Source organism: Zalophus californianus, chromosome 5, assembly GCF_009762305.2.
Source record: "Zalophus californianus isolate mZalCal1 chromosome 5, mZalCal1.pri.v2, whole genome shotgun sequence".
NCBI lineage: Eukaryota > Metazoa > Chordata > Mammalia > Carnivora > Otariidae > Zalophus > Zalophus californianus.
In genome coordinates, this window is record NC_045599.1 from 55,809,656 (window position 1) to 55,870,603 (window position 60,948).

General features: G+C 45.2%; 1 protein-coding gene across 2 annotated transcripts; it reads right to left on the bottom strand.

Moving 5' to 3' along the window:
* Positions 1-26,216: 26,216 nt before the first annotated feature.
* Positions 26,217-38,669, bottom strand: ENC1 (ectodermal-neural cortex 1). Of its 2 annotated transcripts, none has more exons than XM_027605417.2 (3): positions 38,296-38,669; positions 32,851-34,654; positions 26,217-28,815 (listed from the first exon to the last, which is right to left on the bottom strand). In XM_027605417.2, the coding sequence occupies exon 2, from the start codon at positions 34,639-34,641 to the stop codon at positions 32,872-32,874; it is 1,770 nt and encodes a 589-aa protein (XP_027461218.1). In that variant the 5' UTR covers positions 34,642-34,654; positions 38,296-38,669; the 3' UTR covers positions 26,217-28,815; positions 32,851-32,871. The 2 variants fall into 2 exon arrangements, with proteins under 2 accessions (XP_027461218.1, XP_027461217.1); XM_027605416.2 differs by having other exon boundaries at positions 32,840-34,654; positions 38,296-38,667.
* Positions 38,670-60,948: the final 22,279 nt, after the last annotated feature.

Consider the following 60,948-nt stretch of genomic DNA (forward strand, 5'->3'; position numbering starts at 1 on the left):
ACTGAATGAGACTGAATGAGCCGCCCTCATGAAGGCATGAGTCAAGCTCTTTCTTAATAGGCAGGGAGAAAGCAGCTATCTGGAGAATAACCCTCCCTGACAAAGAGAACAAGGGCACAGAGGCAAGAAAGGGTAGTGCACATTCCAGAAAGAGCCTGGAGGTCCCTGGGGCGGGAGCTTGGGGTTCTTGGGGCCTGGGGTTGGGAGGAGGGAAAGAAAGCATGAGGTTAGCACAGACCATATTGTGGAGGGTTTCCTACCTGGTCAAGAAGTTTGTTTCATTCCCTGCCAAAAAAAGGGGGATGGAAGTAACGGGGTGGGGGGAGCAGAGGGGGGCATAAAGAGACAGGTAAGAGACAAGTTCAGATGTTCCTGCTCAACACTGTGGCAGCAGCACCCGAAAGTGTGCGCTAAGGGAAGAGGTTTTGAAATAGTGGTACTCGTACCCTTTGGGGATCCACAGACTTTCCAGGGGGCACAGATGCTAAATAAAATATTTGAAGGGAATCACTTTCTAGATCCTCAACTCCTACATGTCCCATATGTTCTCTCTGTCCTTTTCTAAAACTGCCTGAGAACCCAAACCACACTTGAAAAAGAAAGACCTGCCCCACTCCTAAGCCAATCTTTCTGCGACGGGCTACTCATTCCTCAAGGCCCCTGAGATGTCTGGGCTTCCTGTCTTGCCCTGTCATCTCACTTCCCTCTGTTAAGAATGAAATTTGACCTTTGAGGGACGTTCTGAATTCAGAATAATCAATACAGTATAGATTAGTGATGTTGACCATTCAAATGTTCTTGGAATGTTTCCTAGAATTATCAACTTTTTAAAGATAAAACCCGCAAGTAAAGACTCTATTCAAATTCTTTCTGATTCAAACAGCATTTTCGGAAGTCACCTAAAATCTATTTTATCAAATCTGTCATAAAATATTTCTTTTAATTAGAGTGAGTTCTCATCTTATTTCAAATTATAACATGTTTAACGTTTTCTACCTCCTATTTACATACAGTGTACTTCTTTAGATCCAGGATGAAAAATTTTACACGTTAACTAACTAGAGAGTACGTAGGATTTTTTTTCTTTTTTTTTTCTTTCTTTTTTTTTGTTTTGTTTTGTTTTGTTTTAAGTAGGCGCCACTCCCAGCATGGAGCCCAACACAGGACTTGAACTCATGACCATGAGATTGAGACCTGAACCAAGATCAAGAGTCGGACACTTAATCAACCAAGTCACCCAGGCACCCCAAGGGTACGTAGTTTTTGAAAAAACTTTTGTGAGTGCCCAAGCAAATGAGTTTTTAAAAACCAGTTTCCTGGGGCCCCTGGGTGGCTCAGTCAGTTAAGTGTCTGCCTTCAGCTCAGGTCATTATCCCAGGGTCCCGGGATCGAGCCCCACATCGAGCCCCTCATCGAGCCCCACATCGGGCTCCCTGCTCCGCAGGAGGCCTGCTTCTCCCTCTTTCACTCCCCCTGCTTGTGTTCCCTCTCTCGTTGTGTCTCTGTCAAATAAATAAATAAAATCTTTAAAAATAAATAAATAAATAAATAAATAAAAACCAGTTTCTTTGAGATGTCATTATGAGTTGGGAAGGCAAACAAAGTGAGGGGAGGCTGGTTTCTGTGGTAAGTTAAGCTTGAGAAATGCTGACTTGAGGTGGAGCAGGCCTCAGATCCTTCTAATACGCTAATGGGGTTAGGATTCTCTGAGAGCTCTACTATTCAGTTTCTCCCAAGTTTGGACCAGAGGAGAGAGGCAGCCCCAAGGGGTAACTTGAGAGCACTTTAAACATTCCCCTCAAGAATCTCAGTCTCTATAACCTCCCCCAGCCACCACACCTGAAACATAAACTGAATACACAGTATGAGTGCTATGACCCTGAGCTTTAGTTAGTCGGGTGCAAAAGCCTGTAGAACCGGGCTCCCACCAGCAATTTAGGCACAACTGGCAAACACAATGTCCTCTGAGAAATAGGTTCTGGAGCAGTACTTCAAATCAATCCTGATCATACTAATGTCATGCAGGAGAAGCAGGCAATCGAAGCAACTGTGAGGAAAATGCCAGACCCCTAAAATACCTATGTATTTCTCTGTAATATCCAGGTGTGCAAATTGAGTATTTTTCCTCTTGAATTATCTGGAAATCTGCTTCAGTTCTTAACATCATTTTGTATGAATTCGTGCAACCTCTGTTCATAGGACACTTAGATCATTCCTGATTTGGGCCTTATTAGTGACATAGTCTTCACACCACAAAGTGTGTAGAAAGAAGCAGGTTAGCTAGAGGCATGGACCAGAAGTAGAGACAAACCCCATGACAAAGAATTCCTTCATGTCTCATCACTTAATACTACAGATCAGATCCTATCACCTATGTCTATTTCACACGGTATGGATTTCCAACATAATCCAGAATGCTTACAAGTATTGTCTTCGCCCCTCTAGAACGAGATTCTAAAATTTCTCTTGGTTGTCCATATAATGCTCCCAAACACCTCCAATTTAGTTAATTCTCTGAATAAGAAGATGTCTTTTCAATTCCAAAGCTAATAAAATTTCTTGTTTGGTATCAATTTAACAAGATAAACCATGGATTGACTGAATCTTTGACTTCTCAACGGAGTATTTTGCGTCTGATAATGACATACGTCATTGTGCGAAACGGAAAGGCCACGTGGCAAGAGCTGTTCTGCTAGATAAGGAAGAATGCCCGTGTTCTTGCAGCACTCTTGCTCAATACTGAGCTGTGTTGAATGCTATAAAAATGAGTTCCCCCAACGAGAAACGTCCTTCGGATGCCAGCTTCGTATCTCCCTTTCCCACCTGTTGTGTCTCTGCACGATGATGTGTGATTCTGCCCTAGACTTTCCTTGCCTCAGAGTCCCAAACAGCAGTGTGAAGGATTTGGCTAATTCTTTAATGCAGGGTAAGCAACATATAATTTCAGAAATGAAATGGAAGCCCCTTTTCAAAAGACAGTGTGATCATCTATGAACTTTCTTTTATTGTAACACATCATTACATTATTTTGTAAATACGTGTTTTCCAAGCCAACTGTTTTGTCTGCTTAACCAAAAGCTCCTCAAGGACATGGGCAGTGTGGGTCTTATTTATCTTCATATCCTAAACAGCCAGCCCAGAGACTGACATAAAGTGGACACCCGCTAAATATTTGTTAAATGAATGAGTGGAAAATGGAATGAATGAATAATGAAGGAAAGAAGGAATTCAAGACTTGAGTCTCCTTCGGGATGAAGTCATCTGATAAATCTAAGAACCATGTATGATCATGACCTTGTCTGCACCACAGTGTGACAGGCAACAACCCACATTTCTAGGTCTTAGAATTGTGCTGTGCCCTATATTCTCTGAACAGTGGAGCTAACATTTGCAGCCCATTCAATACTGAGCCGTCCTAGGCTTAGTTGCACCTTTTGTACTTTGATATTTAACCTCCCTTTTTTCCCAGACACTATTTTATTTCTGGTGGTGAGGATCTTGCTTAAATGTGCATCTCTCCCCAGTTTATCTTCGCCGTCACTTTTAAGACATGCCAACATTTTCTGTCTTTACTGCCTGTATGTTCTGTATGTTCTTCTTTAGGAAAAAATATGTATATCCTTTTTGTTTCCTTTCTTTCTTTTCTGTAACTCGTTCCCAAGTCCTCAAGTCTAAAAGCTGAGCCCTGAACTTGCCCTGAGTTCCCACGCTACGTCCTCAGCTGGGCTGCCTGGCACTATCTCTAGAACATTCCTAGAATTGCTCCTTGCTGAGATCGAAGCTCATGTGCACACCTTAATCTCGATTCTCTTGACGGTTCCGATTCTTCCATATATGGCCCACATACCCCCCTATTGTCTAAAGGTCTACAGAGGAAAATCCTGCGTCTGTTCCACATCCAAAAAGTGCCTGTATCGCTTCCTCAGTTGCCCTCATCTTCTCTGACATTTGGGGACTTTGCTCAGCTAGCTTCCATCTTCAGACCTGATACAGTTCTTCAAGTTATTCCATGACAGCCAAGGATCACATGTGGAGACTTGTGTTTTGTTTTTCCCTCGTTCTGCTACTGATGTGATAAAAAGCTGGAGACAAGGTATTGAACCTGACTCTCTCGGTGAGTAGAAAGCAGGGATTTTAAAAATATTTGGCAACCATCCTACTTTGGAGTGTAGCTCTAAGGCTGAATGAGTCCATAACCATAGTAAAGAATTTATTATTATGGATCTCTATTAGCAGGACTATAATTTTACTGGTGATTGTAATGGAGCTCATAATAATATAAAGAAATAAATTAGCAGGCATGGAAGCTTAGAAAAGCTCTATTGTCGTCCTGAAGAATTATCTACCCACTGTGCTCCCTTCCTTCTCTAAACCCTACTGGATTTTTTTTAGCAAGCATAAAACTGCCCCACAATTAATTTTTACCTTACCATATTCTGTGGGTTAGCTTTGTCCTGAAGAGATCATAAAACCTTTGGAAATAGGCTTATGCTTGATTCTTGTCCTGCACATCTGCAGTACCAGCTCCAGGACAGGTCATATAAGTTCTCACTCTTTTTTTTTAAAGATTTATTTATTTATTTGAGACAGAGCATGCGCAAGCGGGGGAAAGGGCAGAGGGAGAGGGAGAGAATCTCAAGCAAACTCCCTGCTCAGTGCCCAGCCCAGCACAGGGCAGTGCTCGATCCCACGACCCTGAGATTGTGACCTGAGCTGAAATCAAGAGTTGGAGGCTTAACCGGAGGCTTAAGCCACCCAGGTGCCCTCATGAATACTTTTTGATTAGCAATATAATCTCATCCTAATGATTCCCTTTATCACAGTGAATAAAGGATGGTTGATGACTTCTAATGAGATTGAAAAATTACTAAGTTCAATACCTTTTTTTTTTCTGTTTCTGTTAAAGAAATTGCTCCAAACCCTCCCAAAGCCCTGAACGAGGTCCCGACGATCCCTGAGTACATAACAAATTCCCCAAGAGATCTCTCCCTGTTCCCCAGCCCCCTGTTCTCAGGGGCTGAGGCTGAGCAGGAACTCTCTTTTCAACTCACCCACATTTTCCTGGCCACATTCCTCCCCAGCCTCCTCCCTTTCATCAGCCAACCCCTGAAAATGCCACACTTACCAGAGACAAGAGACCCAGTTGGCCAACGACCTCCACACACACACACACACACACACACACACACACACACACACACACACATCTCCACATACTGCTGCCTGACCCTGTGGTCTTTCTCCTCTTGTCTGCCACTAAAGGGAGGGAGGGATTCGAATTGACTGAGCACCTGCTCTGGGTAAGGGACTCCTTTAGGCTTGCCTTACTGTGTGTGTGTGTGTGTGTGTGTCTGTGTGTCTGTGTGTCTGTGTGTGTGCGCGCGCGCACATGGCACATATCTCTTCCCAAATCTCTCTCTCCCCAGAGGTGGGTGGGTTTGGGAAAGTGATGGGCAGGTTAATGTGTACCAACCAGTCTGGTGGAGGGAGGGAGCCCTGGTTTGTAGCACTGGCAATTGTCATGGTGTAATGAGTACGCCCCTGGCTGATTTCACGTCATGAATGTGACGTCACCGAATGTGGAGGTGAAAAGAGCGTACACAGTCAGCTCCAGAGAGCAGGATGGAACAGGCCTCGGTTTGGGGTAAGAGTAGGTAGCTCTGCAACTCAAAATTCTCTTTCGCCAAGTTTCTGCGAAACCAACTCCAATATGAAGCATAAATTTGGCTTTTATTTTTTTCCTGCATCTCACTTCTAAAATTTGACTCAGTTCCCTTGTTGTACATGAAGGTCCAACTATTTACCCCGAAGGGCAGCAGAAAGAATATGCTACGGCAAAATATGCCATCCACTGCTTGAGTTTCCTTATGGAAAAAGGGCTGCCTTCACTGCAAAAAGGATTTTTCTCTTGTTTCTTCAATACAAAGCATGCAGGGCAGTTTTAATGAAAGGCACTTGATAAAAAATAACTACTACATTAAGACCACTCATGCATATGACTTCCTGACATTGCCAGGAGTGCCAACTAGCCCATGAGCTAAGTATCCCGTAAGTTTCCTTTTCTTTCCCAGTGTGGAGGTGAGATCTAATTTGAAAGATTAAAATCTTTGCATGATTACAGTATATGGTAATTGTTAAGCTCTGTAGTTACATGCTCAATAGTTACTAAGTGCAAAGAATTACAGGTGATTTGTTCTTGTCAGGTAAATTCCAAGAATTTTGCTTTTACAAAAGGCAAGGAAATGGAGATGGCAAAAAAACAGATGTGCTAAGTGGAGCAAATCCTGGCGGACTTCAGGAAAGAGGGGCTGAGCGGTCTCTGGATTCACAGCACACCTTCTCATGCATTTCTTAGGTTGTACTAAACTTTATTTACATAAAAGCACTGCTCCGGTGGATCAAGTTATCTAAGGAGCATGCAGCCTAACTTTTGGAGGAGTGCCAAATGTCTGCTCTTCTCACAGTCGAGGAACCAAGCAAACTGTGTCCATCACTTTCAAAGACAAAAAGCCAAGTCCGATCTTCTTGAATTCAATATTAGGGCAATGATATGGTATTATTTATATATACGTGTATATTTGTTTAAGAAAAAATAAGAAGGCTTTTAGTATGTATGCTTACAAGTCCACCACTATTTGGTTTTGTGCCAACCCTTCTTTCCCTACCCTTGTAGACCACACCGGAAAAGGCATTCATTAAACTAATATTTATTCAGCACCCAGTGCATACCAGGCTCCTGTTCTTGGCACTGGGGACATGATGATAAATAAAAGAGATAAGGTTTCTGCTCTCATGGACTCAGAGTCCAACAGGAAACAAAGATTACTAAGACTTACAAGGACTACTTTTGAGTCCTAGGAAAGAAAAAAGCAGTACACTAGGGACAGTCTGGTGTCTATCCCAGTTTAGGTACCAAGGAAAGCATCTATGAAGAAGCAATGCTTAATTTGAGGCTTTAAGGATGAGTAGGTATGATTAAGCTCAGAAGAGGGGGAAAAAACAAAGCCAGTCTTTTCTCCAGGCAAGCAATACAAAAAGAATTTCCAAAGCTATTAATGCCTTTCTTTTACTCCCTCTCTCCCTCCAAACCATGAAGATCCCCAGCGCAGTTTGTTTGTTGTAGCTAAGATATCTTTTATTTTTCTATCTAACTCCTGACATTACTGGTAGCTGCAGGCATAATTCTAAGAGAACAAGAACTATCAGACCTGATGAACCTGGGCCTTTATGTAGACAGGCAATAGTGAGTCACTAGAAATTAGAACTCAGAATGGCCTGAGAGTGGCTTGTCCCAGCACCCATTCTGTGGAGGTCTCCAGGAGTCTGGCTTCCCTAGTGCAGAGAAGGGGACACAGGAGTGAGCCAAAGAAGGAGGGGCTTCTTTGGACGGGACAGAGTCAGACTGAGCTCACAAGGCACAGGATAAATGGCGGTTCCAGAACCATCCAGTCGACCATAAAGCGTAAGGCAGAATGGGGCGCCTGGGTGGCAGTCGTTAAGCGTCTGCCTTCGGCTGGGGTCATGATCCTAGGGTCCTGGGATGGAGCCCCGCATCGGGCTCCTTACTCCGTGGGGAGCCTGCTTCTCCCTCTCCCACTCCCCCTGCTTGTGTTCCCTCTCTCGCTATCTCTCTGTCTCTGGCAATTAAATAAATAAAATCTTAAAAAAAAAGGGGGGGAGAATAACGCAGAATAAACTCCTGTCCTTGGAAGTTCATATATGCGAATGATAACTAGATAATTGTCTCTTTTATATCTGGTGCTTTATAATAATGACACAGCTTAAACCATGTTGACATCCAGAATTTTTGGAAAATTCACCCATTTCCTTTAATGGTAAGATTTTTCATCTGATACTAGAATAGGAGCCGTACCATTTACTTACCTTAGTGTACAATCCTAACATGCTCTTAATTTGTACTTTTTGAAGTAGATTTTGTTTTTTGAAAGAAAATTAGAAAAGTAGGAAAAAAGGAAACATATGACACATGGTCTATATCATCCTCCAAATAAAACCAGTTTATATTTGGGTTTATTTTTTTTTCAGCCATTTGTCTTATACATCATTTTTAGATTTTGCTTTTCCTCCTCCTCCTCCTCCTCCTCCTTCTTCTTAGTCTTCTGAGAGAGAGAGAGTGCGAGATATAGAGAGAGAGCGAGAGAATTTTAAGCAGGCTCTGTGCCCAGTGTGGAGCCCAATGCAGGGCTCAATCTCATGACCCTGAGATCATGACCTGAGCTGAAATCAAGAGTCGGATGTTTAACTGACTGAGCCACCCAGAAGCCCTTTTCCTTCCTCTTAATATAACCAAATAATCCAGATATGACTCTGAGGGCTGTTTTTTTTATTTTTATGTTTTTATCCAAGTCTAGTTGACACACAATGTTACATTAGTCTCAGGTGTACGACATAGTGATTCCACAAGTCTATACTATGCTTTGCTCACCCCTCCTATAGCTACCAGCCGTCACCGCACACGATCACGGTACTAGTGACTATATTCCCCATGCTGTACCTTTCATCCCCAGGAGAGCTGTTTTATTTTTATTTAACATTCTAACAAACGTCTTCTTCTGTTATGACATAACTTTTGGAAACATTACATTTAAGGGCTGCACAGTGTCCCATCAAGTTGATATGCCACTGTTCACTGCCCACAAGTCTTTCACTGGACAATCAGGGCCTGATGAGTGTTTGTTTTAACCCGAATCCTTTTTCAATAATGAGGACTACTTCCGGGGGCCCAGATGGCTCAGTCGGTTGAGTGTCCAACACTTGGTTTCCACTCGGGTTATGACCTCGGGGTTGTGGGACTGAGCCCTGCGTCGGGCTCCACATGTGGCACGGAGTCTACTTGAGATTCTCTCTCTCTCTCTCCCTCTGCCCCTCCTCCTGCTCTCTCTCTCTTTCTAAAAATGAATAAATAAATCTTTTTTAAAAAAAGATAATGAGGATTACTTCCATAGTAAAGACTTAGATGTGGCATACCTGGGTCAAAGGTATCAACATTTAAGGATTCCTAAAATTTGTAGTTTGGATCATGTCTTACAATATTGTGCCAATTAATACTCCCGTTGACTATGTATAAAAGCACTGTCCTATCACACCTTTGTCAGTTCTCTCTCATTCTCTTTCTCTGGGTCTTATCTTTTACTAATTTGTTGGGGTGGGGGGGAAGATGTCTTAATTTGCATTCCTGTGTGATTGATCTTTTTCCCATATTTTTTATTAGTTTTATTTTATCCTTGATATACTGTCTATTCAACGTTCTTTGTCCATTTTCAATTAGTCCTCTTTCATGCTTCTGAGGAAAAAAAATCACTCAGTTTTTGCCTTAAAATTTTTTAACATATAAGACCTTTTCATTTTTTTGCTGTTAATTCTGTACCATGATATATAATATGACTTCCATTTGAGATGCTGTTTAAATGCAATTCCTTTTTGGGATGCCTGGGTGGCTCAGTCAGTTAAGCATCGGTCTTCGGCTCAGGTCATGATATCAGGGTCCTGGGATCAAGTCCCTCATCAGGCTCCCTGCTCAGTGGGAAGCCTGCTTCTCCCTCTCCCACTCCCCCTGCTTGTGTTCCCTCTCTCTCTCTCTCTCCCCCTCTCTCTGACAAATAAATAAATACAATCTTAAAAAAAAATTCAGCTCCTTTTTATTACAAATAAACTCAACTACTCTGAGATAGACTCTTTGAGGTATCTTTCTACTAGACTTATGTTTTTTCTTATATTCTTGTAGTTTGCCTCCTTACCTTAAAAAAAATACATGTGGCGTATATATGTATATATATTTTTATACACATGTACAATGAATGTGCAGGCGGAGACAAAAAGAGGGGATAAAATTTCATTTGCTCTCTTTTGTTGTAGTCACCAGTTCAATAAAATATTTGGTTAAGGGACGCTTGGGTGGCTCAGTCGGTTAACTGTCTGCCTTCGGCTCAGGTCATGATCCCAGGGTCCTGGGACCAAGCCCCATGTCGGGCTCCATGCTCCGTGGGAAGCCTGATTCTCCCTCTCCCTCTGCCTGCCGCTCCCCCTGCTTGTGCTCTCTCTCTCTCTCTCTCTCACAATTAAATAAATAAAATCTTTTTAAAAAAATTTTTAAATATTTGGTTAAGTGATAGGTATCAATTACATATCATATCCTTGTCCTTAGAAGCAGAGAAAGTTGATAATTGAACATAAAATAAAAATATTAAGTAATGAGAACTTTTTTTTTTTAAAGCAAGCATGTAATTTTTTTTAAATAACTATTTGGAAGGTTGTATCTTAATTTCACTGAAAATATCCTTATAGACTCTTCATTTGTAATTGCCTTCAGAATTAGTTTTTGAATCTCCTTCATTTTACCACAAATGGTATCACCCAGGTTGATTAAATTCTTATTCACCTGTTTTGATTTAACCTACTTTGAGAGGGTTCCAATGGTAAATTTTCTGTCATCTCAAGGACTAGAGGATTGCCATGATGCATCGGTCCATTTCAGTCCATATTCCCAAGAATCTAAGTGCAAATCAAAGACCAAAATTGGGAGGAGATTCTGGGTAACAGAACATCCTTGTAATAAGCATATGGCATCTAAAGGTGGCTACTTTGACCAAGACCAGGCTCATCTGCAGACCCTGGTTCTGGTAGAGATCTTCATGAGCAGGTACGCTGTATGCAACCAGTACCACCAAATGTGATGGTCCTGCTTCTCGAATGTGCATTTGAAAAGTCCATTTTGAGTCTAACTTGAAGCTCAAATACTCAGAATTGCTAAGAGAAGTTGCATAAAATCAAGATAAACCTGAAATTAGGCTGCATCATATCAGATTTAATAAGGTTTTGTTACAACTAACTGTGCGCACACAATTTTGAGCACTACTTTTTCTAATGAAATGGAACGAGTCAAGTATACAAAGGTGTAATGCCATGATTTAGAAAATTATCACACTGCAGTCCTTTGAGTATGGAATGGCACTTAGGTCAATATGCATTTGTTCAGAAATTCCTAAGATGCTCATATTTTGAGGTAGAATCAGCAGTGTGATTGATTACTCATTTAAAAAACACTTTTGGCCTCCCAGCAATAATGAACTAATGTCTTTAGAAGATCAATAATTTTTCTCTCTAATCACAAGAAGAAACCCAGTGCATCAGAAAAGTCATCGGCAAAATTATGAAAAGATATGGACCAGCTGTTTCTGGCAGCCCATAGAAGAGGGGTCAGGACAAAACAGTAAGAAATGTTTGCCATATGTTGAGAGATGAGTGGTGATGGAAAATATTCATAAACAAATGACTAACACTTGTCTGTATGTTAGGTGCACAGATAAAACACATCCATCTCCTTAGCATAGACTCTTCTGGATGCAAATTACTCTAAGGCTCCAGCAGTCATTTCCAGAGCCTTGTAATTCTTTATACAGACTGAACGATCCTCGGTGTCAGCGGTTGTGCTGCATAAGCACTTTACAATTAAATCCTAACATCTGAATTAGCATAAAACATTCTGCATAAAATAACCCATATTTAAGACCTTCCTTTTCGATTTCCCAATTGGTATTGCTATTGTCTTATATTTCAAATCAGCCTGGAAATATTTCTCATCTTTTTTTTTTAATTTATTAGAGAGAGAATGTACTGGTGTGTGAGCAGGGGGAGAGTCAGGGCAGAAGGAGAGAGAATCTTAAGCAGGCTCCACGCCCAGCACAGAACCCAACGTGGGGCTGGATCTCATGACCCTGAGATCACGACTTGAGCCGAAATCAAGAGTCAATGATTAACTCACTGAGCCACCCGGGCGCCCCTCTCCTTATCTCTAATTCCATTTCCACGGTCCTTACCCTGACATTCCTCATCCTTTCCCTTAGGCAGCCTGCTTCTGCTGTTTGCTGGGGCCAACTGTTTGATATAGGAGGAAAGGAATACACAGAGTCTACCCCAGTACGAGTGAAATCAAGCTTGTGAGAAAACAACCATTTCCCTTGCTTGTATATAAGCAGGTATGATGGATTACTTCCCCCCATGAATCCACTGTCTTCTCCTGAAATTCAGCTTTGCCAAAGCAAGAAGTGATTGAGGAAACACAGTGGGCAGTAAAAATCCTCCTAAGTAAAGGGAACCCAAGATGCACATAACCCCTTCCGGCTATTACCCAGTGAGTCAGTCAGTTATAGATAAACTAAATTGTGGCTTTGACAATCTGGCTGGGGGTTCAAACACTTGAGGGTGACATCCCCCAGGGCTGATGGGAGAGCCAGGGGGCCAGTACTCAAGGCCGCGGGATCCAAGTGTGCACAGAGCTGTGCAGTCTCTTTAATTTGACTGCTTTGTAGAAATAGGGACTTAACATAGCTTGCCAGATCTCTGCTTTAAAACACCTTGAGAAGAGAAAACAATTCTGTTCAGGCTAGAAGCAGAGAACTAAGTGAGTTCTCAAAGAAAGGGAGATTACTCCTTGGGGAAGTATGGAAATTTGTGTTTTTGATTGGGAGGCACCACTACATTTAGTGAGTGGGCTAGACAGAGTAAACACCCTACAAAGGGTGGGGTATGGTCCCCATGACAAAGAATTTTCCCATATCCATCACTAAGTTCAAATAAATGCCTGATTATATAGGTGAAAAACTTTATAAAATTATCTGAGCCTCGTTTCTATTCCATTTAACATATAAACACAAAATATTTTTTTCACAGCTTTAATATACATTGAATTTTCCAAGAATGCAACCACTGTATATAAATACTTGTTGTGTTGGGAACTTTACAAGAACTGATCACCTTTTCAGTAAACTTCCAGTGACAGTGTATCGGTCTGCATATGTAACTGTCACCATTCCAGTATAGATACATAATACACTTACCTAGCCCTTATTCCAAAGGGTCAAATATAAAGACAAAGTGTTGACAATATTCAGTAGAGTACTGTCTTCTCTTAAGCCCAAACAAATTCATTACAAACAGTTGTAAGTATTGGACCACTTCACAACATCTTTTAGTGTCATCATGCCAGAAATACATATGCTTTTATCATGAATTGCTTTCCTATTGATTTTCCTTTCTACTGCAGTTTGGGCTGGACCCTGGGTGCTCCCTTCAGGTCCCTGCTGCAGGGCTTCCACTGCTACTGAAATGTTGACAGCTGACAGCCCATAGCTGAGCAACACCCCTTCCCAGCAGCTCTGGTCTCCAGGGGGCTGACTCCTCCCTAGGAGCTGCCTGGATCCACTGACTGTCGCTGTGGGGGTTAATAAGGCTCTGAGCCTTATTAGATTCACAATTCTTCAGGATCCCCCCAGCTCCAGAGCTCCCTATGGGATCTGCTGTGTCATTTGTGAGATTACATCCACGCACAGCCCAACCTTTCCCTCAGCCCAGTCCTGCTTCCCTCTCCTACATGTATGTGTTCATCCTGAGAGTATGTCCGATATACTTCTCCTGCCCCCTAATGCTATCTCAGCTTCTGTTTCCTGGTGAACCTGACACAGAGCATTAATATGGTTTTTGGGCATTGGGCGCTATGTTATCTGGCAATTTTAATTTAGGGTTAGTAAAGAGGAAAATTATAAAATACCTGTAGTAAAAAAAAAAAAAAAAGAGGCACTGTATCTGATTGGCGTGAGAACCTCTGGACTAGGTGATCTCTTCTGGGTAGCTCTCCACCTTGAGACCCTCTCCTACAAGGCAGAAACAGTGCTTGCCCCACATGAGCTGCATGTTCCAAAGACCCAAAATGACATCTGATGTGACTGTTTCTCACACATATGAATAAAAGAGTGGTCCGATATAGCATTACAGCAGCTCCATACTTTCTGCCATATTGTCCTCCCGCCATACCATGTGTCCCTCAGTAAGTGCTTGCTAAATGTGAGACACGGACACAACCCAGCAGGGCCTACCCTTCTGACTTTCCTGTTGCCTCCACATCCAAATGGCTATGTGCATCTTTAGCTCTGAGAGACATCGGCTGCCCAGGAAGATAATAAGCTGGGTCAATAGCACCAGGCACTTTGTCCTCTGAGATGTTTTTTAGATGAAATATGGTTTTAATTTAATTTTTTTTAAAGATTTTATTTATTTAACACAGAGAGAGAAAGAGCGAGGGCAGGAACACAAGCAGGGGCAGGGGCAGTGGCAGAAGGAGAAGCTGGCTTCCCATGGAGCAGGGAGCCTGATACGGGGTTCAATCCCAGGACCCTGGGATCATGACCGGAGCCGAAGGCAGACGCTTAACGGCCGAGCCACCCAGGCGCCCTAATTTAATTCTTAATATCATAGTATTGTGGTCCTCCTTTAACTGTCAACTGAAAAAGACCCACACAGCCAGAGCAGAGCTGGAGTGTGTGTGTGCGTGTTCGTGTGCGTGTGTGGTGAGAGAGAAAGCGTGCGTGAGTGAGTTTTTGCTGGCCTAAGGGACTACAGAGGAGGACAATCCAAAAACAAGACCAGTGAGCCCTCATTTGGTCTAACTTTCTGACTAGGCTACCCCAAACCGGTGACTCAAAATCCTCCGAAGCTACTTAGTGTTCCCTTATACATGCAGGGTGTTCTTTTTTACTCTGTAAAGCCAGAATGAGGATCATGTACCCGGTTCTTGACTCCATTCAAATCCGTTGATATACTACCTCAGGGTGCCTCAGGCTCATCAACTATCTTAGTCACTGGACATTCAACACAGAAACACAGACCAGTATCTGTAAGTCTGAACCCAGCGCCTCAGTGCCGGCACGCTTGCTGCCTCCAGGCCTTGGAGGCTGTCTGTCTAGTCACTCAGCAGCCCTTCCTTTTAACTCCTTCACCTGTAATACTGGGATGCTGGTCAGAGTTTCCACCTCTGGTTCCTCCTAGGGGTGTGGTGATAATTAAAGCAATAGTGTTTTTCAAGTCCAGAGATATTCCAGATTAAAGACACTGCATAATTGAACACATTCTGCAGCTAGTGACAAATGCTGATGTAATTGCAAGCTAGGAAAATCAGATGAAGCCAGGGGTCCCTGCTATGGCACAATGATGCTTGCTTCCCTCTCATGACTTAGAGCCTCCCTGCCACAATATTAAAAAAAAAAAAAAAAAAGTCCTAGTCCCCAAGAAAGACATCAGTTTAAGAAAGAAATGCTTTTATCCACTCAACTTTCATTTCATCAGGAAACAAATGGGTACATTTTTATTGCAGTCACTTAATTCAAAGCTAAAAATAGAGTTAAAAAAGAAATGGCTCATCTCTTTGTTCATCACATCATTCGTACTTCAGAGAGAAGTTTTATAAAAATATTCGTGTTGTGGGTGCCTGGGTGGCTCAGTCAGTTAAGCGTCTGCCTTCGGCTCAGGTCATGATCCCAGGGTCCTGGGATCGAGCCCCGCATCGGGCTCCCTGCTCAGCGGGGAGCCTGCTTCTCCCTCTCCCACTCGCCCTGCTTGTGTTCCCTCTCTTGCTGCGTCTCTCTTTCTGTCAAATAAATAAACAAAACCTTTAAAAAAAAAATTCATGTTGCTGTTAAAAGCAGGAAGACTACCCACGGTCTACCAGTTAACCTAGGTAAAGGCTTTGCAAGTTCATTTCCTTCTCTCCCGTGTACAACTGCCGTACTGCTCAGCTGCTCGGGGCTTCAGCTCTTAGCTGAACATCTTACATCCATGACCACAGGGATCCACAGAGATCCTGGCACATCCCTGGGAGAGGCTGAGCAGCACCGAGGCTCCACACCACAATGGTGGTGTCAAATGCATTGCAAAGGTATCAAGTAGAGTGGTTTGGAGGTCTGAGCACTTCGCCAACAGACTGCTTCTATAAAATAAAGCTAATGAGAGTTCGCATTAAGAAGTTCGGTCCAGGGCACCTGGGCGGTGCAGTTGGTTAGGCGGTCAGACTTTTGGTTTCGGCTTGGGTCGTGGGATGGAGCCCCACGTCAGGCTCCTTGCTCGGCGTGGAGTCTGCTTGGGATTCTTTCTCTCCCTCTCCCTCTGCCCCTCCCCACTGTGTGCCCGCTCGCACGCTCTCTCTCTCAAATAAATAAATCTTAAAAAAAAAAAAAAAAGTTCTGTCCATAGCCAAGCCACCGAGAATGTATTTGCCGATTGCATCATTCAAATATGTTTGGAACCCAGATCTAAACTGGCAAAGGACCCACTTGAGGTAGTTAGAAGTAGAGTACAAGCATTTACAGGGCAGCTGGGATTGAGGAAGCCAATAGAATATGAAACAGAAAAGAACAAGGACCGTTTCTGGTTGGATATATCTGCCGATTGAGTAATACATAAGCAAGGCCAGGCCACCTACTTATTCAAATGTCCAAATGTCCAACCCCCTTTCAGAGGAAAACAGAACAAAATTCAGAGACCATTCACAGGGAAAGAACCGAATGACATATTAAGAGAAAAATGCAAGTTGCAGATTAATAAGTATAGTATGATTGATCCTCCCCGCTCTACCCCTACACCAAATTCATCAGAAACCAAGCGTGTGTGGTATTAGGGATCAACTACATTCCAGTCACACAATTTTAGGGGCCAGCACAAAAACTACACCCATCAAGGTTAACACCCTCTCTGTGGAAAGATGGGTCTCAAATTTCAAACAATTCTTGCTTATCAGCTTTTAAACATAAGTCATTCTTAAAGGCTTTCAAAAATTTGTTACATAACAAATGGCTTAACTGAGGATCTACCCTGATTCTGATTTTTCAAAAGCTGGGTGGTTACTTCCTAGTGGCAAGCTACCATGCTCTCTTCTGTTTTCCTCTGGGCCTTGGTGCATTTCCGCAGACCCTCCCATCATAGGTGCCACAGAGAGACCCAAGGCCTCACCGCAAAAAAATGCTTCTTCAAATTCCCTGGAAAATATTCCCATCTGGATTTAGGATTATCCAGTTAAATAACAGTGGAGTGTTTATTACTACTTAAATAAATCTAATTTTTTGTGCTGCAGTATAAAGGGGAATAGCCCAAGTTATTTAGGTATTTTATTTTGGTAAAAAAAAAAAAAAAAAAAAAAAAGAAGAAGAAGAAGAAGCTTGGAATTATTTTTATCAAACTGAAACATGAAAACTCTCCAGTCAACTTTTCTGCATTTAAGAAACTTCTTCTTCATCAGCTGTCATTTCTCCTTCAGTTCAATTCTAAGGATGAATTTGCAGCAAGGCATGTGGCTGTCAGTGATTCTATTTTAGCTCCTCAGTAACACTTCAAGTGGGTGAAGGACAGCACTCTGAGTAGGTTTAACTTGTCTCCTGCTGTTAACATTTCAACAGAAGGGGCTCTCTTAGTGGGATCGTTTAATAACTCTCAAATTACAAATAACTTTATGACATAAAAAGGGAGGCCCCCAAACGTTTCTTTTTTTTTTTTCCTGTGACTAATTTGGTTTCTTCTCCTTCCTTAAGACGAAGTGAATCACAGAGATGAGCTCAAGGCTGAAAACAATGTGTCAGGTTTTAATAAGCTTTCATTGTCACCACAGAAAATTAAGCACAGGCCCAGAGTCAAGATTCAAGGTCAACTACCCGCCCCAGACTGATGATCAGCTCTGATCCCATGATATGTGAGAGCTATGTCTTGGGGTAAAGAACCAGTTCAGAGAAAACCTGTGTAGAGTGCTAAAAAGGAACTTTGTAGCCAACTTTTTGGTTGGGCCCCAGCTCAGATGACTTTCCGTCATTTCCTATCCTGTCAAGTCTGGCCAAGGGACCCGCAAGCAGGGTGGGGTACCACAGCCCACAGTGAAGGCTGATGGGCTCCGTGCGGGCCCTGGCCAACAGCCCCAAGAAGATGGCATCAGTTGCTGTCTTCTCCAAGCCACTGTCCTTTGGTCATCCTCTAAAACTGGGTACCAGAAACAGAGAGCTGACCTTGAAGAAGGACACTCGGTGTGGGGTCAGGATACCTAATAAACTGAAGATGACCAATCTGCGATTCCTGCTGCTTCCAAAGCAGGGAGATGCTTGCAGATGCATTCAATCAGCGTCTTTCTCCTGAGGAACATTTGAGCAGTTTGGGGGGGTGGCGGGGAACGGGAGGAGAAATAACTATGGAGCTCAGTGTGCTCCCTACCTATTCAATAATAATGCTCAAAGGTCTCCATTGGAAAATCTTGAATAGATGCAATAGCCATGCTTTTTTAAAATGATCAGAGAGGGGCACCTGGCTGGCTCAGTCGGTTAAGCGTCTGCCTTCGGCTCAGGTCATGGTCCCAGGGTCCTGGGATCGAGCCCAACGTCGGGCTCCCTGCTCCGCGGGAAGCCCGCTTCTCCCCTCTCCCACTCCCCCTGCTTGTGTTCCCTCTCTCGCTGTGTCTCTCTCTGTCAAATAAATAAAATCTTAAAAAAAAAATAAAATAAAATGATCAGAGAGTGCTAGGCCATTGTGCTGGTACAGAACCACATTATTTTAAAATCCACATTAAACGGCTCCCAAATCCTTTTGTTCAAAATTTCCAGATTTAAAAAAAAAAAAAAAAAGTTGTTTCTACTAAAGAAACCACTACTTCCTCCTCAGAGAATAAGCTTTTAGAGCTGGTAAGACATTCGCAAATCTCCCATCTGAGCTACAAAGGAAAATAATGGTTTTGTTTTGCTAGCATGAAGAAGTGCCATTAGCTTTAAGGCTTCGTTACAGACGGCTCGGGGGTGATTGCTGCTGCTACTAACCAGAGTGTTCTAATTGGAGGTTAGCTCATTTACAGGCCAGAGTGAGGACGTTTTTGCCCAGGTGACTTGTAACAAAATGAAATAAGCAGATGTTATGTGGCCTGAAATTACTGCCAAGTTTTCATGAGCTGTTAAATGCTGAGATGCTCTGCAAATTCTGCCTAAAATTGCAGCTTAGTTGTGAACAGAGCAATCATATCACTATGCTCAGGCAGATCATTGCCAAATGCTAAGAAATTTTCAAAAACGTTTCGGCATATCCCCAAACATAAAAAAGAAAGTGAAGAAACTGGCCCTTTGTGAGGAAGATGCTAAAAGCCGGGCCACTGGGGCCATCACATCTCTTCCAAAAACTCTTCTGTCACCTGCACCTGCACGTGTCCTGCCCCCAGGAAGTCACAGGGCCACAGGGCAGGACGATAGGTGGGCCAGGTTTTCAACCCTGGCCTTCAACTGTGAGTCTCTTGAGTTTGTGTGGATCTCCAAGGGCAGATGTCAGGACAAGAATAGACCAGCAAGAGATGTCTAGAGAGAAAGACTGTGCCAAATAAGGAGAGGGCCAGAGAAGGAGGTCTTTCCTGCCTCGTGTCACAGGGGTCCACCCACACTGTGGTCTGAGCCATCTCCGGGAGACGGATGCGGAGCGCTCTTCTGAACGCTACTGCTGTCCCGTGGTGGTGGCACTTCCATGCTGGGCACGACTGAGCTGCTCCGTCTGTCGGGTCTCTCACCTAACCTGCCTTGCAGGTTCTGTTCAGTCCCACAGATCACAGATTCTAATGCTATGTCCCTCACAGACTCTCTCATGCCTTTCCATGCCCACCTGTGAACAGGGGTTGTCAGTGCATAAGCCAACCTGGAGAGAGCAGAGATGAGCCGATCTTCTCTATCTCAGATTCTCTCCCTTTTGCTCCGCCTTGAGGGCTGATGCCTGGCCCCTGGTTTCCAGGTACCATTGTAGCAGCCCCTCCCCTCCTCAAAGGTAGCTCCTTTCCTCCCTGGTTTTGAGAGCTCCTACACTGTCAGTGATGAAGAGAAAGGAGTCATGCCCATCCCTTGTCCTCAGAGGTTAGACAAGATCTACTAATGACAGCTATCACCCTGATGGAACACACCGAATGCCCCACGTCTGAGCACAAGCAGAGCCAACCAAGACACCTCAGGACTCCATGGTTCTCTGCCTTTATCATGATTCTTGGAGGGCAGGAGAAGCTATGAGTGCCATTTGCAGATTGCGAAGGCAGTCACTGTCCTACATAAATTCCTCCTCACAACCTTCTTTCCAGTTTGCTGGAAGCAAAGGACTGCCCCGTCCACCGTGCCTCCATAGCCCACCACACTTCTCTACCCTTAGGGATACTGAGGCTGAAAAGTGCCTCTTCACAGAAAGTTCAAGGAGCTCTGCCCATCAAGGCCAACCTACTGACACCCAAGAGAAACACTCTGCTTCCCTCTGAGCCATCTATAATCAGCTCTGGTAAAACTTTTTGAAACACCCATTTTTCTTCCCAAACGGTTTGGTTTGTCTCTTTGAACATTTCTACACTTCCAGCAAATGGAATTAATTTTTTTTCCCCACGAATGAACCAATTAATGAAGAAATGAATTTCTAGTCACACATGGGCATCTAGTACACCCATTCAGCCATTACAAAATTAGTTTTCTGCTCCAGAGAAATACCTGAAAAGGGAAATTAAAATATATTACAGTAATTAAATTTTGAATGCTAAGTATTGTGGAGGAGAAACATTGGCAGAAATGAAGTCTCTGAATCAGCATTTGTACTGTGAGTGCAGATATCATGTACAGGTCTTGGCCAAAATATAGACTGTCATTAAGTTATGAGTGAGTTGGTTCCAACAGTATGAGTTGTAAGTTGGCAGTTCGGAACAAGGGACACATATTCTCCTCATGGCGATGTTATAATTGATGGTTGGGTCATGAGTAGCGACCGTGACTCCATTTTCTGAGTCTCCACAAGTGCCGGCCTGCTTCTGGGTCCTGGGACAACAATATATATACTGTATGCTTTATTAGATTAAACAACTTATTTGACACCCCCAAAAGACTCCTTTTGTGTCTCATGTAATTTTTTGGCATTTAATAAACACTTTTTAGAGCGGTTTTAGGTTCCCAACAAAAATAAGAGCAGAGGGGGGCACCTGGGCGCCTCAATTGGTTAAGTGACTGCCTTCGGCTCAGGTCGTGATCCCGGGTCCTGGGATCGAGTCCCGCATCGGGCTCCCTGCTCGGCGGGGAACCTGCTTCTCCCTCTCCCTCTGCCGCTCCCCCTGCTTGTGCGCTCGCTCTCTCTCCCTCTCTGTCAAATGAATAAATAAAATCTTTAAGAAAAATGAGAGCAGAGGGGAGAGTAGGGTTCCCACCCCCCACACACACACACACAAACACACACAGCCTCCCCCTCTACCAACATCTGGCACCACGGCGGCACATCTGTTAGGCACCTACACTGACCCGTTATTATCACCCGAAGTCCGCAGTTGCATGAGGATTCACTCTTGGTGCTGTACATTCTATGGGTTTTGACAAACATATAATGACAGGTACCCACCTTTGTAGTATCATACAAGATCGTTTCATGGCCTTAAAAATCTTCCATGTTCTACTTATTCATCTTCCCCTCCTCCCTAACCATAATATTTTAGGAGTAAAATGTTGCCTCTTTCATTCTCCCACCTGCTACTACTACACCTCCAGGCTTCCCAACTCCTGGGGTTCTCCTGGGTATGCCTCGGGGTCTGAGTCCCACACAGGCAAGGCCCCGCTCCGGTTCCCTGAGGCAGTTTGTCAGCACTCCCCACCTGCACCCACCCATCAGACTGGCCCAATTCATATAAATGTGTGAATGACAGCCCCCCAAAAGGGGCCTAGGTATTTTCATTTTGAAAGAGGGTGTTGGCTGACCCCCGACCATCTCCTCAGCAAGTGCCCTCTCAGGAAGTACCAGAAAGGGTTGTGAAGTGGGCCACCCCCCACGAGACACATCTCCATGGGGGTGCCCCCCACCTTCTCCCTCTTTCTGCCTTCATTTCCTTCACAGTGTACAAATGATTTCAAAATTCCAAGATTCATTCTCTCAGAATGGTTCTCCTGGCAGCAATGCTTTGGCCAGAATGTACGTGGGTGGCTGAGAGGGACCAGGGGTGTTTGCAACTTAGAGCTTGTGTATATATTACTTAGAACCTCAGAGACAGAGGCATTTTATTTATTTTTTTAAGTCATCTCTGTGCCCAACATGGGGCTTGAACTCACGACCTGGAGATCAAGAGTCACATGCTCCACAGACTGAGCCAGCAGGCGCCCTAAGAGACATTTTAGTTCTCACTTTGCAGGTGCCTAGTTTGTGTCCACCGAGGCTGATTTCATCTTCTTTGTGGTTACAATGTTATGTGGAAACATTCTCTCAGCCTTTCCAGGATCTCCCAGTACATCTAAAAAGTGCGTCTAAAACAACTTTTTGTAACAAAACAAATCATTTGATAAGGCAGGAGAAAGACTAGTGAGAGTCTTTGCTGAAATTCCAACTGCCTTTCTTCCATGCAGACCTCCATCTTTCTTCAGATAAAGATTAGGTTGCTAAGGAAACAGGACCAGAGAGAGAGAGAGAGAGAGAGAGAGAGAGAGAAACTTTGTCTCCTTTGGTTCCCCTGGACTCAGAAAGCAAGCTGGGCTGTAAACAGAGCTGGACAAGATTATGGTAGATTTATAATTTACTTAGTCAAATTACTTTTAATTCATAGTCATGCCCCAGCACACATTTTTTTTTCCCTCTGCAAGTTAGGTCTTAAACTTAGTGGTCCAATGTCTGACAAATAACAGAGCTTTAAAATTCATTGTCTATGATTAAACTCAAATGCAGGACAGATGGCTTGTCTGAGTATGTGTCAGACAGGCAAAGCACTTAAGATTTGTGACAGGCACGACCAGGAATTAACTGCTAAGTTTTTGCATTTATTCATACATTCATGTGCACCATGAATATGGCTATAAAACTTACTTAAGTGTTCTCTCTCGCTTTATTCAAAATATTCCCAAACAAAGCAACTGCTCTCCCTGTGGCAAACCAGATGCCCTAATCTCAACCCCATTAACTCAAAATCCATTTTTATCATACTCTATGTATTATGCACATTTCATTCTTTTCCGACATTCAGGATAAAACAGCACCCTTCTGAAAACCCAGTTTACCCAGAACCCACAGTGTTGGTCCCCACTTCCTTTTATGAACCTTTTTATTGAAATATTTAATTTTTTATTGAACAAACATTTGTCTGTGGAAGTACACAAAGACCAGCCACATGAGAGCAGGCAAAGGCTATTTATTCAGAGCTAGCTATAGCAAGAGAGTCAGCCACTGCCTTTTGGCAGATACTCAAAGGCAGGCTGAGGAGTGGGAAAGCTTTATAGTGGAGAAAAGGGGACGCTTCAGATATGCCCTGACTGGAGGCAGGTGGCGTGGGGAAGCTGTAGGTGGGCTAATTAAAAGTAGGGCATCCTGTGTGATGGTTAGGGGGGGGCATATTGGGCTGTCTCTGGCTAGTCCTCAGTTGGAAGCAAGGACAAAAATTAGGGAAGTTTTCCATTATCAACCAAAATCCTGGCCATTTTGAGCCAGTTATTACATGGGTTATTGTTTGGCTGAACGAGTTGCTAGAGATAGTGGTCTGACTTCCCACAGGCCTGACTTGTAAATTGCAGGCTGGCCACCATAGATTTTGGTCTCCTGGACTGGTTGCTGCAGCCCGTGGGTCAGAGTTGTTCTCTTCCTGTTATGCTCTGGCTATTATCCATTGTATATTCAATCTCTCAGTAAATAAAAATTGTACAAATAGAAAAGTACACATAGTGTAAGTGTATGCCGTTTAATGAACTATCAAATGTAACAGCCACACTGGGGGTGGGGAGCCCATTTATTTTTAAATTCTCCACAATCTTATCTTCAGAACACAGTGTCAAAGAACATTTTGAGTCACAATGTAGAGTCCTTCCATGTGCTTCTTTAGTTCTCATGTCTGAGGGCAGGACTCACCAGCTACAGCTTCCTTGGCTCTTCTAAAGTCAAGGCTTCCTGGACATGATGGACACAAGAGAGCCCTGCATTTGCCACAGCCAGGCTCAGCCCTCTGAGTCACTTTTCCTCCACATTCCTGGACAGAGAGGAGCAGGTTGGAGAGCATGCCTTGAAACCCAGGCTCCACCACTCCCTTGGGCAAGTTGGATAATCTCTCAAAACCTGTTTCTTCATCTACAAAATGAAGGTGATAATAGTGCCTACTATCAGGGTTGTTATGAAGACGCAGTTAGGCGATGGGCACGCAGACCTTTACCACAACCCCTTGCATGGAATAGACACTCAGATTTAGCAGATGTATTTCTCCCAGTAGTGTTGAAAAAATGATGGCTGAAAACTAGAGAGAACCTACTATGTGTCAGGCATGGAGCTTAGTGCTTTCTCTTAAATTTATGGCATTAAATCTTTCTGTTAAAGAATATGAATCCGTATTTTATAAATGAAGGAGCTGAGGCTTGGAGATGTGAAGAACGCTCTGCACTGGGGCGCTGGGGTGGCTCACTCAGTCGGTTAAGCAGCTGCCTTCAGCTCAGGTCATGATCCCGGGGTCCTGGGATCAAGCCCGTGTGTGGGGCTCCCTGCTCAGTGGGGAGCCTGCTTCTCCCTCTCCCTCTGCCTGCCACTCTCCCTGCTTGTGCGCACGCTCTGATAAATAAATAAAATTAAAAAAAAAAAAAAAAAGCTCTGCCATTTCCCAACCTTGGTTGTGAGGACTAAGTAATGATTGTAAAGCCCACAGTCCCAGCACATCGTAATCAATCAACGGGGTTGTGGTTTAAAGTGACCCTTTGATTGTCCACCAGAAAAGATGCCATACAGTTGCCACTCCATCCCTCCTTCCTTTCATCCTTACTAGCAAAATCACATTTCTGTGTGGGTTGACAACGTGTCCCAATGAACATAGCCCTTTCCTCAGTATCCCTTTATTTCTTTGGAAGTTCACGTGACCTAGTATGGCCGAGAGGGAAGTGTACACCTCCTAGGCGGGTCTTTTAGGAAAACTAGTACCGTCCCAAGAAAAGGGAAGAGCTTCATCTGGCACGTACTTATTCCCCTTCGTCTGTCCCCATTTTTGCTGACCTGCAAGCCATGAGCTACAGCTGCTTTCCTGCAGGCACTCAAACCAAGACCCATGGCCAGGATGGCAAAGCAGGTGCAGCCCTGGACCTCCATGGCCTCCGGGGCGGGGGGGGGGGGGGGGGGGGGGGGGGGGGGGGGGGGGGGGGCGGTGCCAGCCCCGGTCTGCCAGCTTCCCAACAGTTTCATCACTGCGGTTAAACCACCATTGGAGCCAGATTCCTCTTACATGCAACCCAAGGCAATCCAAGCCAATACATGCACCGTTTAGGGCAATCGGAATGTCTGAATGAAATGACATTTCCAAATTAATGAAAAGGATTTGAAGTCACTTCTTTACCCCAATCTGTCTACATGTCCCAACAGAGAGGATAAAAAGAACTCCAAAGATTGAAAGGCGGATTTCCAATCATCCCTCTAGGAATCATTCTCAACCCTTCTGAAGATTAACATCAAGGCTTTTTCTGAACATCCAAGTCCCATGTGTCAACTCGTAGCTGCTAACTTTCCCCTCTTCCCAGTCATATGGTGTTGTCTATGGTGTCATCAACGGGGTTTCCATGGGTCATCAGCACTGTGCCCATGGGATCTGAAGACTCCAAGGCTTGGCACTAGACCAGACTCACCCAGCACAGAACTGGATGATCCTTCTATAAAACCTGAGGCATCTGCTTGGCATTTTGGTCAAAGTCCAAAGGCTGTAATTGCATTCTGCCTGCTTGGGGGCTCTCATAGAGTTCTAATTAGGTAGTATTTATTTTCTATCCAAAAAAAGGTTATGCCTGACATCGCTGTACACATTAAAACAGCAAGGGGCCCAACTCAAGTGATAAAGGAGCATCTTACTGTGACAGAAAATGATCATGAGGCAAGGGTGAGAAGCTTCCTCAGTCTTTACCCTGAGCCAGCCGGGACAGTGGCTTTCAACTTGGAAGCAGCTAAGTATATCAGAGGGGTTAAATTTGTGGTTTTCTGTGACACTACAGGGAAATAATATGCATATATTCCCACTTATTTTAATGATTTCTAAGGCATGTCAGATGAAAAGGGGCTAGAACTCCAGCCCCTTCCCTCACAGCTTTCCTGTCAAAATACAAGCCACATGAGGATGCTAAAAACTAAATTCCTTCTGTATATTACCTATGCGGTCTTACCATCGCATGGTATATGACTTTTTATATCCCAAGCTAGGAATAAACCAGAATTGAGGTGTTTTGCACTGCTTGAAGAAATACCCAAGGCCAAAAATTTTAATTATTCAACACGCAAAACCACTTCCCTGAATGTATGTGACTAGATGGTGAAATAAACACGTTCAGAAAACACTTGAAATGATCCTCACCTTCATTAAACTACAAAAGGCACCAGGTTTCGGTAGATTATGTTGTATTAAAATAAAGACACACACACAATGAAGAGAAAATCTCTAATAATTTATTTGACCTTCAGTTTCACATTGTGAAAAAAAAAATAACAGTTTTACAAAACCTCAAAAATGTAATAGTAGCAAACAAGCACATATGAACATGAACACTTTACTTCAACTTACACAGAGTTTTGTACGTGAACCACATATTCAACAGCCAAGAGAGGGATATTATTCAGCTCTAATCACTCTTATTCAGACAGGTGTCAAGCCCAGAGAAAAGGGGGCTACACAATTATACCAGAAGTGGAAGGCTGCCCTTTGTTATCCGTTTCCACAGCAACCAGTCCACAGAATAAGAAGAACCTTCTCTGTCTTATGCCAAGGTTTTTGTGTGCACTGTGCTGTGAATTGTATTTGCTTCAAAGTGGGGGACGTTTCACAGGGTGAGAATGGTCAAGTAGTGAGCCCAAATGCCTACATCAATTCAAAGAGCGGGAGTCCAGAAAGTTCCCTGCAGGCTGGGGGCCCATCCTGACCACGGCTCCCTCTGGCTCGCACACAGTAATTAACAGAGGATTCAAGGACAGACCACAACTTTGAAACAGCTGCAGAAAATTCATCCTGCTTTCAGAAGTCACGCGGTGACACACACATCTCAGCAGATTTGCATCATAAACTAGAGAGCCTTCGCTGCTATAATATAACGCCACCCCCATGCCGCCAGAGTACAAGTAGACATTTGCATCGCTTAGAACACATCTAGGAGCGAGGAACTGCCTGCTGGAAAAGTATTGTGATGCTTTTATTCCAATGGCTCATTTATTTTGGTCCAACTATAGCCCACTTATTCATGGCACGAACGGACATGTACAATTAGTCTAAAGTATTCAGGTAAAGAGAAATGTTAAGGAGTTATCTGTCACTAGACAATGCAAACACACTCACAATGTAGAAGGTTGTTATCAGTCTTAAGACCTATTTTCTAAACTACAAGTAATGTGAGAAACATCGATGAAAGCGGTGCGAGTTGCAAATTCTGGTCTTCCCCAGACACCTCTGAGCAAGCACCTAATTGAGTCTAGCACTAATACCTATCACGGCACACAGTTAGTAAACAAGCACTCGAACTAGCAAAGAATGTATTCACAACAGATTCCCAACGATCCCGGAAAACCTCTCAACAGGGGCCACTGCTCATCATTCTTTGGTGTTTCCTGGCCAAATGTGTCACTTTTGCGTACCAAAGAGTTCTTTTTAGAGACTTACCCAAGGGTGAGCACTAAAGTATACATAGTACCAATGTGAATATGGTCTTGGAGAACTCCTAACACTTGCTCAACTGTACATCAAGAAGACAGAACAATGAACCCACCAGGCCAAGCAAATCCGGTGAGTGAATTAATTTACATCTGTGGCAACTCAGCTTTCTCCTGTTAACTGTGGGTATGGCAAAGCATTCTCACAGGGTAATAAATAAAATAAATAAACTTTGGACAATGCCTTTAACCTGTGCCCTATATACAGAACTATTCCATAGAATTTTCCAGGATTTCAGGATATTACACAAAGAAAAAAACTGCAAAGCGACTTGGTCCTTTCCAAATTTCAGTAGCTGAGATTGAAGTAGGTGACTCAGATGGGAAGGAACAGGGTAGTAAAGACTTCCCTCACCCCATGAGCCATCAGCATGACCAGAGCCCATGAAACCCCATTAAAAGTTAGTGAGTCTAAGAAAAGTGACCTCCATGCTTTCTCTACCTCTACAATGTAATCTGTTTCTGTCTTATACTCCTTCCCTGTCTTGACATTTACAAAATACCCCCTTCCCAACCCACCCTCCAGTTATACTCCAAATTGTAACTCCCAAGTTTTCCATTTTTGTGCAGCAAAGCACTTCACAACAGCCACAAAATTGTGCAAAACATATAACCATTCACACACATCCATACACGTGAAGACAATTGTAAGCATTGTTTCAGCATGCAGGCATCAAACAATAAATAGCTAAATCTATAACAAATTTTTTAACAGCCAAGGGAAAGTTTAAAGTCACTTATAAATAGAAAAGAACATCTACCAAACACCTACCAACAATGTCCCCATTGTTCAGAACCTTCCTGGGGAGTACAACCCCTCAGAGATTAGCGGAGAGTCCAGTGGTCCTCACTCAGCAGCCAGCCAAGCCAGCTTCCCTCCTGGCCCCACAGTTGGGCTTTCAATCTCCAACAGCAGCTGGGGTGGAGGCTTCAGGCTTGCTCCTCAGAGAGGTGACAACCATTTCAAATTTTACACATAAATGGTAGAGCCCATGGAAATCAAATGCTGAATATGGTACAGCAAGGGAAAAGGGCCGGCTTTTCTCTCCCTTTGAGGGGCTGATTAACGCTGACATTAATCCACAATTACAAGACAAGGACTAGATCACAGGTTCATTCATTCATATTTAAACCATGTGCTACTTGCACTGAAAATCCCACCCCCTCCCCCACCCCCTCCTTCATGTCCAGTTAGAGAATTTACAAGGTGCAGTGCATTGTATCGGAGTCTTGTAGCAACTTTTCCTTTTTCTTTTCTCTCTCTTCATTAAATTTGGCCTCTCCAAAGTAGAAATCTCATTTTGTCTCACCAAGTGATGGAGCAAGCTAAAACAGAGAGAAAAAAAGGACACTTGTTAGTAGCCTCGAAATTTAAAAAAAAATTAAAATCAGGACAAAGCTGGTCAATATTGCTTCTAAAAGTCTTAATTACATGTTCGGTAGCAAATGTGCAAAGATTAAGTGCATCCACGTGCGTGCACGGATACAGCTAATTGGCTCAACAGAAATGATGGTGTCCAAAGAAAAATCTTCTTTACTACACTGTCAACTTATATATGTGCGAATGCAAACTTCTACGTCTAGGTGCTGCTATTGAGTTGCCACCTTCCGCCTCCAACATTCACACTTCACCTCTATGGTTAAACAGAGCCATTGTGAAGCCATCACCAGAGGGTCAAAAAAGATTCTTGTGCAAACCCTCCTTGGCCCATTTACCATAAAGGATTCCAAATTCAATTTATTCACCATATAGAAGGCAAGACATATTAATCCTCTTACTGAAATGCATCTCTGCTATTCATTATGGCAGAAATCAGTCTCGCTTCCTTTCACACGACAACATTGCAGGCCTCCACAGCCCAAGGCTGGAGTTTATTCTCCAAGTTCATCAGTCCACACTTGGGAGATGCCAGCTATGGTATGCAGTTATTATCTGCAGAATCCACCAACGTCAAGCGTGAATGTAAATTCAAGGTGCCCTAACCACAAAGCTTGCACATTTCACAGGAGCTGGTGTTTCCCTGCACGACCCACCATTTCCATCCCGTATGTCTACTTTAATACAGGGAAATTCTGTAGACGGCTTTTTGTCTCTCCAACACTCACCCTATCTGTTCATAGAGCACATTTCCAGCCCTAGCGGAGGAATCTCATCCCTGCTGCTAGAACTCTAAGTGAAGACAAAAGGGAATTCAGGAGGGGCCGCTCGTTACTTGCACTGAATTCTTTTCGCTTTTGTGTGTTCAGAAGTCTGATTCATTTCATTAGTTGTTTCTTTTGGCAGTTTCATAACAGTGATTCAAGCTTGCAAGGCATTCCTTAGACTACAGTGTCATTCTCCCACCCCCACCTCCCAGGAACCTATATATCAACAGTAGGCCAAAAGAATGTATTTTGTAATTGTAATAATATGAAATTTCATGATGGAGCATATGCAAACAGAAAAAAAAAACTCTAAAAAGCAAAGATACAAAAGTACATCGAGATCCAAGTGCTGTCAGGTTGGGGCCACAAAGCACCATGAAAATGGGAGAGTAATCAAAAGTAATTTCCTTTTTGTCCTTCCCACCTACTGACAGAACAGTCAGGAGACAGTTAAAATCCCCCTGATGAATGAGCTTTTAGACCTTAGGGAAACTTCTTGTTAACGCTGTATTAACTTGGTTAGCACCTACGTTTGGAGATCAAAGAGATGTCCCGGAAGTTTCTGCAGCTTAGGGCTGATACCTGCACGGCACCTCTTTTAAAGTCACCCCATCCAGCTGAAGTGTTTTAACACTATTCTGTGTGTAGAAAACTTTGGACATTTAAACCAACATGCTCCCTATCGGAAACCGAAAGAGTGGCTTTGATCAGGTCCACCCCGCCCTTTGCAAAGGCGAAGGAGCCTTGTCAAATTCCGTTGTTCTGTGCTCCACTCTGGCTGCCGGCACCCAGGGCGGGGAGGTGGTGTTTCCCATATGACCTAACACTTTATTTGCTCGGTTCCGGGGGACCGGAAGTCTGTGATTAGGTTCAAACACCCAGGATAGGGCAAATTCAAGTGTTTGCCAACATACTCTGGGCTGCAAAAGGAGGCACCAAAAATGAAGAATTAAGATAACAAGCAGATAATAATCAAAGAAGCTTCACTTTCCTGCCACACACAAAGCTAATTCCATGGCTGGCTGAGGTCTCAATTGAAGAAGGAAAGAAACCTCAGAATATATAGGTCAGACAATGGGTAAGGTATTTTTCGCCCCTTTTCTCCCCTCATTTATCAATTCACCCAAGTCTGAATATGAACAGAGCTTGGAGAAGCCAAATTCAGATCAGTCATTGGACAAAAGAGGGATCTGAAGTCCAGAAAGGTCCATAGTCCACAGCTTCAAACCCCGAACCAGAATGCACACGTGGTCTCTTCCTGCCTCCGCGCTTCCTTACCTTGCTCCAAAGGCGCCAGCCCATCTACCAGTCACCATTTTGTGGTACCACCACCATCACTGGCAATTTTTCTGCCTCTCCTATGCAAATATAGTCAGTTCTGGACTAACACCGAACTTAGTGTACTCTTAATTGATGCTTTTGCCCAGAAGGTTCTTCAAACGTGCTTTAGAGGTGAGTCATGCAACTCATATCGCAGATGAAATAACCACGTTCAGAGTATTTGTTTACTCAGGATTACTGAGATGCCAGCAAGGCTGCAAAAACCAGTTTGGTGTGGGACGCTGTCAGCCCGGTCGCTCCCCACAGGACGTTTGACTATTGCAGCTCCTTTGAAGGAGTTTCGTCCCAAGGTTACATTCTATTACTAAGAACCGTACTGTTAGAGGCTGGAGGAGACAACTGAACCAATGAAAAAACGAGAAAGATTAATTGTTAACAGTGAGGCCAATTTTAGCGGTGCCTTAAAATAAGCTGTAAGAAAGGTGGATAGAAAAGACAAATGAGTCAAAATCCCTCTTTGCTGAGCTCACAAAGACCCCTAGATTTCCTTTTTTTCCCTCTGAAAGTCCTCTTCGAAAGTGTGAAACACATTAGGGAAAACAGAGCCAAAAGTCTGAGACCAGGTAATGAGCTAGTTTTCACTGTACTTCCTCCAAAGCCTAGTTTTAATTTTCTCTTATTATTAGTAATAAGCCCATGAATTATCAAAACAAATCAACACATCCCACGTGCTCCGTGCTACACTCAGACGTGCTTAAGTGGTTCCTGGGGCCAATGCTAAAGATGCTTAACGGCAGCAAAACGGCCATTAGCTCCACTAACACTGAACTGTGTAGGCCTATTAATTATTTGAGCCAAGAGTATTATATACTCTTAAGTACACAAGACGACCATTATGGACTCAGATATATGACAAAGAAAGACAACTTTTGTTAGCCCTGACAATAGGGTCAGCCTGTCTGATTAACTCTGAAAGGCTGCAGTGGAAGGCTGTCTAGAGGGCTCAGTGTGCCATGCATCTGACAAATTTATACAATGCAGGTGCAACCTTTTACAAGGACAGACCTTGATTTCCCTCTGAAGTTAATAAATGCCCTAAAGGGGGCTATTTTTTTCCTCAAGGAAAAAATTTTTAAATAAGCAATAAATAATTTGGGAGGGAACAAACTAAACTTAAGCATTCTGTTTTTTTACACCCTACTTCATTCCACAAAGGGTTTGAGGCATCTAAATTTGAGTATTAACAAATGTCTCCTGGGGTAAGATGAATATGAAGCTCAGGTTTCTTAAGGAGCAGTTCAGCATGATGTTCAAGTGCTTCCTCTCTGGAGCCAGAGTGCCTGGGTTGATTTCTTGACCAACTCTTCCACCTATGAAGCTCCATGACCTTGGGCTACTGACTTAACCTCTGTGTGCTTCAGTTGTTTTCATCTATAAAGTGCTCTAGTAATATCTCACGAGGTCGTTCTCAGGATCACATGAAATGATCCATGTGAGACACATGGCCCAGCTCCAGGCAGGCAGGGAGGGCTCAGTAAACATTAGTTGGCATTATTAACCCAGGGCAGGGGTTCTCAACCCAGCTGTAGATCAGAATCACTAGAAAACTTCCAAAAAATGCTGCTGCCTGGGACCCACCCGGACCAAATGCAATCAAATCTCTGGGATGGGCCGTTTTTGAAAAGCTCTTTGGGAGAGTGGGAGGCTCAGTCAAGGCTGAGAACCGTGGGCTTCTGCTATGGGGTGGGGAGCTGCAGCTGTGGTTAACACAAGTGCTTTCACAGTTCTGGGGTGCCAATCCTCTTAATAGTTTTTGTAGCACTACTTCCACGGGATGAGCTACATCGATCACGTCTCAGTCTCCATAGGAACTCACACAGCTAGCTTAATTACACGCATACTTACAGCCACACTCACTTCTTACCTCACGCTCACCTTCTTGAAGGTGTACTGCGTTTAAGAAGGCAGATGCTTCCAGGTGCTCACAAATGCAGTAGGAATCAGCGAGTACGGGACTGTGGTGATGCTGTTCCACACATCTAACGTCGGGTCATAACAGTCCAGAGTTTTGCAACGCTGAATGCCGAAGTACCCTCCCACCACGTAGAGCTTGTTTCCAGAGGCCACAGCGTGGCAGCTCATGCGCTTTGCTGTGACGTCTCCAACCTTGGTCCACTGGTAAGTCTCACTGTTGAATTTGTAAGCAGAGCAGGCAGAGAACTCCGTATCTCCCCCCATAATGAAAATCTGGTTTCCCAGAACCGCTGCTGCTGTGTAACGCCAGGGCTGGGGACAGGTAGCTGGTACTGTCCACCTGTTTTCACACTGATCATAACACTGAACCTTAGGGAGCTTGTCATGACTGACGCTGGTACCTCCGAAGGCGAACAACTTGAGTTTGGCACTCACCACTGCAGCATTGCTAACGCCTTCTCGGAGGGGGGCCACCATGGTCCATTTGTTGGTCGTGGGGTCATAGTGTTCTACTTGCTTTAGAGAGACTGAGGGGGAGGCTGGGAGACAGCCCGTTGCAGCTGTGTGCCCCCCAACCACATACAGGCAGTGCTTCAGTTCAGCAGAGCCATGGCCGAACCTGGCCACCAACATGGGGGCAGCTTTGGACCACTCTTCATGCAGGGTATCGTAAACCCAGACATCTTTTGAGACTCCATTTTCAGACCCTCGCCCCCCAGTAATGTACACTTTGCAGCCAATTGCACACGCACTGAACTCTTTTCTTGGGCTGGGGATGTCAGCCTTGGGAATTATTTCTTTGGCCTTCTGGTCCACCAGATACAGCTTGTCGCACATGAAGGTCTGCCCTCCCAAGAGGAAGAGAGCATGGCCAGTCTTCCGAGGCCGGGCACAGAGGCTGGTTACCACGCCGTCGTTCTGCAGGATTTTTAGTTTGCACCTGATGGCCTCTTCCACAATCTCCTTACTCTTTCTCTGCTTGGTAATGAGTTCCTCCATGGCCACATTCTCCATGAGATAGATGGCAGGCAGGAGAGCCAGCCTCACTGTCTGCAACAGCTCTGGGAGGTAGCAGTAGCGCTTCTTCAGGTCGTAGCTGATCCAGTTAATTGCAGACTCGTACACAAGCCTTTCATCTTCTGTCTCCAGCTCTTCACTGGACAAGAGCTGCACTACCATGTCCTGGGGCAGCTGGAGGAAATCTTCGTTCTTCCTGATGGTTTGGAAATTGCTGAGGCACATTCTCCAGGAGAGTTCATACAGCTTCGTGCACTGGTGCGCATCGGAGAGCAGGAGCATGCCCAGGCAGTTGGTGGGATGCAGGTTCTTTTCTAGGAACTCTGCACACGCGTCCCGGATGTCCTGAAACTCCAGCATGTCGCCGGCTTCCAGAAGTGATTCTGCGTTTTCTTCATTAATGATGACCCGGGAGGAGTACGCATAGTCAAGCAGCAGCTCCAAAACTTCTGGGTGGATGGAGTTGTCGAAGTTGACTTCACTGTCCTGGCTCTCTTTCAGGCCGCCGCTGAACATGGCTTCAAAGTAGCGACTGCAGGCAGCCAGCACCGCCCGGTGACAGGGGAAGGTCCTATTCCCGGCATGGAGAAGGACGTCCGTGAAGAGGCGCTGCTGGCGTAAAAGGTTCAAGTGCGTGAGGACACTGTCAGCATAGGAAGACTTGTGAAACAGATAGATGTTAATGGAGCCACTGCTGGCCCTCGACTTGCGGTTCTCATGCACACTGACTGACATTTTGTTTCCACTCCTAAAATGAAAACAAGACAAAACAAACCACTGAATGTGATGCTCCTGATGTTCAGAACAGCAGAACAAAGCCACACAAATCATTGTGAACAGAGAAAACAGAACACTTTGTCATTAGCCTTGGCGCCTACTGCTCGGAATAATGGATAGCCAAGCCTGTACAAAGTCAGAGACAACCACCTATAAGGAAAGGCATTCACTGTAACACTGCTGGGCTATTTGAACGCTGTTTAAAAAAAAAAAAATCAAGGCTTGCAAGCAGGTTCATCTTGGAAAACCTGACTGCCAACTTTCAGGATATTGAAGTCCTTGAGAATGTAAGCCAGCAAAGCCCAAGACGAGGGAGGTCTCACCCTCATAGCTCCCTACCCTTGTCCAGCTGATTCACTGCAGGCCACTTAAAATGCTGGGCTTCCAGCTCTCGTAACGCCAGGATGGGCACCAGCCTTTATGCCCCATGCAACATAAAGCCATGTGTAAAACAAGTACCTACTAATTAATTCCATTAAGAATACCTTTAGTAAGATCCAGTTTCTCTGTGTATCGCAGTAAATGGGCAATGTCACCTTAAAATCATAGGCTTAAGCCACCTTCTTCCACGATCAGATCTTTATTGGAATGTTACAATTTCTAACCAGACAATTCTACCACGCCAGAGTCCTCAAAGAGCACCAATATAAACATTAGCATATATTGATCAGCTGGCTTTTGTGAAAACACAGAACAGATTCTGGCCACAATCACCACCCATCTTTCTTGCTCTGGACAGCTTCCAAAATGAGGATTTGCACACATAAAAGGAAGAATATTTTGAGTAGCATACTCATCACTGCTGTTTTTCTTTCTTCCTGCTTTATATCAATTCCTAGAAAACCAGATGCAGGAACAAAGGATCTATCCATCCCTCTCTCTTGATTCAACAGTGCATCACCAGGACCATTCTTGTGTACCTGCAAACACGGGCACGTGCACAGGAGTTCAAAGTGCAAACCCTGCTTTATGTAAATCAAATGCACTCACACCTGTGTGTGTGTGTGTGTGTGTGTTGTGTGTGTGTGTATTTTGCCAGCCATTGTTAATTTAGGGCCACCCTAGAATTTATTTGCTGACTAAAGTACTTTCCTCTGTATTACTGAAATTATAGCAAAATCTAATGCTGTCTTTGGCTTTCTTCAGTAAGTAAACCGTAGGTTAAAGACACAGGACATACCTATCACCTATCTTCAAAAACTGAATCACATGCTTTTCTTTTTTTTTTTTCTTTTTTAATCCTATCCTTCTGTTAACTTCAAAAGACTAAAGCCTTCAAGAACCTGCCTGTCAAAGGATTCCTAAGGAAGCTGTTTATGCCAGGAGGGTAAACAACCGTGTAAGTTACAGTATCTGTTCCAAACACAGAACAGTTAGTTTTTACAGGCGGCTGAAGCCTACCGCCTCCTCGTTTCCTTCAACAGTTCAGATATTTATTTTTTAATGTATATTGCAGTAATTACTAATAAACGCAAATGAGCCATTTTCCACAAATCCACAGGCTAGCCACCAAGCTGCACTTCCTGCCCAGCTGTGGCACAGCGCACAACAAAGATCAGGTGCCAACTGTGCCTGGACACACTGGCCACAGAGCCTTAGGTGATGCAACTTGTTTTCTTTCAGTTTTGGAATGTTAACTCTTCACTAGCAGTAAACATGGCTTAGTGGAAGAAAGTAAGTAACAATGTTCTAGGACTCTGGTGCTAGGAAGACAACATTCGGTGTCCACAACAACTTTAGGATAGGACAAAGGGTGAGGAGCCCCCCATCATCCTTACCTCAAGCAAAGCCTTTACAGTCCAATCCATGTGAAGCGATGCCCAGTGCTCTGGAGACCCAACTCCACGCTATGCGAATGCACCAAGTCTCCCAAGCCTTAGAACACGTATTAGCATCCCTGATGCTCTACCACTATAGCTGTGAATTAGTACATTCAATCTGAAGTACTTTGAGGAAGGTTTTAAGCTTAAACCTCAAAAGATGCTATGAATACTCTGATGCCTTATATAGAAACTTACAAACATTCCAAACGAGTAGTTCTGCTTTCTTTTTTAAGCGAATGCTTCCAAAGCACCCTCAAAAAGCCGCCTTCTCTCAAGCTAAGAGTGAACACACCTCTAGCTGAAGAATGAGGCTCCCTGCACAAGGTACATGACACCAAAGTGCCTGCACAGTGAGTGGGAATCACACCGGGGCCCAGAACATGTTTCCCTGAGCATTAGATTCCAGACAGGGTAAAACAACATTCACTACGAGGCTCACCCTTAAGAAAACAGTTCGGAAGACCTTAGGATATAGAATCTGCATCCCTATGCCTCCTGTGTTTATGCTCCTGCATTTTCCAGGTTGGCCCACAAAACCAGAAGCAAGAGGCTAGCCTGTCATCTTGGATACCATCCAGATGGAGAAGCATGTCACAGGCAAAATCCAACATTCTTGCAGCAATACTTGCTTAAAATAAAGGGTAAACTTAAAGACCCAAGGGAAACGACTTACCTTCTGGTTTAAAATTATGCAAACATCAAAATATCAGCAGAAGCCATTTATACAGTCACCAAACACACCTTCAACATAAAACGAATCACCCTTCCAGTATTTTTTAAGCCCCCAGAGAAATATTTGCACGCCAAGTAAGTAGCCAAACACACACACACACACACACACACACACTTAACCTGTGTCCACAAAGAAAACAGAGAAAGGGCTGCTGTTACCGTGAACATCAAAAGGGCTTCTAGTTACAGTAACTTCAGTTCACTTAATGCTCTTTACTCATGCTCCCTGCTGTCAATACTTTGCGTCCCGTCACATCTCCTTAGATTTTGAACCTGGTCTCAATGCACTCAAAGGAGAAACGAGGCAGATTTTCTCGAGCGTTTACCTTACTGATAACAATGGAACGACATTAGAAAGACATTGTTAACAAGAAAACCAACTGATCAGACAGCCCTCTGTAACACTTGCAACGCTCCTCAGCACGCTGGCCGTACCTGTGAGGGCAACACGAAATTACACGCCAAACAAGTTTCAAGGTTCGTCTCCACCACGCCCACCAATTGCTATCCTTTGAAACTACTAATGTCACACCAAAGGCCAAATACGTGCACGAGAAGTTGATTTTTCAGAAAGTTTTCATTCATTCCCCACAGACATTCCGCCGCAGTGAACGTGCCATCACGAAGACGTTGTGCGCGCGTGGCCCCGGCGCTCCCCTGTGCCGGGTGGGGGGCAACGTGGGCCGACAATCCCGGGCGCTCGGCCCCGGGGGCTGCGAAGTGCGAGGCCGAGCGACAGCCACCCCCAGCGAAGCGCCGCTTTCGGCGGGGGAAGGAAACCCCGGCTCGGCTCTCCGATCCCCAGCAGCTCGCCCGGGGGCCGGCGAGCCGGACCAGAGGAGATCCCTCCAGCGATGGTCAGCGTCTGTACGCTGCGGGAGGTCAGCGGCGACCCCCGAGGTCTCCGCCCCGCGAACAGTTCCCCCACCTCCGCCCAAGTTGGAGTTCGGGGCTCCGGGGCGAACGCACACCCCCGGCGAACACACCCCCGCAGGCCAAGGCTGCCCCGGAAAACCGCGATGGCCGCAACAGGTCCGGGGCGGCGGGGGAAACTTACGGCGGCTGCGACCGGCGTCAGCGCACAACCAGCTGGGTCCTCGCCTAGGTCACCGGGCGGGAGGCGACAAGGCGGACGTCTCAGCCCCCGTGAGCAGCGGCGACTGCCGGGGCGAAAGGAGCGCGCATGGGGCGCCCGCCGGGGAGAGGACAGCGCCTCGCGACCCCCACGCCGCGGACTCTGCTCGCGACCCGCAGAAGGTCTCCCGGAGCGCGTCTCGGGAAGAGAGAGCGAGCCTGCAGCCGCACAAGGAGGCGAGCTGTGCACTCCGGGGAGGGAGCTAGAAAGCGCTCGAGTGCGCCGCCGGCCGCCTGGCGTCTGGACTCGGTCTCCACAGCGCCACCGCTGCGCCGCCTCCTCTCCGGCTGCCCGAGCAGTCTGCGCCCAGCGACCGCGAGCCTGGCTATAAGGGGCGCGGCACGGCGGGAGGGGAGGGGAGGAGGGAGGAGGGGAGGGAAGAGGAGGAGGAGGGAAGAGGAGGAGGAGGGGAGGGAGGAGACGGTGCGGATGCAGAGTGACACCGGGGGAAGGAGGGAGGAAGCGCGTGAATGCCGCCCGCGGAGGAGGAGGAGGAGGAAGGGGAGGAGGAGGCGACGGGAAGAGCTGGAGAAGAGCGTGTCGGGGGGAGTTAGTCGAGAGAGGAAGCGGGGGAGGGGGGCTGCGGAGAGTGAAGGGAGACAAAGCGGACACGGTGCCTAAGCCACCAGTAGCTGCAATCCTCAGGGACCGCGAGTTGAACAAGTTTGGCCGGGTCGGAGTGCCTGCGCCTCTCTGGCCCAGCCCGGTTTAAGGACAGCCCCGGAGCTGAGGGACCCTCGGCGGCGGAGGCGCCCAGCTGCGCGCTCCGCGATGCCGGAGTCCGAGAGATGCTCAGGAAAGGGGAGCGAGGGGGGAGCTGGGTGTCTGCCGCACGCGCCCTGGGCAGAGCACCTGGAGCGAGGACGGGAGCTAGGGCAGGGGCACAAGTTTGGTCACTGCGGGGACACTGCGGGTTGGGCATAGGCGGGCCATCGGGTTTCTCTCTGGCTGGGGGGTGCAGACAGACTCGAGCCCTGGCGTTCCCCCTGCGTCCGCCCCGCCCCCCCAACGGGTGCGGCACCCGCGGCCGGACTCTGCCCCACGCGGCCGGGAGCAGAGGAGGGCGGGCGCCGTCCCGCGGGGCGCACACCACGTGCTTGGCAGCCAATCGCGGCCGGTGCTAGATTCAAAGCGAGCTGCTCAAGGGAAGCGGCCCCGCCGCCCCCTCTCTCTAGCGAGAGAGACCCAGTCGCCCTCTTGGGCTGGGCCCTTCCTGTCTTTTATCGCTCTGCTGTGTTGGTTTGGGGTTCGGCAAAGAAATGGCCCAGCACCCAGGTTTGAGGCGTTGCGTGCCAGGGGAAAGGAAAGCGATTCGAAAAACAAGCTCGAATGGCGATGGCTCTTGACCAAACCCATTTTGATCTTTGCACTAGGGGCTGTATTTCCACTGGGACCTAAAACGCCTGTTTGGTTCTTATTAGATATTTGGAATAAAATCTATGAATGAACGGTAGAGATCACCGTCCCAGCCGCCTCGTTTTGCAGGTTAGGAAACTGAGACCCAGGGAGATGTGAATTGTCCAGCTCGAGGTCACACGGCCCCCTAGCAGAGGCTCCGCTCTGCAGCTCAAGTAGGGATCCACCGAAGAGTTTTCTCCCTTCCCCAACTCCCCCACCTCCTAGCTTTCCTCTAAACACTAGATGCAGAAATGGTTTAAACAGGCTGAGGGGGCTCCACCTAACACTGCCGGTGTCCAGACACTGCCTCAACCAGAACTGTCGGTTCTTTATTCTAATCCCACTCCCCCGCCAACCTCCCACACCACCCCCCGCCCCGCCGTCCCTCCTGGTATGGGCTTGAGAAATTTCGCTCCTTACAAGCAAAGAAAGACAGTGCCCTCTGAAGTCCTTTGTTAGCATTAACTCGTCAGCCTCACCGTGAGCCTTTACAAATCTGTTTCATATTTTAATTTGTGATGCAGACTCTCAGGCCCAGACTGTTAACAAAGCCAGAGACAGCTGGATCAATTCACGGTGAGAATCACGTGCAGCGATTCTGGGGCTGCCAGGTGAAGAGAGGAGCCCGGCAAGCCGATCCTGTTCCTGAAGGAGGTGTGGATAAAATGAGCCAAGACCGAACGTAGAGCATCGCTGTAGATACCAGAGGTGGATGCTGAAAAGAAGGGAGGTGGAAATGTGGAGCTAGCGCACATCTGTCTTTTTTAAAAACCTGTTTCTGTAGCCTGTGGCAAGGTGTGGAGGCAGCCTCGAAGGCACCTCCTAGAAGTGCTTTGTCCATGTTGTCGGCTCAAAGTAAGTCCGTTGCTTTGGAAGACCAGACGTGAATGTCTTCCTCTGGGAAAAAATGTTATGTTTAAACAAAGAGGTTAACACTTTCTCTCACTAAGGAGAAGTATTTCTTTCTTACTTTAGTCACTTAGCAAATCTTCATGGAACTGTAGGTAGATGATCCTGCCGAGAAATAAAACATGTGGGGGCGCCTGGGTGGCTCAGTCGTTAGGCGTCTGCCTTTGGCTCAGGTCATGATCCCAGGGTCCTGGGATGGAGCCTCGCATCCCCACATCGGGCTCCCTGCTCAGCGGGAAGCCTGCTTCTCCCTCTCCCTCTCCCCCTGCTTGTGTTCCCTCTCTCGCTGTGTCTCTCTCTGTCGAAAAAAATAAATAAAATCTTAAAAAAAGATAAAACATGTGCACAGCTCGGTTGGTTGACTAGGGATTTTGTCACAGAAAGCCACTGAGTTAGGAACAGGCAAGGCAGTCTGTTTCTGTTGCGTCTTCACCACCTGGTAACTGCAGTGTCCTTAACCATGGGGACAGCAACATTTGTTTCTCCTTGCCGGGGACTCTGCTAAGCAGGCAGGGGGATCCTCGACATTGGCTCATCATCCTCGGATGTCATTTCCCTGCTCCTTTCTACCTAATGTTGCCATCTTTCTGGGCTTCAAGAAAAGAGAAGGAAAAAACGTCGTAGCTTTGGGAAATCTTGAACCGTATTCAGTGACCATAGGCATTTGCTTTATCTGCCTCAGGGAGATAAGCAACATGAGGCAGAGGAAAGAAATTAGCTTCTGGAGGGTATAAAAGTGGAAAACATTTTCCTACTGAGAGATAGAGGAACTAAACTTGCATTTTGGGGAAAATGTGTGTGCTTTCAATGACCTCCTGCAAACCACACTGGTTTGCTTTAACCAATGTCTGACAAGCTTTCAGGCCTCTGTGCCCTAATGTTTATTTTACAGCTGAAAATGATTTGCAAGTTAGCATATTTCTGACCACAGCAACTCAAACTGTTATTACCCCAGCATCTCTCAGCCAAGCCTAAAGGTAATTCTTATCACTCTCCTCACAGGATGAGAAGGTGAGCAAGTCGTGGATGTGTACAGGAAGAACTCTCTAGACAGGCCTGTGATCCAACTGGACAAGCGTACACATAGTCGATGTCTGAGTCATAAACAAGTCAGGGAATGCTGTGGGTCTGTGTCGTACAGTGACCACCACCCTCCTCAAGATGTTAGCCCATTCCCATAGGCCCCCAGGAGCTGGTCTTCACCTCTGCCTTGTGACACCAAACCAAGGTCTCATTTTTAATGCTATTAAGAAGCTGTGCCCAAGGCTTTGGCCTTGTTATCTCCCTTAACAACGTTATTTTGTTAGGCTGCAAAATAAGCAGCATGGGGTTAAATGTATTAGCTGCCTTCAAACCTAATTTATCTTCATTCCTTCCTAATTTACACTCGGGCTGAATTAATGAGAATGATTTAATTAACACAGTGCGACCGTGGTACCAGGGACAAGACAGCTCGGGGGATTAGACCAAACAGTGGGCTAAGCAGCTGCCATCCTGCCTCCTGTGGTTCCCCCAAAGCCCCACCCGAATTTCAGACATGTTCCCTGCCAGGCTTCCAAGGGTCTTCTTTGTTCTTTGATCCACTTCCTGAATCTGTGTGAGGAAAATGGCACTGCTTTCCTTCCTCGCCTTATTTCTAAGAGGGGCTTCCGGGCTGTGGTCTGCAGAATCAGGGTGGCAGAGGGGCCCAGCGCTCACTAGAGAGGTATGCTCTTCCTCCCCCAGTGTCAAATTTGTGCTGCGAGATGGGACACTGAGCCAGGGCCGGGAAGCCCCTGGCTGCACTTGTCTTGGGATCAACACCTGTGGAAGGAAAGGGAGGGAAGCAGGATGGGCAAAGGGAGCTCAGCTGGGATGTGGTCTCAGCTGAGGCCTCGGATGGCCCCCACAGGGAGCCCTGGAGTGGAAGTGAGACTGCAGAGTTGTCCGCAGTCAAAGCGAGAAGGCCAGGTTTTTTGAGGCTGCATCAACCAGGTGCTGAGTCCAGGCTACCCAGGAAAGGGACCAGGGCTTGATCAAGGCGGCACTCTTCCACAGAGTTCTCAGTTTGGAAGAGGGCAGGTGGCTGAGCGCCTTCTGCAGCCAGCACCCCAGCCGCTGAGGGAAGAAGTCCTTCGGTCTCGCAGGAGGAGTTGAGGGACTCAGCTCAGGGCCCATGTCAACACCTCCCCTTAAGAGAGATGCAAACCTAGAGAAATGAGACCTCAGCTCTTACTTTCAAAAAGGGGATTTTTTAAAATCCGGCTATTTATTAAAAAGACAAGGAAAAATAAAGAGTTAAGACAGTCAGTATGAGAAGCTATCAGCGTTGTATACGTCAGTTGTTTTTCTCCAGGAACAAACAAGAAGTCTGAACTGATAGTTTCCTAAATTTTGATTTGCTGCCTTCTGCATTTATGTCTTTTCATGGTATTCGTGTTAAACATTTGTTATGATAAACCTTGAGAATATTCCTAAAATTGTATCCAAATTGACATGCTCATATTTTAAAATTTCAGTTGCTTCCTACATCCGTTATATGTGTTTTGTGTATTTTGTGAGTTACAAAATTACTTTTTAATTTCCAATTCTAGTTGTTCGTGGCTGATCTATACAGAATCAATGGGCTTTTGTATTATGACTTTTTTTTTAAAGATCTAGTTATTTATCTGAGTTTCCACGTGTGCACGTGGGGGGAGGGGGCAGAAGGAGAGAAGCTCTAGCAGCAGCCTCCACGCTGAGTGGGGCCTTCATCCCACGACCCTGAGATCATGACCTGAGCCCAAACCAAGAGTCGGTCACTCAACCGACTGAGCCCCCCAGGTGCCCCTGTATTATGACTTTTAATAGAAAGTCGTGCGTGAACGTGAATTTGTGTCCTTTCAGAGCTGAGCCGGCCATCCTGTTGAACTCCATTCAGAGTTGTTACAGCTGGGAAATTCACTCTTCCTTTGAGACTCTGTCCATCCCCTCATAGGGCCCCAGGTGACATTGCAGGGGGTAGACAGTTTATTGATTGCTCACAGGACTGCAGAGGGATCCATCTGAGTCACTTTTCCTTGGTGTTAGTCTATGAAGTCTGGCCGTTAGTGAATCGAGCAACCAGGGCCACGAGCACTATTTCTACTCTGGGGCTCTTCAGCACAGTGATCTTCACGGTGATAGATTTTAGGGTCAGAATTTTAAAGCAGCATTTTATTATTTCTTTTCTCTGATTATAAAAACAGTACGTGGTAGAAATTGGGGGAAAAAACAGAAAGGTAAAAGAAAATTAACCGTAAACCCGCCATTTAGAGGTAATAACATTTAGCATATCGGTTCCAGTCTTTCTATATCCACATAGTATCTGATTTTTAGCAGTTAAATGCTTAAGGGCAGGGACTAGAATCAAGCTGGAATTTCTGCTTCTACAGGTACTAGCTGGGTGTTTGAGGGACAAGTATTGTATCTTGGTGCCTTAGTTTCCCGGTTTGCCAAGTGAGGTCAGATGAGCACCTGGCTCGGAGCATTGTTTTGCTGATTAAATAAACTAGCATATGTAAAGCACACAGAACGGTGCCCGGCTTGTGGTGAGTACTGCGTAAAGCCTGCCTTTCTGATTCCTTCCTAAGCTGTTTAAGGAGAACGGTATTCCTACAACCCTATAGCTCTGTCCTCTTAACCCTCCTAAGTAAAAGTACCTTGAATCTGTATCAAAGTTCCTATTTCTACATTTGCCCAGTGGCAGTGGCTTAAGGGACACTTCCTGTCTTGAATGAAATTACAGACTCTCTTTGAAGTCAGTATTTGAGGCTCTGCTCTTCCTGCATACCTAGGAACCTGACAGCTCATGCAATAAAACTCAAATTCATGGGATTTGCCTTTGTGCCTCCTTCCATCTCTTACTGATACCGTCTTCATGCTTTATGCTGGGGCTGTCGGTCTGCAGTTGATGATGGAGAAACAATTCTTTACTCTCCACTACCTTAAGAAACTAAGCTGCTGCAGAGGGAAGAGTATTGAAGAAGTCACACATTTTAAAAAGAAGCAGCTAGCTATATTTAGAAGAAGGTAGCCTGGCCAACACAGAGCGTGGATGGAATAGAGGCTCCTCCTTTTTCCTGCCCTGAAGGTCCTTTGGTGTGTACTTGGTCAAGGCTCTTTCATATATATCAGAATCACACCAGGCTCTGTGGGGGGTGGTTTTTACAACCCAGGGGCATCTTAAACCACTCCCCACCCCCCTATCTTCCATAATCTTTGATTGCCTCAAGGCTCTTGGATCTAAACTCTTAATTTGTTCTAAGTAATTACATTAAAGAATTGACCGTTGTTCCAAGCAGTGAAAATGAGGGTTTTGTTTGGCCTATATGCCTTGCTTCCAGGGCGAGATGCCAAGTCCCTGAGCATGCCTGGATATGAAGAAGGGACCTTTGTGGTCCAAGAGTTTGTACCTTCAAATGAATATTAAAAGGATTTTATGGCCCTCTGTAAGCACAGACTTTACCCACTGCGTAGAGTTCAGCTGGGACAGGAGTCTGGAAGGAAAAAACACAAAAACAAAAACAAGAAGCCGCAAGTTAACATCACCGGTATGAAGAGAGAATGGAAACAGAGAAAGGCTGTTGAGCAAGCTGTCTTAAAGTTCCCACAACGGTTTCTCATGATTTTGAAAATATAGCACGAGCGAGGATATAAACTCACATACACACGTGTACGCAAATTTCCTTTAGCCTCATGAATAATTGTGAAAAGCATTCACTATCAAATCCCAAATAAAGTTGAAAGACTTGCTATTCCCTTATTTGAGGATACCTGAAAGTATTTCAATATCAGGAGGAAATGGTAACATTTAAAAAAAAATCATGTACATTCAAATACTTACAAATCAGTTTTCACACCCACAATTATCCTCAGAAGGTAGTGGTTTCATTGAGCCAATCAGTCATTCACCCAGCAAATATTGATTTACAGGCATCGTATTAATACTTGGTGCTGCAGATATTCTCCAATTCCACTAGATTTTTTCAGCCCTACCCTGTGACTTTACACTGTTGTAGGTTTGGCTTGCCATCAGCATACTTGTATTTGCATTTCGAATATCTCTCGTTCCAACTCTGAAGCCATGGAAAGAAATGACATATAGGGAAACTTGAGAGGGGTAGGGGGGGAAAGAACATAAACATAGGCCAAAGCAGAGTTCAGTTTCTGTCACCCTTATTAGACTGCTAGTCTGGAAGAGAACCACGAGAATGCAGACACCCCTGGGTTGTGAAATGGTCTTCTTCAAGTGCCATTTTTCACCCAAGGATTATAAATAAAGCCATTATTGCCTCATTAAAAACTGGCCTGTTAAAAATGGTGAAGGGGCTCATAATGGCATTCGCCAAGAAAGGAAAAGGCAAACCTCATAGGCAGAAGTAGGGGGTGAGTGTCAACTTTGCGTCCACCAAAGACTTCTGTTTTCAGGAGATTATGAGTTTTGCCACAGTAGGAGGAAACATCCCAGAGCTCCCCCAAACTGCACAACTGCTTCTATGTCTTTTTCAATTTCTTCTGTCTTTTCTGGGTCACTTATGGTGCCAAAAATGAGCAGGAACGCCAAATTGCGCCCTAATTTTTCAGACAGTGGTTTCAGAAAGTTGAAACCTTGATCAAAGAATGCATTTCTCTGCTGCACTTGTGCATTTTTTTAAAATCCCATACACAACTGTGCGTGATTTCAAAAATTTTTAGTTTGTCAAGTACCAAGTTTTTGTATATGTCCTGCTACAGACAAAAGGTTGTTTTGTTTTTTTTATTTCCCTGCTAGGTACCTAAGAGATGAAATTGCCCCCCCAAAAAAGCCAGGAATGAGACGCTGTAGCACAGGACACAGACGCACCGCCCTGCAAACCACAGTACAGAATTTGGGTAAAGCAACAGTGCCCTCTTCTGGCTACAGTGAAGAACTAATTACAGAAGAGTGACAAAATCTAAGGTGAATAAATCCTGGAGATCTACTGTACACATAGTAGCAGTAGTTAACACCACTGGATTGTGTTGTGCCAAGAGGGTAGGTCTTATGTTAAGTGTTATCATCACAATAATAATAAATAAAGAAGGTGGGAAGAAACTTTTGGTGATGGCTGTGTTTATGGCCCAGATGTGATGATGTTTCCACCGATGTATAATCATCCCCAGACTCATCAGCTGTATGCATTAAATACGTACAACTTTTTGTATGTCAATCACACTTCAATAGAATGGGTTGGTTTTTTTTAAGTAAGAAGGTGTTTTTTTTAAAGACCCAACATATCGAAAAAGAAAAGGTGAACACGGTGTGGAAGCTCCTTGTGGAAAGTTTTGTGCAGCTACATAGCCATAAAGGTTATGCCTGAAATGAGCAATGCCAAGTGTAATGCGAGGTCTGGCCAGTCCACAACAATGTGATGGTACTCCCGTGCCCTACAGACGGGCAAGCCAAGGGCACCACGGAGCCATCTGTCTCCTCAGCACAGGCTGGGCAATTCCAGTGCCACTCCCCCTTCTGCATACGATACTAATAGAAGTTGTCCTCAAGGCTGCTGGACAGGGACCCATATGTCCACTGGGCTAGTCTTGGAGCTAATAAGAATGACGAGAAACTCTCACATTTATTTAGTCTTATCAGATGCTACGTACTACATACCCATCTCATTTAATCCCCACAGCAACCCTAGAAGCCTGAAGGTCTCATGGTTGAAGCCAGAACCCAAAGTGGTTTTTACCCCACCAGAGTTGAGTTCCTAACCACTGACCTACACTGCCTCCTCTAGTTTCCTGATTAACTGGGGCCTCTGCTTTTCTGTCCCCTGGAATGCCAGCCTCAGACACCCGGTACATATATGGTAAATTTACAAGAGAAGAAGAAATGAATTGCTCAGTTTGTTTTGCTTTGTGTTGACAGTTCTGATAAAGGTGTGACAAATGAGAAGCTGAAATCAACTGATTAAAATTACGTGGTTTTTCTTAAATCAATTTTTACCCTTTGACCATAGTTGATTAAATGTCTCACCAGATCATTCTCTCATTCTGGCACACTATACCCACTAGAGTTTGCTACATCAACTCACAAGCAAAATAGTGTCCTAATCAAGTTTTCTCTGTTAAATTTAGTTCAGACATCGTTTCTTAACTATGGAATGAAGCACTGTTTCCCCAGCTATGATGAAACTCTGAATATTGACCATCTCATCTTCTGCCTGCTGCAATGTCTGCAGTCCAAATGTCTGGGGGAGCTTCGAGCGTCCTCCTGGAAGGATTTGGGGAGAAAGTGCAATGGAAAATAAAGGAAGCATTTCATCTCTTGGCTGTATCCAGCAACTGTGACATTATGGTTAAAAACCCAAGATACACAGATTATGCTAAAGTTTGAAATCTTCATATTGCACGAGGGTTCACAGACAGGAGGGATGTTGTAAGTTTATTTCCCTGCTAGGTACCAAAGAGATGAAACCGAGCGGGCGTGGAGGCTCCTTGAGCATGGGATGGTGGTTTCCAGTCCTTTAAGAGGCCAAACACAATAAAACCTCGGTTGCGTGGGAGCCAACTCACTAAAAGGATAAATAAAACATTTTTGCTATACTGAACTTTTAGAGGAAAGATACTAAACACAAGAAAAGATGTCCTTGTTGGAGCTTTCTTTTAAAAAGTAAATGATATCAGGGCGCCTGGGTGGCTCAGTTGGTTAAGCGTCTGCCTTCGGCTCAGGTCATGATCCCAGGGTCCTGGGATCGAGCCCCGTGTGTGGGGCTCCCTGCTCAGTGGGGAGCCTGCTTCTCCCTCTCCCTCTGCCCCTCCCCTGCTTGTGCTTGCTCACTCTCTCTCTCTCAAATAAAAATCCTTTAAAAAAAAAAGTAAACGATATCTACCTAAACATCAAATCAACAAGTAATATCTCAAATTTTAAAAAAAGCAGTACGATAGGGTGATACTGACAGATGTGGGGTACAGCAACAGCCCCACAGGGCTGCCGCTGCCTGGCGGGCATGTAGGAAGGGCTTACTCAATAGGGGGCTGCTGCTCTTCGCTCACCTTTCTGTACTGCCTGGGTATCCACCTGTATGTACTACTTCAATTAATAGTAGAAATATTTTAAAGTCAATGGCAAAAATAAAAGAAAAACATTTGAAAGTGATACCCATGTAGCATCTCACAGTGGGTCAGAAGTCCCAGCAAAGAGTGCCTCAAGTGGGTCCTCTGCTCGGGGCCTCCCAAGGTTGAAGCCTGGGTTCGGCCAGCCTGGGGTCTTCCATAGAGGCTCTGAGGAAGATTCCACTTGCAAACTTATTTCAGGTTGTTGACAGAGGTTTGGAGCACGGTGATCCCCATTTCCTCGACACATGACCCCCCTTCATCTTCGAGCCAATGATGGTACATAGGACCCCTCTCATGCTTGGCATCTCTAACTTTGCCTTTTGCTACATCTGATTTCCTCTTCTGGCTTCCTTTTCTGCTTTAAAGGGCTCATGTGATTACTTTAGGCCTACATGGATAATACAGCATAATCTCCCTGTCTCAAGGCCAGCTGCTTAGTGACCTTGATTATATCTGCCACATCCCTTTTTCCAATTAATATAACCGTGGGCATGACATCAGAGGGCAGAGACAATGAGGTCCAAGATTCTGCCTGCCACGCAAGCTCAAATAGAAAGTTAAAATCAACTGTTCTTGGAAATGGATCGAAGGGACAATGATTATATTCTTCCTTGAAGACAGATTGAAGTGAAGAGAAGTTACTGCCCAATTTCAGCAGACAGGCTACTGTCACTCGTCAGCTAGTATCATCCTATGTTTTGTAGGTAGGGGACGTAGTCTGAGTGATAAGACCTGGTCAGAGGAACAGGACTGACTGAGCTCTAGTCCCAGCTCTGTGCGTTGTTAAAAACAAGACAACGGGCCCACAGTGAAGTTGTTTATGCTAAACCCCATGTCACCAAACCAACACTTAACTTACTTAGAGTTTCAACTGTCCCAGAAGTGGAATCTGAAACCAATCAGGAATCTCCTGATGAGCACTAGTTAGGTCATCTGCCTGATAGACCCCTGCCATCCCCTAAAGGAAAATAACTTTGCAATAACCAGCCTGCTTTTTGCTTAGTATAATTTCCTTGTTCCTGCTCCCTTCTGTCTATAAAAGTCTTTCATTTTTTGTTCAGCATCTTAACAGCTGGCTTTTTCCTATCGGCTAGATTGGATGCTGCCCAATTTGAATCAACTTTTGTTCAAATAAACTCTTGAAATTTTTAATATGCCTCAGTTTATCTGTTAACAGAGTCAGTTGAGCAGGTCAGTCCACCTCTCGAGGCCTTGGTTTTCTAATTTGTAAAAGGCAGGAACTGAACCAGATAGTTTCTTTCCCCCGAAATGTTATTTTAAATACAATATAGAGTCCACATAGAAATGACTTCATCCCTTAAAATAATATAATGGTTTGGGCCATTTAGAATGATTTTCATAAAGCAAGGCAAGATTCTCAGTCATCAAATGACATGACCATTCAGAGAGACCTGCAGTTTTTAGAGCATTTTATGCTTTATAATCCTCAAATGTTCTTGGCAAGCTAAATATTAGAGTTCTTGGGCCCCATTTTCCCGATGAGAAACTGAGTCAGAGAGAATAAAGAACTTGCCTGGGATCACATGGCTGCTAGGTGGTGGTGTTGCATTCTGAAGACAATTCTGTTGGCTTCCATTAGACGATTAGACCATCTCCGTCTTTTCACTGCCATGTGGCCAGCCCCTAGCCCAGAACTCCGTAGTAATACAAGAGATACTTGTAAAAAGAATAAATGAATGGTTTAACAAATGAATGAATGACTCTTTCAACTATCTCACAAAGAAATATGCAAAATACACTCACCGCCCTGTACTTGTGAAGGCAAGAAAGTCCAACAAGGCATTTAAAATAGCTTTTCAACTTGGGCTAAACCCAGATGATTGCCTTTCCTCACCTGGAAAACCCCATTTCCACAATATTTTGCATAATCAGAGTTTCACTGGTTACCTTAAGAAATAGGGCCACATTCAGAGCGACAAACTGGAAGAAACTTCCTCCAAACCTCCAAACAGGAACCATCATCGGTCTACGATGAATGTCTCTTTACAATAACTTGGGTCTCCTTGGAAGCACGGACCATTCCCATTGTGAACTAACCAGCCCACTGTGCTTTTCCTCTTGAGATAAGAAGTGCTAAATCGCCCAAACAGCAAGTCACCCAAAGGTGAGGTAATTTATTTCTGCTCCTTGGTGATTAATTGGTCTGTATTCTTTGGTTCTAGAAACGATAAGACTTGGGTAATGGAAAACGAGAGCACATCTTCCTGGTGGGAGAGCTTCGTGGCAAGTAGTGGGTTGTTGATCCAAACGTGCACAAATCCTCCTGCAGAGCCTGTGGTTTGGTAGGTAGTCTCTTAACCAGCTCTGTGCAATAATATTCTCGTGCCACACAGACTAGGAATTCCCTAAAAAGTCTAACCCTAAATTATTTTGCTTGGTTTAATACTTAACTCTGGAGTAAGGAGTCTCCACAGAAATTAAACTAATGCTCACTTTTATGTCTGTAGATAATACATATACAGGGAGCATCTATAAACAATAATTAATGTCCATTTATGATCGACCATGGCTTACAGAGTTCTCTCAATCACCCTGTGTGGTAGATACTATCATTATCCCCATTTTGTTAATGAGGAAACAGGAGTAACGACACAATTTGACTTGTCCAAGAGCCCACAGTTAGTAAATAGCAAACTCGGGACCCCAGACTTTCTTATTTAGAACCTGTGTTCCTCCTAGTCTGTGGGCCTACTGATCAGCAAATCTAATTGTGAGGGAAGCAAGCACCTCCCGAATGCAGGGTAGCTTTTGCCTTCAGGTCTTTTCTCAATCCGTGGATGCTTAAATTGCAGCAGTTCTCATGCTTGGGGACATTCTGCAAAATTTTACACATTGAAAAAGGGCTTTATACTTGGGTAATAATTATGAATCTTAGGACACAAACTTAAAAGTATAAGAAATATAATTTTAGGGGCACCTGGGTGGCCCAGTTGTTAAGCGGCTGCCTTCGGTTCAGGTCATGATCCCAGGGTCCTGGGATCGAGTCCCGCATAGGTCTCCCTGCTCAGTGGGGAGCCTGCTTCTCCCTCTCCCTCTGCTTGCTGCTCCCCCTGCTTGTGCTCTCTCTCTCTGTCAAAAATAAATAAAATCTTAAAAAAAAAAAGGAAATGTAATTTTATTTTTCTAGAACAGAACTTAATTTTTATTAGAAGCTCCTTATCTGCTTGTTTGGTGGAAAATTCTTTTGAGTCATTTAAGTGATTCCCTCCCTCACCCCCCTCCACTTTTCCCCAGGGCTTGTGTCTAAGTTCCAAAGTGCTTTTGAGGAGCAAAAAGGTCAAGGATGGATTACACCTGTCTTGCCTACCATCTGCCCACAGCATTGCTCCTAGGAAAACCATAGACCCTTCTGATCATCACCAGGTGGTTGCCAATGAACTTGCAGGCCCCTCTCAGTTATCCTGCATCATTTTGCTGCCCCGCCCCCCCCATCGCTTCTCGGCCTTTTGGCTAAGATCAAGTGTAGCATTTTGCTGCCCCAGTCCTTGCTGGAAACTCTGAGGTTGTCTAAAACCCTTTCTGCCTCCACACACCACACAGCCTTCTCTCTCTAGAGTCTTGCCCAGGCCCATTCCCAGGCCCATTCCACGAGGAGCAAGGCAAAGAGTCTCCTTCTTTGGGAACTACCCACATCTACACCAGTGACACAATGTCCCTTTTAAGGCATTCATTTTTAATACTGCTTTGCCTTCCAGAACTGGAATTTATAGACAATATAACCTATCAAATAGAACTTCAAAAAACTCAGTAAAATTCCCTCACTGTAATATAAAGGAGAAACAAATGGACAATTGTAATAAAATCATATGCCCTTAAATATGTGAATGCCTTAATGTGATCACACTAAAAGACATGATAAAGGAGTCAGTCACAGGAGAACACAAAATCATTGTGAGCTCATATCTCCAAATGTAGACTAAAACCCGGGCACCTAGGTGGCTCGGTTGGCTAAGCGTCTGCCTTCGGCTCAGGTCATGGTCCCAGTTCCCGGACTTCTGTGGAGACAGAATTATTTCTGTTAAAATTGGTGGCATTGTCTACACAGTGCTGACTGGAGAGGTGTGAGAAGGCATAATGCACATCACTGAAGCCCAAATCCAACCATAAACATTGACTGAGCACCCACCGTCTGTCTGGTTACAGGGGCCAATAGGACACCTTCAGGGAGCGCAGAGAGACACTCGTAGGGTGTGCTCTAGTCTAGTCTAGATCTAGTCTGGAACAGCATAAGGCCACCTCATGCCAAACCTCTCAATTTCCTGTGCAACAAAAGATGGAGCTATCCCGCAGACAGCAGCTCTGGTGGCTGGAGGAAGAGACGGTGAGCCCTCCCACCTCCCTCCTGCAGAAGCTGCCTTTGCCACCCCCCCGACCCCCCGCCCAGGCGTCTGCTTGTGGACCCGGTGCCACTTCACACCAGTGCCCGGAACTGAATGCCGAGGAGCCGATCCATCTCTGGAATCTAGTCCGCCTCAAACACGGCTCCCCAGGAACCAGCAGGCATTTTATACTTTCTATTTAAACTCTTGACATGAATAATCCTTACGCCAGTGATTGTCAGACTTTAGTGTGTGAGAAAATTCCTTGGGAATCTTGTTCAACTACAGATTCTTATTCAGAAGGTCTGGAGTAGGAACAGAGATGGTGCCATTCTAACCGGCTCTCGGGTGATGCCCGAGCAGCAGGGTCTTACAAGATACGGTGTCAAGGAAGCCAGCCGTAAACACGGGATCTCACAAAGACATCCCCAAGAGCCAGATAAACGGCTCCTCAATCCCGTGAGACTACGGGTCCTTGGAGATGCGGTTAGCTTTCCTTCCTTAGTTAAGGGGATCTGACATGTAAATAAATATATTGCATGGAATGTAAGAGAATGACAGACTCCCTATGGAGGTCAGGGAAGGCTCCCAGAAGGAGGTGATTTCTGAACTGGGCGTATAAAGACAGAAGTTCAGTGGATGGAGAAGATGAGCAGGCACCGAGGGGTGAGTCCCTACAAGGCACCCACAGCTACACTGAAAGGTTAAACTGGAGAACATGTGTTGTGGTGTATTTTCGCGTCATCCAACATGTATTCTAGAGCACTCTGACCGCTGGGTAGGCAGTCGGCTGGGGAAGGGGTTAGGCCAGGACCAGGGACATAGCTCTAATTTAACAGATGGTGAGGTGTCTGGACTAAGCTGAAGAAAACAGAGAAGCAGGTTTCCCACAGCCTACAGCTGTGGTACCCCGGTGCCTTTGTGGGGCCGGCTGGGGAAGTGGGAAGACAGTGGGTGTGGGTGTGCAGATGCCGAGGCTGGGCGGGGAGTGTGTGTGGGGGGGGGTGGTTACAGGGACAGCACACGCACACTGGTGAGCTGGAGCTGGTGTCTGACCTAGAGGATGGACCTTGATCCCACGGGCATGTGGGCAAAAGGGGGTGGGGGGAGATGGGGCATGAGTCCTCCCAGGGAGGCAGAGGTGCAGCGAGGTCCCCAGGGGAAAGCCTCCCTAAGGGGTTCCTTGGCTCTGGGTAGCCTTTTCCATCAGCGCCGACCACACCCATTAAGATAAGGGGAAGAACGGCATGACTGTTTCTGGCAGTCACTAAGACAGACTGTGACAACATCAAGCTTTCAAGAACGTTCTAACCAACATTCAGATAAGCACGGACATACTAAATGTTAAAGTGTTGAACTATTTTTTTTTAAACTTTGAATAGAGTCTTAGACTATTGACCATTGATCTCTCAGAGTCTACAAAACCCTGCGTTCATGATTGTGTGGCAAAGCCAGTTAGAACTAGTCAGCAATCAGTCTTTATGCTAATTCACACAATTTACATACTGCACCATTATCAAATGCAAATGACTTGAAGTGATGAAAAAAAAAGAGTTCACTATTTTTAAGGGAGACAAATCTCCTTTTCACGACAAAGCCAGTTTGGTACCAGTGATTATTCTTGCTGCTTTCTGTGTTATTTTCCAGAACTTCTACCTAATAGATTCTTTATACACACACACACACACACACACACACACATATATATATATAAAACTGGTGTTTATTTTTAAGTTGCAATTCCAATAATCACTATGTGACTTCTGATATATGAGTTATAGTTTGAGAGAATTTATTTTTACTATTAAGGGAAATTTATTCTCAGGATTGCAACATTTGCTATGTCTTTCTTGACTGATGTAGGATAAGAAAGAGATTCCAGCAATTCGATAAAATTTATTACCCCCTGATGCACTGATGCACACATTTTGTCTCCTCTGGTCAAGTGAATCTACACATTCATTTTAATTATTAAATCTATTCCATGTATATTTAGTGAGCACATGTTAGTATCCAAACTGGTCGTTTAAAAACAGTAATCAGTTAAAATAGTGGCTGTCATTTGCAAATGATACTTGCAGAGTATCATTTCATTCTTGAGATTCTGTATAGAAATTTTTTTTAAAAAATTACCTCCACTTACAGATAAGACTCCCGGAGCCTAAAAAGATCAGGTGACTTACCTGAGATGACACGGCTGAAAATAGCAGATTTGAGACTCCAACTGAGGTTACCTGTTGCATAAATATTCTGAAGTGAAACAGAAGGGTTCTTTTAATTATTTAAGAGAAGAAAAAAATCTTTCGAGTTAACGAGAAAAGGCTATAAAACAGCTAGTTAATCAATCACTTCATGGGCCCTACCCATAGAAATGAAACCTGAATAAAGCCAGGCCACCTCAGAGCTGGTCTCAGTAGAATGTTCATTCAGAAGAAACACAAATCCAACTCCAAAAAAAGCCTTGCAGCTTCATGTGAGAAAACTCTGGGAGAAGCAGCAAAGAGGGAATCATGCTGGGTAACACACAGTAGAACATTCTAAAAATTTTCGTTTCCCTCCTCACAGTAGCTGCTTCCCTTAAAATTGTGCTTCCCCAAAAGAATGCTCTCAGTAGCCCCTCTCTGCCCCCTTGCTGCCCCTTTGCTGGCCACCCCACCCCTAGTGTCTTCCCAGAATTCATATCTTTCCACGTTCACTCCACATCCCTTCTTATAGGAATCAGTTTAACCTGTCATCTGCCTCTAAGACTCTTCCACAGTTAGCCCTGCTCAAGATGATGATGGAACCAGGAGTCTACACAGAACCTGGGCACTGAGATGGGTGTGTGTGTGCATACCCGAACTTTCGTTGTTCTCTGTCACATAAACTTACAGTGGACATCCTCCAATGGCTTCTATCTCCTTTCCACAACCACAAGGTGCTGTTTATCTGGCTTTATCTCCACTCTAGCCACACTGGCTGCTCGTTCATCAATACGCCAAGCATTCCCCAACCTCAGGATCTTTGCACTTAACTGACCTACCTAGAAAATTTTCCATAGATATCCACATGACCAGGTCCCTCCTTTTCTTGAAATCTCGACAAAGATATCTCTTGGTTAGTGAGACTGTCCCTGAGCTCCTGGTCTAAGATAACAAGCTCCTCTCTTCCCTCTCTCCATCCATTCCTCCTGCTTATTTTTTCTTCAGCACACTTACCACCACCTCATATTGTATGTTTATTTATTATTTATATCTCCCATTGGGAAGCAAGCTCTGTGAGGGGAGGGATTTTGTCAGTTTTGCTCTCTGCTGAATCCTCAATACTTAGAACATTGAATGATACCTGGTAAATGCTCAATAAATATTTGTTAGATAGACAGCAATTATTCTTCAGATTTTTATTAGAAGGTTAATAAATCCTTCTCTTAGTGAAGAATGTATTTTCCTTTTGAACTTGACACGGAGTATTTGTGTAGTCACGTGTCTTCCAATGAATTTCCATGTTCTGTTTGCTCCTTGGCTGCTTTTGTTTACTGAGTCTGTGCATCACATGTTTATGGTGTCTCCCACCCTCAGCCTACTTCTCCCATCTGTTGCATATAAAGTCCAGGTTTTTCTGCCCACTTTCAAACTCCAGCTACTTGATCTCTGAATCCACTAAGCCTTTGCTCCCCCACATCTCCAGGTCAGGTGTTCACTCTGACCTAGTTGATGACAGGTCACTAACTTCCAGAAACCTCAGCTGTCCTTGAGCCCCCAGGGCATTGGCATCTTGAAACACAGAAGACTCCAGAGCCCCTGCCTTGCCAGCATCTCTGATGTCTGAGCAGCAGAGAGCGGCAGCCCCAAGGGCTTTGGGATGTGTGCCCCCCATAACTGGGATTCAATGCCAATGCCCACTAACAAACGAGGGTCTCCAGGATGCTCCACATGCCTCTCCCATGTTGCACTTTCCTGGGGGCACAACGAACGTCGATAATGAATAAGAACCCAAGCATCCTGCGCAGTAAAGAATTTGCCCCAAAAGAGGTCTGGCCCTTACACCCCAGCTTCTGGGATGTAATCTGGGTCATTCCTGACAGAAGTGTCTGTTTAGGGCAGGCTCTGGGTACACCAGATCTTAGGGTGGGGTTAGCCACACCTGATCATTTTAGGGTGAGAACTGGCCATGCCAGAAAGACCCGCCACGTGACTTACGTGGGGGACTTTGACTGGAGGCTGAGATCAGCCAGTGGACAATCAATCACTCAATCGTGTCAAGGTAATGAGACCCCAAAAACTTCTGAACATCAAGGCTCAAGTGGGCTTCCCTGATGGGTAATATTCCATGTGTTTTGTCACACATCGATGCCAGGGTGGTCAGAAGCTTTGCATTTAGAACCCTCACACGCTCTGCTCCATGTGTCTCTTCCTTTGGCTGATTTTAATCTGTATCCTTTTCCTGTGATTTAGTACAGCTGTGGGTAGAATAGCTTTCGGCAGGTTCTGTAAGTCTTCCTTCTAGTGAATTGTCAAAACTGAGGGTGGTTTTGTGAACTCACACCCACAACCTTGCAGTTGGTGTCAGAAGTGAGGACAGTCTTGGGGACCATGCCTTCAAACCTCATAGTCTGGCTGACCCTGGGGACATCCCCAAAGCATGAGAAGACTAGGGCCTCTGATCTAAGGTATTTTGAGTCCAATACAATATGCATGTTTCCTTTCTCCAATCATTCATTCATTTAAAGATTTTATTTATTTATTTGAGAGAGAGAGAGAGCACACGAGCAGTGGGGAATGGCACAAGGAGAGGGAGTAGACTCCCCGCTGAGCAGGGAGCCCAATGCAGGGCTCCATCCCAGGACCCTGAGATCATAACCTGAGCCAAAGGCAGATGCTCAACCCACTGAGCCACACAGGCGCCCCTCCATTTATTTATTTTAAAAGATTAATTATTTATTTATTTAGAGAAAGAGCACGTGAGAGCATGAGCGGGGGTAGGGGCAGAGGGAGAGGGAAAGAGAGACTCTCAAGCAGACTCCCTGCTGACCGCAGAACCTGACGCAGGTCTCGATCTCACAACCCTGAGATCACAACCTGAGCCAAAGTAGAGAGTCGGATGCTTAACTGACTGAGCCACCCGGGAGCCCCTCCTTTCTCCATTTAACTTTATCTTTTAATATTTCTTTATGTTATATTTCAAAATTTTCGGAAAGGAAGCAGACTTTCAAAACAGGAGAAAAATATGTCACTGATACTTATATAATATTTATGTCATTAAGTCCCAAGAGACTTTAAAAATGTTGAATTTCAAAATGATTTGCCAGCGCGGTATTAATTTTGCAGCATAATTAAATCACCTGCCTAAGAGCTCACAAGGCTCACAGCAGAACTGAGAAAAGAACTTGCCGTGCCCGATTTCTCACCGTCTGACACCATGGTCAGGGCTAGAGACACATTATTAACCTTAGAACACACGAGAACGCACAGGATAGCCATCAAGGAGCAGGTGAAGTGGCTGAGCCAGGAGAAGACAAGGGAGCTTGTGTGCCTCGGGAAAATCACGGAAACGGGGAAGGGGGAGCCACAGGCCATCATGACCTTGAAGGGATCACAAGGTGAAATATGAGCTCTCGGCAGCAGGAGACAAGAAAGCAAAAAGAAAGAAGGAGGGGTAAAGAAAGACACAGAGCTACTTCGTAGATGTGAGCACAGAGAGGAAGGGAGTGGGATATCCTAGAGAAGATGGGGAGCATGGTGAGCGGAGGCCCAAGCCCAGCTCTCCCCTCTCCAGAAAAATACTAGACTTGCATGAAATTCCCTCTCTCTTAGCTTGTCAGTTAGCCGACACTTAACCCCCGGGGCCTTTAGCAAAAATTAGCATTGCTTGGCTGTCAGTTGAGCATGAGTGTTTCTTCCTCGACCCAGGAAATTGCTTTTGGGTGAGAATAAATGGAATTTAAACCTTAGAATTTCGATAAATAGCTGGGATTTAGTATCATAGCTCTGAAGTCAACTTAGAAATAATGACCTTTACTTCGAAAGAATGGCTTTAGAAATAAAGACCTTTTCCACCCTGACGGTGAAGGAGGAGGGGGGAGTGACCAGCAATAATCCATCCATCACTGATGGGGCGGAGAAGTCGGTGAGGAGCCCAAAGGCAGGAGGAAGTCACCACAGGAACAGAGCAAGAAGCACAGGGAGAGGAGACAAGGAAAAAGTTCCCTTGGCCTTTGTGCAGAGGGAACTTTTGTTCAGAGGCCCTCCAGCTGCGTGGCCCATGCCTCATGCCCCACAGCGACGGCACACTGTGATCTAGCCCTACGTACCGAGCAGTGACTGGGCCAAGCCCATCATAGCAAGCCTGTGCCTTTTACCCGCCAGTGGATTTCTAGGCCTCCCTCTTAGCCAGGACAGCTGTGTGACTCATTTGGTGTCACTGAAATGTAAAAGGAGGACTGCCAGGAGGTTTCTGGAAAATGTGCTGCTTTTTGGGTAGAAGAGATCCACGAGGCTGATGCCTCCTCTTTCCCTCAGTCCTGCCTCCCGCACAGGTCACAATGCCTGAAGCAGCAGCAACCAACTTGCAGCTCCGAGGGACAAGACAGGAGGATCACAGGGACACCAGCCCTGACATCATTAAAGCCCTGAACTGAGCCAGCAGCTGCCCGCTGCCAGACGTGTTGGTCCGTGAGCCACCCTAGCCCTTCCTGGCAGGGGCTGAATGCAGCCACAGTACAAAAGTCTCATCCTAAGAAAATGTCTTTCAGTTTGGGATTGCTGCCTTTATAACTGGTAAAATCATATTTTAGATTATCACTAAAGAAACCCTACTACATTTTTTTAAAGATTTATTTATTTATTTGAGGAGGGGCAGAGGGAGAGGGAGAGAGAATCTCAAGCAGACTCTCCCGGCTGAGCGTGGAGCCCAATGCGGGGCTCGACCTCATGACCCCAAGATCATGACCTGAGCCGAAATCAGGAGTCAGACTCTCAACCTGCTGAGCCACCTGGGAGCCCCTAATTTTTTTTTTTTTAATTGTCCTAGAACTCCTGGATCCCATCAAAGAGGTCGCTGATCCTCTGGCTCTACAGGCATCAGTCTGAGAACGGAACTAGGCCAGAGATGCAATTACGGGGAGAGTAAGACAGACAAGGCGTTGACTAGAAGAACGTGGGGACCGGAACGCGGGGACATCCAGCATCCCTCGGGCCGACGGAGAATGGTGGCAAGAAATCCATTTCTGCTCAGCCTCCACCCTTGATGCCAGACTGCCGCAGACCAAGCCACAGGGAGCCGTGTCTGTTGGTGTTGATGGGGTTGTCGCTCAGCAATGGGTCCCCTCTCTGGCTCCCAGCAGGACCAGCCCAGGGCTTTAGGTGAGGCCAACTGCTCTTGTAACAAGCACCCATTAGACTCCTATAGCATTCTGGAAGCCAAACATGAATTGAAGTCCACAGTCCTTGACCCCAAGAGTTATCCTCTGAATGGCGATGAGGACAGGGGAAATCAAATAGGATGCATAGAGGTGAAAGGCGAAGCAGGTGGAAAGGAGCCGGTGCTAGACAAACCATTCATGTCTTCCTCCACCTTGAGAAGTCTTCTCTCTTGCAGTTCTGAACTTTGAAACTGAGTTCTACTTAAAAGAAATCTGACACATAAACATCCAAACCTACAAAACAAATAGGAAGATCATTAACATTCTGGATGGACAGTTCATTTTGCAAACTGCAGGATTTCTTCATAAAATGAGCTATCCTGCGACCTATACTTCAGATGGGAATTCAGCAGAATGCTGTAGCAGTATGTCCGCGCGTCATCCTGACCCCTTTCACGCATGCAAAGAGCCTCATGCCTCAGACATGTCCACAACCTGTTTGCCCTCATGATA

Coding starts and splice junctions, on each gene's coding strand:
- ENC1 (XM_027605417.2), bottom strand. CDS start 34,641: ATGTCAGTCAGTGTGCATGAGAACCGCAAGTCGAGGGCCAGCAGTGGC.